Source organism: Panicum virgatum, chromosome 5K, assembly GCF_016808335.1.
Source record: "Panicum virgatum strain AP13 chromosome 5K, P.virgatum_v5, whole genome shotgun sequence".
NCBI lineage: Eukaryota > Viridiplantae > Streptophyta > Magnoliopsida > Poales > Poaceae > Panicum > Panicum virgatum.
The window spans coordinates 33955061-34023580 of record NC_053140.1 but is presented as its reverse complement, the minus strand read 5'-3'; the positions used below and the strand labels follow the sequence as shown (position 1 = coordinate 34023580).

General features: G+C 44.4%; 7 protein-coding genes and 1 long non-coding RNA gene across 14 annotated transcripts; 4 read left to right on the top strand and 4 right to left on the bottom strand.

The window, feature by feature from the left end:
• The first annotated feature begins 2005 nt into the window (after positions 1-2005).
• LOC120709515 (DEAD-box ATP-dependent RNA helicase 15-like) lies at positions 2006-7184 on the top strand. Of its 2 annotated transcripts, none has more exons than XM_039995190.1 (12): positions 2006-2217; positions 2318-2438; positions 2526-2626; positions 3864-4161; positions 4248-4479; positions 4597-4715; positions 5364-5420; positions 5504-5688; positions 6363-6507; positions 6589-6672; positions 6749-6812; positions 6913-7184. In XM_039995190.1, the coding sequence occupies exons 4-12, from the start codon at positions 4024-4026 to the stop codon at positions 6921-6923; spliced, it is 1035 nt and encodes a 344-aa protein (XP_039851124.1). In that variant the 5' UTR covers positions 2006-2217; positions 2318-2438; positions 2526-2626; positions 3864-4023; the 3' UTR covers positions 6924-7184. The 2 variants fall into 2 exon arrangements, with proteins under 2 accessions (XP_039851124.1, XP_039851122.1); XM_039995188.1 differs by having other exon boundaries at positions 3989-4161; positions 6913-7164.
• Positions 7185-13248: 6064 nt separating this feature from the next.
• On the top strand, positions 13249-19524 carry LOC120709512 (probable anion transporter 4, chloroplastic). Its single transcript, XM_039995181.1, has 11 exons — positions 13249-13762; positions 15374-15924; positions 16035-16142; positions 16588-16743; positions 17136-17351; positions 17551-17760; positions 17866-18003; positions 18105-18206; positions 18331-18396; positions 18556-18640; positions 18883-19524. Exons 1-11 carry the CDS (start codon positions 13642-13644, stop codon positions 18978-18980), a joined length of 1851 nt encoding a protein of 616 aa, XP_039851115.1. The 5' UTR covers positions 13249-13641; the 3' UTR covers positions 18981-19524.
• A 1206-nt stretch (positions 19525-20730) lies between these two features.
• LOC120709514 (transcription initiation factor TFIID subunit 7-like) lies at positions 20731-24410 on the bottom strand. 4 transcript variants are annotated; one of them, XM_039995187.1, is made up of 7 exons: positions 23769-24410; positions 23494-23679; positions 22155-22288; positions 21947-22066; positions 21786-21846; positions 21137-21328; positions 20731-21002 (listed from the first exon to the last, which is right to left on the bottom strand). In XM_039995187.1, exons 2-6 carry the CDS (start codon positions 23624-23626, stop codon positions 21180-21182), a joined length of 597 nt encoding a protein of 198 aa, XP_039851121.1. In that variant the 5' UTR covers positions 23627-23679; positions 23769-24410; the 3' UTR covers positions 20731-21002; positions 21137-21179. The 4 variants fall into 4 exon arrangements, with proteins under 4 accessions (XP_039851121.1, XP_039851118.1, XP_039851119.1 ...); XM_039995184.1 differs by having other exon boundaries at positions 20768-21328; XM_039995185.1 differs by having other exon boundaries at positions 20789-21328; positions 23494-23648.
• Positions 24411-24555: 145 nt separating this feature from the next.
• Positions 24556-28706, bottom strand: LOC120709513 (ribosomal RNA small subunit methyltransferase-like). The gene is made up of 2 exons (XM_039995182.1): positions 28229-28706; positions 24556-25561 (listed from the first exon to the last, which is right to left on the bottom strand). The coding sequence occupies exons 1-2, from the start codon at positions 28553-28555 to the stop codon at positions 24809-24811; spliced, it is 1080 nt and encodes a 359-aa protein (XP_039851116.1). The 5' UTR covers positions 28556-28706; the 3' UTR covers positions 24556-24808.
• Positions 28707-33770: 5064 nt separating this feature from the next.
• Positions 33771-35580, top strand: LOC120709511. The gene is made up of 3 exons (XR_005689709.1): positions 33771-34724; positions 35067-35140; positions 35240-35580. It is a non-coding gene; the product is annotated as an uncharacterized LOC120709511 (long non-coding RNA).
• A 9189-nt stretch (positions 35581-44769) lies between these two features.
• On the bottom strand, positions 44770-51722 carry LOC120709510 (ubiquitin carboxyl-terminal hydrolase 6-like). Its single transcript, XM_039995179.1, has 18 exons — positions 51581-51722; positions 50013-50158; positions 49883-49918; positions 49690-49797; positions 49036-49136; positions 48826-48952; positions 48195-48254; positions 48046-48110; positions 47862-47915; positions 47305-47413; positions 46351-46439; positions 46203-46272; positions 46008-46088; positions 45848-45922; positions 45662-45710; positions 45349-45468; positions 45187-45261; positions 44770-45099 (listed from the first exon to the last, which is right to left on the bottom strand). The coding sequence occupies exons 1-18, from the start codon at positions 51588-51590 to the stop codon at positions 45038-45040; spliced, it is 1437 nt and encodes a 478-aa protein (XP_039851113.1). The 5' UTR covers positions 51591-51722; the 3' UTR covers positions 44770-45037.
• A 1354-nt stretch (positions 51723-53076) lies between these two features.
• On the top strand, positions 53077-57984 carry LOC120709509 (F-box protein SKIP8-like). Of its 3 annotated transcripts, none has more exons than XR_005689708.1 (4): positions 53077-53692; positions 54629-54825; positions 55457-55572; positions 57426-57983. XR_005689708.1 is itself a non-coding variant. In XM_039995178.1 (4 exons), exons 1-4 carry the CDS (start codon positions 53294-53296, stop codon positions 57698-57700), a joined length of 780 nt encoding a protein of 259 aa, XP_039851112.1. In that variant the 5' UTR covers positions 53078-53293; the 3' UTR covers positions 57701-57984. The 3 variants fall into 3 exon arrangements, 2 of the variants coding, with proteins under 2 accessions (XP_039851112.1, XP_039851111.1); XM_039995178.1 differs by lacking the exon at positions 55457-55572 and having other exon boundaries at positions 53078-53692; positions 57426-57529; positions 57621-57984; XM_039995177.1 differs by lacking the exon at positions 55457-55572 and having other exon boundaries at positions 53080-53692.
• A 263-nt stretch (positions 57985-58247) lies between these two features.
• LOC120709508 (B2 protein-like) lies at positions 58248-60496 on the bottom strand. Its single transcript, XM_039995176.1, has 4 exons — positions 59681-60496; positions 59462-59562; positions 59280-59363; positions 58248-58713 (listed from the first exon to the last, which is right to left on the bottom strand). The coding sequence occupies exons 1-4, from the start codon at positions 60354-60356 to the stop codon at positions 58558-58560; spliced, it is 1017 nt and encodes a 338-aa protein (XP_039851110.1). The 5' UTR covers positions 60357-60496; the 3' UTR covers positions 58248-58557.
• Between the last annotated feature and the right edge of the window lie 8024 nt (positions 60497-68520).

Here is a 68520-nt window from a genome sequence, read left to right as displayed (position 1 = left end):
CTGAACGAAATCAAGCCGAGCCACTGTGCACCGAGCAGCGTGGCGTCAGGCACCGCCCGACTGTCCTCAAATGGCGCGCCGCGAATCGCCAAACGGGGCAGAGCTGAGACCCTGCGCGTTGGACAGCGCAGCGCCAGCACTAGCCACAGGGCAGCAAGCGCCATCATGACCCTGGCCTGCTCAGCGCGATGACGCATCTTGTCACTAATACAAAACCAAGAGGGGCGTGTGCCTCGGAGTGCTTTCTCTACAAGCGCACTACCCCGACCGATGAGTCATCACATCACGTAGGCGAGCGCCCAGACGCGCCCAGCGGGAGCGCTACACCGATCGATCACATCAAGAAGTCAAATCGCCAAACACCCTCTGGCTACTGTCGGGTACCATAACTATGGGGCACCCTAACCTAGGACTAAAACACCCTCAACACGCGCAAAACAGAATTCAGCACTCGGGCCGGATCCTTCTCAAACTCGGACGACCCGAAGCCTCTTCAGGTACGGAAAGCCCAAGTCACGCATGGCCCGCGGCCCAGCACCTCGGTACGACCTCTCTAAGGCCTCGTTGACTGTGGAAGAAATCTCCGCCTCGCTCGAGGGCTCCCTCCAAGGACACTCGAAGCAAAGGCAATCTCCGACTCGCTCGAAGGTCGCCCGCCGGCCCCCCCCCAGTGCGAGGACGGACTCCGCGTCGCTCAAGGCTCCCCCAGCCGAGTCCTCCGCGGACCCTCGGCACGGGCGCAATCTCCGCCTCGTTCGAGACCGCCGTCGGCGGACTGGAATGGCGGCCCAACCACCCGACGAGACGGGCGCATTGACTCACCAACCACTCCACGGCATGGGGCGGGAATCAGGCGGTGTCGGGCGGCGTCAGCTGGCGTCGGCCATCATGCCACACAGCGGACATGACCGGGGTCTCATCAGCCTGCGGCCGCTACTGTGCTACTGTTCCCAGCTGGGGGCGGGTCTGCAGAGCCCTGTGCGGACTTGCCTGACGCCTCCCACCACTGTGCTGCCTACCCCTTATACCTTTCTTCCTTGCAGGACCTTCGGAGAGCATGGGCAACGACACTCGAGCGCAGTACGAGCCTGGACCGAAGCAAGGCCGGCGCCTTTAACACCTTCGACGCCCCACCTCATCCGATGTGGGGTTCTGCGCACTTCTACAGTTATCACCACGCCGTTGACTGGCGCCACAGGACAAGGACGCGCTCCGGGCATGGGCGAAAGGATTCGCGAGGACGATGACCATGACTTACGCCATGCTCCACAGTGCTCGGAGACAGGGAAGACCAACTGTCCACCCCCGGACCACGGGGGGAGTAGACGACCTCACTGATCCCCCATTCATGTAACCCTTCCTCCTTGAGCCTATAAAAGGGGGAGGGGGGACGGATCGAACGACGACAAGAAGGCACGTGCTCACTCCACTATTATTGGCACTCGCCTCAATCACTCCTAGTACACCTAGAGACCTGGGAGCTTCTCTCCCTCTCTCGCCTCAGCTTGTACCCCCTACTACAAGCACTTCGGTGCAAGTAATACAGTGCACACTCCTCTGCTGGACGTACGGCCCCACCGGTCGGAACTAGGATAAACCCGGTGTCATTGTGTTTTCTCTTGCATCAACCATCTGGAGACCGGAACACGCAGCATATTCACTAATTGGTGCTAGACCGCAAGGTCGACACCGACAAAATGAATACCTAAATTTTTTTGCATATTCTAATTTTGGCAAGCTAACATATGGGATTGATTTGATTTTGGTAGTACAAAACTTGGTAGCAAACCAATCTCCAGTCATCTCTTTCAATGCAAATCCGTTTCAAGTCATCAACACGACGGGAATTCTTCCAACTTATAATTACTCTCCTCCCATAGAAATCGACAGTGGTGGATGCAGCACACCTCTCTTCGCATCTACGGGCCTCGGCTCCTCTCGCCCGCAGCCCACTCCACCTTCCCTCCCGGCCTCCCCTAATAAATGCACAAAATTTCCCCCTCCTCTTTTGTCTTTCCTTCTATTTCCTTCGATTCGCGTTCGAATCTGCCGCCCCGAGGTTCCAAACCCTAGCTTCGTCCCATCGTCCGCGAACCCTACCTAGATCCGAAATCCACCACCAGTCATCCCCTCATCCCCGATCCTAACCCTTCTCTTTGCAGTCGATCCTACCCCGGCCCGTTCGTTTCTCTTTTCCTCCGTCCCCGAGATCTCGAGGTGAGCGTTTTGGTGCGGCTGGAACTGCTTCGTCAGGTTCGCGTGGTGGTCTGTGCTTCGTGATCTTCATACGCGTGCGTTCGTGGTTTTGCCGCCGCAGGCAGCATGGTGGAGGCGAAGGACAACGAGGTGTACGAGGAGGATCTCGTCGACTACGAGGAGGAGGTGGAGAATGTCGCCGACGGCGCCCCAACCAACGGCTCCGCCGATGTCGTCAAAAAGTACGTGCTACGGGGCGGTTTCCGCTTGCCAGGTTTCGTGGTTGGGAAGTCTGATCTGACGAATTGGGATTCGCGGTGTGTGGACAGGGGGTACGTGGGGATCCACAGCTCGGGGTTCAGAGACTTCCTGCTCAAGCCGGAGCTTCTCCGGGCCATCCAGGATTGCGGATTTGAGCATCCTTCCGAAGGCAAGCTTACTTCACTGCTGTTGCTGCTTAGATGCCTCAGAATCAATATATGTGGACTATGTGCTATTTTGCTTCTTAAATTGCAAGTTTGTGGCTCTTTGGGGTATGTATGTTCCTTGGGCTCGAAATCTAGCTATTTGACCCCTCTAGCCTGACTGTCTGTGTTGAAGTGCAATTGGATAATCTGATTGTGAGTTTTGTTCAGGCTGCTAGGCTATGGTTTGGCAGCTTGTTGCTTTAGGCTTTGTGGGTGTGGGCAGTTTTGTTTGAATCTCATATAGTTGATAGTTGGAGTCGTAACTGGATATGGTACAACAATCTAATCTTGGGTTGTGCTGTTCAGCGCTGACTTTCATTGCTGCCAATGATAAATCACGACAATTTTGATTAAGCATCAAAGAGAACTGTCATCTGTTTCAGTGTTGTTGCCTGTTTACTCTTGCTAGTAGAGTCAAAGAAATATTCTTATTCATTTTCTGTAACACCTAAAATAGTGCATCTCTATCATCACATTTTAGCTACTTAGCTATTGGAGCTGTAAACTGAATGATGAATAAAGAGAGTTTCTCTAAGTAATATGATGACCTGAGTTTCCTTCCCCAAATAAGCTGATTTGTAGTTTTGTCTCAAGTCAACTATTTTAAATTTAACCAACCTTATAGTATTTATAATTCTTTATTAGACTGAATAGTATCAGTAGATCCATCATGACATTCATTTTCGAGGTGCACTTATTTGGTGTTGTAGATGGTGGTATTCCTCTATAAAATTTCGTCCATTTAAGATAGCTTGATTTAGGACAAAACTAAAAATCAATGTATTTTGGACTGAGTGGGTACAACTGTACATGAATACCTTGATATGTCTCACATCAATGAACAATTAAGTCAAGTACCGGTTGTTTAATAGGTTTATAAACCCCTTTGGAATGTTGTTGCTGTGTTGGTCTATTAGGTGATATGGGCATGTGTTTTTGAGTGCAACCTTGGCGTGGATAATCTTGGACAAAGTTTGTATATATATGTAACAATACAAATTACCAAATCATGCTAGTGCAAAAAAGGTAGAAAGAAAATTCAACCAACATTAATTTTGCATGTACAAAACTTGTCGCACAACCTTTTCTTTGAAGTTGAATCAGATTGAATAACAGTCAAGTATCTATCCTTGCATATATTGTCTGTTGATCTATATCTGCAATAGTATGGTTGTTAAATTTCCACTTGTTGGTGTGCAGGTACAAATTCTTCTGACATTTCCTTCTGGAGGAGAGAATATGGTATAACTTTTCATTAACGGACACAGAAGGTTGATTTTTTTCTTACTGGGGTGCTGCTCCAACTTTGTTTGGTTCCACATCAGTGCAACATGAATGCATCCCTCAAGCCATTCTTGGAATGGATGTTATCTGTCAAGCAAAATCTGGGATGGGTAAGACTGCGGTTTTTGTCCTCTCAACTCTTCAGCAGATTGATCCTGTTGCTGGTCAAGTAGCTGCACTTGTGTTGTGCCACACAAGAGAGCTAGCTTACCAGGTTTGTATGCTGTTTCCTCAGTTCTTCACTTCTACTCTTGAATATATTCGCATATGCTGACTGTCTTTTTACTTCACATCCTGTAGATTTGCCATGAATTTGAGAGATTTAGCAAATACCTGCCTGAATTAAGAGTCGCTGTCTTCTATGGTGGTGTTCACATAAAAAATCATAAGGATCTGTTGAAGAATGAATGCCCCCATATTGTGGTTGGCACGCCTGGAAGGATACTTGCTCTAGCTAGAGATAAGGACCTTCCCTTGAAAAACGTGCGGCATTTCACTCTTGATGAATGTGATAAGATGCTTGAATCACTTGGTAAGCTGTCTTTCCTGGCATATTTCTATTTATAAACTGTCTTGACCTTTTGGTATCCGGTTCTTTCATTTGCACTGTATCATAGTTCTCTAATTAACTTGTATACGTATTCTCCAGACATGCGTAGAGATGTCCAGGAGATCTTCAAAATGACTCCCCGTGATAAGCAAGTGATGATGTTTTCAGCAACCCTCAGCAAGGAAATTCGCCCAGTTTGCAAGAAATTCATGCAAGATGTAATGTCCTGTGGCCCAACTCATTTCAATTGCACTTCCTCCTGTCTGTCCCTCCTTGCTTCTGGCAGTTATGCATGTATGTCGATATGAGAGATGGTTCTATTATCAGTAGGTTGAAGGGATTGCTGGTTGCTTTCCTGAGCACCTGTCATTACCTTTAAGCGACAACCTTGGTTGATAGCAAAGTTATTTGGTGACTTCAGTCTTGGCATTGGTTTATCAACTATAACCTGTGCACATTCTGAGTGTCTGTGATGAAGTGAAATCTTCAGTTGTCATTGTGAACTGTTCAGGGGAGAATGTGGGGTTAGGATTTGGGAGGGTGATTATATGGTAGATCTTGCAAGGCCAGTTTTGATTTTATCAGTTGCTGTATTTTTATTGTACTGGGATTCTACTGCATCAGTGCAAATTGCCTCTGGTGCTACCATTCATGATCAGTGCAGACAAATCTGCTTTTCTTTTGGCTGGAATTCTTATACCAAGCACAGTTGGCATGGTCAAATCCCAGTACTCAGTGCATAACTGAAGCTACAGGAGGCAGAAAAATTCTGACATCAGCAGAATCTATTGATATACCTTCTGGAAAGGCTCGAGTTGCATTGGTCCCAGCACTAATATCTTTATCTATCATTTGTTGCCTTACAGCCTATGGAAATTTATGTTGATGATGAGGCTAAACTGACCCTTCATGGTCTAGTTCAGGTAACATGAAGTATCCATTAGAAAGTTGAACTGCCTTTTAACATTGTGTTCATCTTGTGTTAACTTTTCAGTTCTGATTTCAGCACTACATCAAATTGAGTGAGGCAGAGAAGAATCGGAAGTTGAATGATCTCTTAGATGCGCTTGACTTCAACCAAGTGGTGATATTTGTCAAAAGTGTTAGTAGAGCTGCAGAGCTGAACAAGTTGCTCGGTGAATGCAATTTCCCCTCAATCTGCATACATTCTGGAATGACGCAAGAAGAGAGGTTTGTGCCATTTGCTGTCTGGCCCTCTATTTATGCCACTGTTATATTGGCTTGATTATGCTGGGCTTAGCTTTTCATGATTTTGTGTGATTAATGATCAGCTCCATGATTTATGAGCTTGTTATTAGATGATTCTAATCAAATCAGTTTTGTGATATAAGCTTGTGCTGCATATGGGGTTCACTGATTTGAGGTCTTACATATCACTGAACTTCCACATGCTGTAGATGATTTACTTTTCTTTTTGTGCATGGCAATGGGGAAATCCCCATTATTTTCCTAAAAAGGATATAATGATAGAAGGAAGTAGTGGCATAATCATGCTAGTGATTTGGATGTAAATTGGTATGGATGGCACCAGAGTTAATTTATATCCATATATTGTTCTAATAATGTTTAGAACTAGGTGCAGACTGATGCCAGTGCTGTCCAGTACCATCCAATCTTTTTTGAAGCACACAATGGAAGAATGCCTTTATTTTGTCTCCAGTTCATTGCTAGCCCTAAGCATTACAAATTTACAATGTGTTGGCATGTCCAGTGTAACCATTGGCTGTAGTTGATTTTTTTTTCACCGGATTGATGCAATGCATCTGTGTGTGAAGTTCGAAGACATTTGCACTTTGCACTCTCTTTTCAACTGCTCTTCCGATCTAACTGTGGGGCTTCGATAGGTTGACCCGATACAAGAACTTCAAGGAAGGACACAAGAGGATTCTTGTGGCTACTGATTTGGTCGGTAGGGGAATTGATATTGAGCGTGTCAACATTGTTGTAAACTATGATATGCCAGATTCTGCGGATACCTACTTGCATAGGGTAATTGTTGCACCCCTCTTGCAAGTGCTGGGCTGGTTTTTATCATTTTACCATCTCTTTTTGATGCATTTGCCATTGCAGGTTGGTCGGGCTGGACGTTTTGGCACCAAGGGACTTGCAATAACATTTGTTTCTTCTGCATCCGATTCTGATGTTCTCAATCAGGTTTGTGCCGTTGCCCTTTCTCCGTCCCTTTTACTTATCTGGTGTCATAGCAAATTCTGACAATATATGCTTAAAGGTGCAAGAAAGGTTTGAGGTTGACATAAAGGCACTGCCTGATCAGATTGACACTTCAATATACAGTAAGTACCGTATCTTATAGTTGTTAACTGGCATCCATGGTACTGAGATATGCTGCCACTTCAAGTGCTGATGTGTTTTATTATGTCGGTTAATCTACAGTGCCATCTTGAGGATCCAAGTGAAGGATGGTTTGCTTCAATGCATCATCTTGGGATGACTACTAGATAACCTTGTATCTCCTGAAGATGTTCCATCTGTACTTATTCGGCAGTTTAGGTCCAAAGACCATGAAACTATTGGTGCTCATGTTTTTAGGATTTTATTTGCATGTCACATTTTCTATGTTATTGGCAAACATTTTTATTGTTCGCTGCATGACCCATGTTACCCGCCTGATTTCCTTTGGATCTGTCATCCTGCCCACTTTGGCACCTGTTGTATCCATCCTGTAACATTCCTCCGTGAGCCTTTGACGTGCTGTGGGTGGCGCTAAGGCAAGTGTACATCATACATGGCTCATTAAAGCCTTGTTTGGATAACCTCGGATTAAAGTTTTGTCTGGACTAGAGAGGGAGAGGGAGAGGGAGAGAGAGAGAGAGAGAGAGAGAGAGAGTTCATTTAGTTCTTCCTTTTTGCATATGCGCGGAGGAAGGGTGATCTGCTCATTTCTTGGATGGTTGGTTCCTTTTGGCTGCTTTTAGTCTGAATTTTGGTGGGTTTGGAGTACTAAGGCTATCTCCAACAATGAGAACCCAAATCCAACACCTTTGGGTCATGCACAGTGAAAGGGTCCTCACCCAAAATTTACCCTTCTCCAACAGTGAAGGGACATCAGGAGAACGCAAATTCTCTCCCCACCCCGTCGATGTCCGCGGCCTCCACCGGACCTGGCTCGCCGCGGCGGGGTCCTCCTCCGGCGACTAAGCTTGCCACCCCCATCTCCGGCGCCTGCTCGCCGCCGCACCCTCGCCGCGGCCGTGCCGTGCGCTCGCCGCCCGTCCCGTGGCCCCGAGCTGCCCCGTGCCGGTCCGCCCCGCCGTCGAGGCTGAGCACAGGGAGGAGGCCGCGCCCGCACGCCTGGGCCCGCTGTGCGCCCCGCGCGGGCTGCTGCCGGAGGGAGGAGAGGAGCGGAGGGAGGAGGGGATTGGAGCGGCGGCCGGCTCAGGGACAGAGAGGAGGGAGGGAGGGAGATGGCCGGGCTCGCTGCTCTGCTCCGGCCTCGCGCCGGCCGCCGGAGGAGGGAAGAGGGAGGCGGCGGATCCCACAGCAGCGAATCGAGGCGGCGGATCTCACGGTGGCGGACTCCTCGGCGACGGACTCCGCGGCCGCCGTCTCGCGCCGCCGCGGCCGCCGGTCCCCTTTCCTCGTGGTGGTGGGGCCCGCGTTGCAGGGACGACGCAAAGAGACCAAGGCACGACGCATTTTTGCGTTCCGCGTTGCCTCCGATGCAAAATAGGTGCTGTGTTTGCCTATGCTGTTGGAGGCTGTTTTTTCACTGTGCGTCACCCATTTTGGGTTTGGGTCACCCTTTGGGTGAGCTGTTGGAGATAGCCTAATGGTTAGTTGATGTGTCATTGAAGTTTACTCAACTTTTAGTCTCCCGTTTAATCAAAGTTTAGGTTGGGATCCAATAAGGGCCTAAGATGGCCTCCTGCCTCTGGTGGCAGAAGTGTGGCATTTAAGTACCATAGACGCAATTTCTCAACAACAAAAAAGTACCATAGATGCAGGGATAGCTCGAGTCTGCTCTTAGGGCAAGTTACTGTATGGAGCATCTATTAGGGCAAGTTACATTGGTATATAGTATAATAGGCAGTTTCATGCCATTGCCGCATTGTTTTGAGACAATATAACAGGTAATATATACAACGAGTTTTTTTATAAGCAGTCTCATAGTAAATACACAATTTTATAATTTATGCGTAGAAAAAGAAATATTGTGAGTTGCATGGTAACATATGTATAGAAAAAAGAAATATTGTGAGTTGTATGGTAAGAGCAACTCGATCAATGGTGAGAAAGTGGTCTTGTAGTTTTAAATTTTAGCTTATGAGACGGTTGTCTCGCGAAACAACCATCTTGTTCTCTCTCCTCCCTATCTTGCCGCTAGACTGCTAACAAAAATTCTACATGAATTTGCATGAGATAATATGAGACGGTGGATGTGTACCAATGTACTTCCTTTATTTTTGAGTATTTTATTTGTGTTCGGTCCTATTTTTCACATTTATCCCTTTATTCCTATTATTACTCCTATGGATGACTAGGGGTAAGGTTTGGTGCGGGAAGAGTAAATACTCTACGACAATATCCAACACTCTACCAGTACCCCCAAAGCTGTCAAAAATTGGGGGCCTTTCATTTCTGGGGCCCGGAGCGGTCGCCCACCACACTCTTGGCTGTCAACGGGCTTGGAGAGTTGCATGCACCAATCAATTCAATCCAAAAACTTAAGCTGATGGAAAGCGGCAGGCAATTCACTTATACTTCAATGTTCTTTCTCACGTGCAGTCTCCCTCATACCTCAAACGTGGAAATTAGGAGTTATTGCGATTATTTTATTTAATCGTGTCAGCCACAATTCAAACTCGATCTCTAACATTAATAGCATATTGAGTTGCATGCACCAACGTGAGCTAGTTACCGTCTCCACTTTACGGTTGCAACGGCGTAGTGGGCATTAGGGCATGTTTAGAACTGGTATAGGACACCAAGAGATTGCTCTATACACCTTATGGGTTATGTGCATACTAAGAACCTGACCCAGTGACCCGTTCCATTAATATTCAAATAATTGCATAGCGCTCAAAGATTTGTATTAGTAGTTCATGAAAATACGGTTAGTAAGTAGTAACATCTCATAAGTTATCTCTAAAGATCTAAATTCGGTGAACTTTTTGAGCCCTGATTGGGCCACGTCATCTTTTATTTTTAGTCCGTTCGATCTCCAGCGGATGAACCAGATGCATCGCTTCTGTACGTATCGACGGGCTTCCAGCGTCTTCTTGCGCTTCGCGGTCGCCGCCCAGGCCAGCACCCAACCCCGGCCGGTCAGGAAGCGCCCACGCTCTCATCCCCTGCCCCCGGCGAGCGCCAGCCGCCCTCGGCCTCCGCCCCCAGCCAGCGGCCGCCGCCCTCGGCGGCCGCCAACTACTGTCGCTTGCGACTGCCGGGCGCCGGCTCCCAAGAGCGCGCGACGCCTACCCCCAGCTAGCGACCGCTCCGGCCGCCGGCCATAGACCGCGCCACACCGCCCGCCCGCCTCGCAGCACCTGGGGCGACCCTCCTCCGCGCGCTCGCTCCGGTCAATCCCCGCGCCTCCGCTCGGCGTGCCTCCTGCTCCTGGCCACGCTGCGCCACGCCGGCGCTGGTGCGGGCTGCGCCGCCCACGCCACCGGGGCTCGGCGTGCTCCTGCTCCTGGCCACGCTGCGCCACACCGGCGCTGGTGCGGGCTGCGTCGCCCACGCCACCGGGGCTGGCCGCGCCGACCACACGCCAGATGGGCTGGCCGCGCCCGCGCTACCTGGCGACCCCAGCTAGCGGCCGCCGCCCTCGGCGGCCGCCAACGACTGGCGCTCGCGAGTCGCGACTGCCGGGCGCCGGATCCACATGCCACCGGAGAGGGGGAGATCATCTTGCTGGTGCTCAGTTTTTAATCTTGGGATGCACACAATCTGTTTGACTAAATGCTTCAGGTTGGAGACGGTCACGGTGGCTCCAGTGCTGGGGATCGCAAGAGCTCCTTGGCATTTCGTTAAGGTCAGCACACTGCTCGCTTGATTTTTTTCAACTATTACAATGGCTAGTATTTTTTTTCAGCATGTAAAGGTTTATGCGCGATCTTCCTGATATGTTCCTGGTAGAGCTATTCCCTATATTCCTATGGGTAAGCCAATCAACGATTCACAGATACTATATGCTAATTCTACAGGCAATCTGCACACAGTGTCACGTAGGTGTTTGTTGGAATGCTTGTCTGAGTATTGCATTACATTAAGGTCAATTAAAATTTGGAATAGGACAGAGCGAGTTTGTAGCCTTGCCACATCTACCATTATATTTCAGCTCCCAGCATCTCGAACTTCATTAAGTTTGTCGGATACTGAACTGAATTTCCTTTGCATGAAGGCATGCTAGACTGTTCATTTACAATAATGAAGCAATCCGATTCTGTGCATTGATTATTCCGTACTTAGTCTAATATCATTTATTTATACTATCCATATCCAATTTCAGTCGTGTACTTTTCTTGTATGGGCTGAATGCCATGGAATGGTCACCAACTCACCACTATGCAGCAAAAGGACTGATCACGTTGAGCTATACTGATTAACTTGACATTCTCTGCAGATTTTTGTGTGCACAAACACTGAATTAGGATATGAGCCAGTAGCACAATTCTTTCAGAATTGTGGCATTATCGCAACTCAAATTAATTAACTACAATCTAAAAAAGAGAACTGCCCAGTAGTAGCCTAAGTTTATGCCCAGTGTCCAGCTTCAGGCTGAAAACAGCAGCAGCGTTTTCAACTGCATATAGCACAGCTCCCGATAAATAAAAGATAATATAAACAGAGATGTCAAATCAAGCAGGTAAATAAGCCTATATGCTCTCTTACAGATAAAACGGAATGTGTTATAATCGTTCAATAAATGATCACTGCAGAGATTTTAAGGACTTCTAATTTGTTGACACAAAGTTACAGAAGTGTGTAATTTTACATGAGAAAAGCACACAAGGATTGTCTTCTTTAGTCATAGACTCAGCATAAATGCACAGACCTTGTTGTGTTGTCCATGAGGAAGGAGTGGGGAACAGGAGCCGGCGCCACAAGTTTCACATGTTATATGGCTCAATGTTAGTCCATTGCTATAACAAAATGTGGTTACTCAACTTATATAATAGGACAGATTAATACATCTTATACTCCAAAAATACTCTTTTGAGCAATGGTCGTCTTCTTGGCCTCTCCAGTGATTATTGTTCCTGCAGATTGTAAAATCTACCTATAAATCTTCCTGTCAAACCCGAAACAGTTCGCATCACAAAGTATATATGCATTATGCTAAAGATAAATCTGTACCGATGCTGTTAAGATGAACACAGTTAACCCAAAATTAATGTTGGCACTTATCTGAAACAATTACAATTCTTATAACTTTGAATCTTACATTCATTTTCAGAACATGGGCTGAGAATGACAATACAAAGAAAAGGAATTTTAAAGACTTCGACGATAATCAGCAGGTACAATATATATCTTTGTCCTAAGTTGTTTCTAAATTCTATACAATGAACTATACAAAATATCGTGCCATGTATCACTTATTGTTTGCTTGCTTACACATAGGACTCGAATGGTAGTAGCGATGATGACAATACCCCTTTGAAACAAACTAAAAGAACACGCTCATAAGGGAAGATCAACCAGTAAGGTATGCACACATTCACTAACCTGTCCACAATCTATGCTACATATTATCACTAGTATATGAAAGATATCACAATTTTATTAAACAAAAATTTAATTATTTCATCACATGCTATCTCAATCTATGATTCTCCCTTCAAGATGTTCATTCAATTCAATCTTGTTGTTGCCATGTATTTTATTCATTAGTTCAAAACTATCTTTCTAGCACCATATTTTATCTTTATCGACAACCTGTTCTAGATTCAAAACATGAGATTGACTTTAATTTATTTTTTAAAATACTTTTCAGGATATATCATGCTTCACAATGTAAAAACTACATATCAAGTGGATTGCTTTTGGACAGGAGCTAGCACCAGCTATGTCTACATATGAACAAATAGAAACTATCTTTTGTTGTATATAACGCCTCTGAGAAGAATGGTTAGAGGAGCTGGAACTAATATCAACAATGTGAAAAAAGGTGGATCTTTTGTTATAAATACTCCCTAGAGGATCAGTTTCCACCTCATCTGTTCTCGCTTTTGGACAGAAACTATCTTTTGTTGTTTTGTTGTATATAACAGCTCTAAGAACAATAGTCAGAGCAGAAGATCCTCACCCTTTTGTTATAAATATTACATATTGCCAATCCTACCGTTTCTGGAACTGATATCAGCAATGTCTCAAAAAAGGTGGAACTTTTGCTGTAAAATACTTTTTTAGTACTCCTGAGAATGCTGAAAAGATAATCTTAAAAAAGATGCTCATTAGTAACTGCCGATCCACTTGAATATATCAACTAAATACACAGTGCACAATTCAATTGCATGTTCCATGATAACATGACCACACACTGGCCAAACTCAAAGATTCTAGTGGAATTATAAAATCACTTTACTAGAAATCTATAAATATGATTTTTATGAGTATCAAAGATGAAAATTTTACAAATTTAATTAGACTTTCATTTTGATCAAATACACATCAAATATTGATGACGAAAGAATTTGATAAGGAAAGTTCACAGAATATCCCTGAAGAGGTATAAAACTATTTGCCATCCACTGAAGTCGTTATCTCGAATGGCCTCTGCTGTCTGAGCCGGCATCTGAGCCTGTCTGGTTCTCTGCTTTATCTCCTCAGCGCGAGCTCTCTACCGCTTCTTCGTCTCCCGCAGGTAACAGCAGCGAGGTGAGCGAGAGCGCGTCCAGCTGCTGCGGTGGAGGTCCGGGCGGAGACCTGGTTTCTCCACGGCCCGCTCCCGGTTGCCACCTACCGTCCATGGTGCGCTCGGTGCCGCGGCGAGCACCAGTCCGTGGTCGGCGACGGCGCACCGCCTGCTGCTAAGCAACCGTTTCTCTCCGCCGGCCCGCACCCCTCCACATCGCCTCTGTTCTAGGCTTCTAGCTTCTTCTCCAACTCCAGAAGGCCGCCGCCGCCGCCACTTATTCTCTCCATCGAGGACTGGGGATGCAGGGGTGTGGAGCGATGGTGAGAGGTGGGGTGGGGATTCCTTCGCCCGCCCGTCCCACTCTGCCACAAGGGAAGCGCCGCCCGTCCTGCCTGTGGATGCCTACCACTGCCTTCCGTGGTACGCTGCGATAGCCCAAAAGTTTTACATAGAGTAAATTTCATCGGTCCTTGGACTTCTCGTGAGTTCTCGTCCGGTCCGGGTACTCTTAAAATGCTGGTAATATAAAATACACATAATAGTTCTTAAACTTGTTTTATGCTCAGTGTTTAAACTTGTTCCGAATTCTTATCTTGGTCCTAATACTCTCAAAATATACAAATGATCCGTAAACTTATCCCACGTTCTTATCCCAGTCCTTAAACTTGTCCACTCTCATCCAGATCCATATGTTTTTAAAATGCATTATTTATTTAGAAAAAACTTTGTGAATTGTTTCAAATTTGTTTGGATTTCAAATCAAGTTCGATTCCCTCAAAGTGGAACCAAAATTTATGGATAAATTTTCACGAATTGAATGTGAAATATCAAAATCTTTAAATAACATATATTTGAATTATTTTTTTGTGTTTTTCTTAGGATTTTTAGATCAAAGGATAAATGATTTTAATATTATTTTAATCTATAAAATAAAATCAACTATTAAATAGTAGAATAGCAACACTAGAAATCATCAAATATTGTGTCCAAGATGATTGGCTCATGAATTTTTTTATCAATTTTGACTGAGATTAGAATTTGCTTTGAAATTCTAAAAGTTTGAAACAATTCGTAAAAGTTTTTTTCTAAATATTTTGGAAGAATATGGACTTGTTTGAAAGCATGGGATGAGTTTACGGACCATTATGTGATTTTGAGAGTATGAGGATCAGGATAAGAACTCGGGACAAATTCAAGGACCGGGATGATGGGACAAATTTAAGGACTATTATGTGCATTTTAAAAGTACCGGAACCAGGATCAGAGCTCGGGACAAGTTTAAGGATTGTCGGTGAAATTTACTCTTTTACATATACCATTGTGCACACCCTTAGCTTCGTATTTTGGATTCAAATTATAATAAAGGTGTCGAATTCTACTAGCAACAAATCCAAATTTGATATAAAATTGCAATATGCAGATTAAATATGTTTATATGTATTACTGTATAGTAGCTGATGGTCATATGATATTCATGAAATAAAACCATATTGTGAGATTTAGTAGCAAGAGATTTAATTCAAGTAGGACATAAATATACTTCTTAAAATTTGAAACAGGACAGTCTAAATATAACTATTAGGATGAAGTTGGTTGCATGGAACCATGCCACATGCAATTGGAATGTTTTTTTTTTCTAGATTGAAACCCTCTTCTTTTGGACATTTACTCTAACAGAAATTTAACAATTAGAGAGGTTGAGATTAGAAGTTCGTCACTTCCTCATGCCTCTAGAGAGATGAGCACAAAACGAACTCAAACAGAAAACAATCACCATTTAGTTCAAATTCCAGTTCACGAATCACAAGTATATTTGCTGAACTTTCCATTTGTGTGAGAATATTTGGTAATTATTTGATGCTTGCTGTGGGGTTTAAGAATAGTACCATATCATATGTGTTTGGTGTGATTGAGCAGCCTTAATTATTGCTCCATAAAGATTAGTTTCTGTTCCCCTGAACAGTTTACAAGCTGAAACGAACAGCTCATTACTAGATTTCCACTGAAGGTCTCTTCACCCTAATTATGCAGGAAAAAAACATTTGATGAAATATAACACATCACTGCAGAACAAGTGTATGTTACTAGGAGAAAGATTTGGTCGACATGCTACTAGGAGTACACTTTTACTGCTTCAAAATTATTCCAGGAGCACTGCAATGTCAAGACTAGAAATGTCTGGGCAGTTTCAGCAGCCTGTTCTGGAGTCTTCAAGAGATTACTTGACTCGGGCATGCCACAATGCAAGCATAAAAAAGAGGGTTCTATCACGAGTTGAGTGCTTTCTATCTTCAGATCCAATAAACAGTGGATGGTTGAAACCCAGGAGGTGGGAGAATTTCACTAGTTTGGAGAGTGCTTGTGTTCAGCCAGAGTACAAACTACCAATAAGAATACGTGCTGACTGTAAAGCTGAGCAATATGAAATCACAGGGTCACCCTTGAACCCTTCTGATGTTCCTGCCGAGGCTGTGGGGATTGGAGATACGAATGAGATTTCTCCTTGGTGGCAGGAGTTTCCTAAGCGCTGGACGATTGTTCTCCTCTGCTTCTTTGCATTCCTTCTTTGCAATATGGACCGTGTGAGTTAGACAATAATGCTTGCATTTTGTCTAATTTGTCTGATAATAATAGTTGTGTTACACAGTTCTCCTTTTCGTTTGCTTCCTGAAAATTTTCTGATTTGTGCCAGGTCAATATGAGCATCGCGATCCTTCCAATGTCTTCAGAGTTCACCTGGAATCCAGCAACAGTTGGTCTAATCCAATCATCTTTCTTTTGGGGTTACCTTCTTACACAGGTGCTTTTCTATTGCTTTTTTCTCGAACACGCAGGAGAGCTGCGTATCAATATATTAAGAAGAAAGAAGGGTGTAATACCCAGTCACCAGTACAAAAGGCCCCTTTTTTCATGTGGAAAAAAGACCAGGAAAAAACCCCCCTCTCTCACACACTATATTAGCCTTTTAAACAACAACAACCCATGACCAATGAGACCTATCAGGCTAACCATTGGGCTGCAGGGCGAGGAGATGAGTAATTCCTCGAGCCCCAGCCAAATCCCACAGATGCAGTTCATCCCTAATGGTAGAGAGAAGCCCACTTAGACTAGGCTGCAGACCATCAAACACACAGCGAGTGCTTTTCTATTGCTTACTGTACACCGAGAGTTTTATATAAGCTAATTTCTTACATGAGCATTTTGGTGAACTTTCTGACATTTCACTATGGAACTTGTTGCTGCAGATTCTCGGAGGTATTTGGGCTGATAGGTTTGGTGGTAAGGTAGTGCTAGGATTTGGGGTTGTATGGTGGTCACTTGCAACAATTCTTACACCCCTTGCTGCCAAGATTGGACTTCCGTGCTTACTCACCATGCGTGCCTTCATGGGGATAGGCGAGGTTTTGTGCTATACTTGTCCCTACATTCTACATTTTGTACTGTATAACTTTGGTATTTATCTAGGGTAGGGTGTGTATGCAACATATTTCTCCAAGTTACATAGGTAGAATAGCATCCATGAAAGCCCATAATGATGACAAACTTCATATTATGTCAGAGTCTTTACTGGTTTAAATAATCAGATCTGTTACATCAAATAAAACAAGTGATATATCTGGCTCGTAGCAGTTTTGGTAAAACTTGACTGCTTTATACTAGGCATCTAACTTAGTTTGTTGATATCATTAGTGGCGTGGCTTTGTTAATGACCCAAGTTTCTAGTTGCAACAGTAAAATGCAATAACTTTTTGCTTTTATATAATTGTTTTTCTTATATCTAATGGTTTTACAGGGTGTTGCTATGCCTGCTATGAACAACATCCTTTCCAAATGGATCCCAGTTTCAGAGAGAAGCAGATCTCTTGCCTTAGTGTACAGCGGAATGTACCTTGGGTCAGTCACCGGCCTTGCTTTGTCACCTCTGTTGATCAGCAAATTTGGTTGGCCTTCTGTCTTCTATGCATTTGGATCCCTTGGAAGTGTCTGGTTTGCACTGTGGCAAAGCAAAGTAAGAAAGACCATGTCTTGCCCTATTTTCTTATGCCATTTATAGTTCTGTTTCATACGGGTTACTAAATATACAGGTTTTCATCATAGAAGGTTGCTTTAGCTACCATGTTGTTCTATCTGTTAACCACATCAAAGTGCAATTATTTTTGTTGGCACACATTTTCCTTAGCTGACAGCTAGTATCTAATCCTAATTAGGCACACAGCTCTCCTAATGATGATCCTGAACTAAGTAAAGCTGAAAAGAGGCACATACTGGGTGGTGGTACCTTCAAGGAGCCTGTTACTTCCATACCATGGAGGCTGATTCTTTCGAAGGCTCCAGTGTGGGCTCTCATAATATCACACTTTTGCCATAACTGGGGAACATTCATTCTTCTAACATGGATGCCCACTTACTACAATCAGGTTGTTACAAAGTTATCCTGTGAACTGTTTGGCAGTTCTCGTTGTTAATACCATGGAATGACATCATCATGCTCTTTGTTGTGTTCCCCAAATTCTTTAACCCAGGTTCTGAAGTTCAATCTAACCAAGTCCGGGCTTCTCTGTGTCTTGCCATGGCTGACAATGGCTATTTTTGCGAATATTGGTGGATGGATCGCTGATACTCTTGTTCAGAAAGGGGTCTCTATAACAAATGTCCGGAAGGTAAGTTCTCCTTCGATAATTTTTGTTTCATGTGTGAATTTGAGAGCAGTTATGCTTAAGGGCTACTGATCTTGAAATACTTTGGAAATGTGCTGATGCAGATTATGCAATCGATTGGTTTTCTTGGGCCAGCCTTGTTCTTAACACTGCTGAGCAAAGTCCAGACTCCAGCCATGGCTGTATTATGTATGGCCTGCAGTCAGGTTTGTTGTGATTCAGAAAGACCACTAATGTGGATCTATATGTAGTTTCTTATACGTTAATAATTGGCAACTGTTCCACTATAAATGCTTGCCGGTGTGTGTAACTGGCCATTTTCTTTGGCAGGGGAGTGATGCCTTTTCACAATCTGGGCTGTATTCGAACCACCAAGACATTGGACCACGTTACGCGGTATTGTACTCATGTAGTTTGTTACTGGTCTAATATCCCTAGTTAACGTAAGAGGTTTAGTGTTAATTCTGGTAGTACTGGTGGTCTTTGCTTTTTCTGGGCTTATCTTCGTAGACAGCCGCTGCATGTAACTAGATAATGTTTCCACCAAAACTGCAGGGAGTACTTCTTGGACTGTCGAACACTGCTGGCGTGCTTGCAGGAGTTTTTGGTACTGCTGCCACTGGCTACATTCTTCAGAAAGGTAAGAAACTGAAAAAAAAATCAACAGTGGTTTCTACTCTCTAGTGACACATTTAAAGCTGTATCTTTCTGATAGTTCAATCAAGGCAAGTATTATTTAGTAGTGATTATTAGGTCGAAAATTCACCTCACTATAGCATAATATAAGCACCTTGTGTTTATTACTTTATTTAAGTTCTTCCTATGTTTTATTCATTTCCACTTAAAAAAAGATGGTTTATTCATTTCCCTTTTAACTTTCAGGTTCTTGGGACAGTGTGTTTAAGGTGGCCGTTGCACTGTACATAGTAGGAACAGTGGTGTGGAATGTCTTTTCAACTGGAGAGAGAGTTCTCGAATAATCTGTGGACAATCCTATATGCTACCATACGGAAATTGACTGATTTTGCCAATGCCATTTTGGTGTACAACAGGGAAAGGTCGTCTTTAGGAAGAGATACAGCTGGAGAAAAGCACTCTCTTTTTATGCAAGAGATATACCTGCATCTAATCTTTGGGCTATTGAATCATAAAATCAAATTGGAGTACGGCAATGGTAATGGGAAGTTGGACTTGCAAGTACAAGAAGGTACACTTGGAACAAAAGAAATTTCCTGTGCAGAAAGCAGCTGCATCAAGGGCTCTTCAGATTATGCAGCTGTTTCTTGAGAAGCCGGAACTTCTGCATGAATTCTCTGCCCCAATATTTTATTCAATTAACCATGTTTTAGCTTGCCTTTATTTGACGAGACTCGAAAGAGCAACAACTACTGCCAAAAGTATTGTGCTAGCTTTTTTGATCGAAAATCCTTGATGTGTCTTCTCAGATACTGGGCAACTAATCTGCGGAAAAGAATATACGTTGGTTAAAACTTAAAACTGAACTGTTACCCACTACGGAAATTATACCAATTTCCCATTGTTTTGAAAGGTAGTTACCTTAAAAGTGTTTGTTTGTTTCCCCTTCCAATTACAGTATCCTTTCGAAAATAGTGTCTAGCTAGGCCTTTGGAAATTCCAAGATCCACGATTAAAAGTGTTTGTTTGTTTCCCCTTCCAATTACATATAGGAAGGGGTGAGGATTTCACCTTTCAAATGCTTCCTAATTCGTGGAGATGAACGTGCTTCACTAAGGCCAGTCTCAATAGAATTTTCATAGATAGTTTTATGGTATTAAATATTATCAATTTAGATAAAAAAGCATAGCGTGTCCCAGCAGAGCAGACGTGGCCTTCGCGAAGGCGTTAAGTGATATACGTAAACTCAGTCAAAGTAAGTGGAGATCAATGAGATTGGTCGAATCGAAACCTAGGATGAATCACCAGATGCATATGATGTATGAGGTAGCTGATTGGATCTGCTACCGGGTTGGGAGAGTTGCAAAAATATGTTGTTCAGTAAAACAGCCATAACATTTGCATACGAAATCGGATTGAAGTGATTTAATATGAAAATTCATCTATAGAAAATTTTACACATGAAATTGAACTGCTTTGCCATTTTCGCTAAATTTAGATTTGCCAAATTCGGCCTGGAAGGTGGAGTTTTCTGCGATTCAACATTCAAGTTTAGATGTCGGAAACACTTGTTTTTGCAGGAGCATGTGTGATTTGTATGACTCTTATGTGTATGTGATGCATGTATGTAATTTTCATGATCTGCGCGTCGTGAGTAATGCAATACGGCAGGAGCCAAATGTATTGCCAACTTGTGTAATGGCCTGCGTGCCATCCTGTGATGATCCGATTCGAAAATTGTAACTAGACCTCGGTAGTTATAGTTCTTGTAGGACTCTTCACCTGAAGGATGGCACACATAGAACATGGAGATGGAGATCATCATGATGGACATATTCTATGGGGATGGAGATCACCATGTGATTATGGACCATACTGTAGACCCACTCAGTGGCGTATTATTCTACTTTTACCATAGGCTTAAGTCAATCAAAACGAGTAATATACTCTGTACATATATGTACGAAAGGACTGTCACAAGATACTAATCAACTGGAAGATTTTTCAAGTAGAGTTGAGCAATAATCTGACTTCTCAACCTTGAAGTCCAGATGAAGGTGACACAGAAAACATAAACTGAAAGTGGCCATCACGTTCCGACGAATGTGATACTCCATCACAGAAAACTAAATTGAACAAAGGACAAAAAATGTAGTCCTAAGGTTTTCTTTCAACTGTCTCATGGTATTTATACATGCTACATCATATAGTCTTATGTATAAGAGGCGAAGGGGGTTACTGTCACCAAGTAATCTCATGATAAATATCGGACAAAACTGCTGCTAAATGGCCTTAGTAGGAACAATACATCCTGTGTGCAAACTGCAAACTGAGACCACTCACACTCACAGCAGCAGCATCCGGCACTACAATAGAGCAGTAAACCAACTCTATCACATGCTGAAGTCTAATAATAATTTTATGATAATAGTCAACATCATGCATGAGACAACAGCCATCGTCATTATAGACATACACTGATTTAAAGTGCAAGTTTAACCTGGGTCACTTGGGCCATTGAGGCTGCACTATTCAGGTCCACTTCAATTCTCAGACTCCTCCAAGTCGCTCCTCTCAGGTTCCTCACCATTCGCAGTTGGCTCTTGAACATCAGGCTGCTTGGGTGCACGAGCCACTGGATGTTTCTTACTATCACCACCTTCCTCGCCTCCTATCACACTGGCATTCTGGTCTATTGACAAGTCAAGGAACAGTGCATATTGACTCAAGACATATAACATTGGTGTAAATTCCATTGATGTATATGACAAAGTCCTTCAACCAACAAACCAATGCAGTCATGACAACTAGTAGCCAATACAACTATTACATATTTTTATTATGAATGCAATATTCTTGATGGATCTCAATGTTAACATCCAATTCAGAGATTATAACAAGTGCTGAAGCATGGCCTTCACACGCCTGTATGGAACCACAATAATGGCAAGTTTTTAAGAGTAACATCGTTATCCTTGTCAATGAGGGAGGGAACCCAATGCAGAAGAACCATTGTCAACTATCATTAATCCCCCAAAAGATAGTGAGAAAACCTAAGAAGTAAAAAAAAATACTATATACCATTTTATTTAGCAGCTAGAATACAATACATGCTAGCATTTAACGAATCAAACCAACCAAAAGGATACTGACAGATACTCCGTGCATAATATTGATGAGATGCTTTTCAACTTGGTTAACAAGCTCCGCCTGCAAAATTCAGTAAGCAAGAATCAGGGTTCTGCCTAAAAAGATCCATGAACATGAACCGGCATAATGAACAGAACTAAAGGGCAATTGATTTTATTACATTCAAATCTGGTTCTCTGCGGAAACGGCGTCTGCGTGCATCCCTCATTGGAGGAGTAAGCCCATGCTTGTATTCTACTCCCTCTGGAGCAGGGTCATTTTCTTCTCTTACCATAATCATCTGTATCAATTTGTGTTTCATCAGATGATTTTTAAGAATATGGAATTAATAAAAAAATAGGTGGCATACAGTTAGATTGCACTTTTACCTGACCAATATCAGCAGTTTTAATTAGTACAGAATCATCATACGTCTTGTACGACTCCACCACCGCAGGTAGATCCAAGAGAGATGCAGGAAAGCTCTCATTACCTATCATAAATGTACCATTTCTTCCATCCTCTGCATGTAGAAATATCTCATCAATCCATAAGGTGACTCTAAATTTCATTTTATGATGAAGAAATGTCCAATATAACATAGTTCAAGTTGCATGCTCTGAAATAAGAGGGGCCATAGTGTTGTGCAATGCATATAGTTAATGTCATCAAATGAATCATATTATATACATCCAAGTTAAAAACTCTTTGATGAGAGTTTAGCATGCCCACTATGAAACAGGTTCAACCCTTCAGAGTCGAACATTTATCGATATATAGTTACTTCTAGCAATCGATGTTACTTCAAGATTTCATCTAGATCAGAGATTGTGCTACATGGAGCAAATGTGCCAAACGATGCTCCCGGACATTGAAAAGGAAAACAAAGGTGAGTAAAAAGGAAAACATGATTTGCAAAAGTACAACTAACATATGCATGAACAGCTGCATCTACATTCCTAAATCATGCATCTTGAATATGATTTGTTGCTAAATGTTGACCATCTCATCTGACAGTAGATTGATATTTCCTTGCATCATTTGATGCAAGGCTTATCCAAAAGTAAATCAATCAGATTGCAGAATAGCTGGCTCAGATCAGACCAATAAACTTAGAATGCTTTGCTTTGCTTTGCTAAATTGTATTTAAGCTCTTTGGGAAATTTCCAAATGAACAATCTCTCAAAAGCATGTGCGAGCTGATCCATGGAAGTCAATAAACCCAACACCAATTGAATAATTCACTGACATCACAATTTAACCTATCACCGCAAGATCTGGAGCAAGAACTATAAGCCACATTGCGGCACAGGCAGGTGGTATTATCATGTGACCTCCGTCTTCTAATTGTGCACCACAGCGTCTTTCAACAATTGCGAAGAACCAAACAGTTAGTGGTGCTAAGCATTCTCAGAGCAGCACCACAGCATGCCCAGCAAGACACCGAGCACGCTATGGCAGTCTGGACAAGAGCTACCAGCCTACCACCATCACGCCTTCCCCGCACAGTACGATGGTAGCCCCTACAGCACCTGATCTGGGTAGGTCTGACTTCGGCATTCCGTCAAACAGCCTACGGGCATGTAATTCTACGAGCGAATCCACGAACGACGTTTTTCTCTTAATAAAGGAACCACGGCTTCAACGAAAGCTGCTAGCCTAATGCACGGTAGGTTTTTGCACATAATAGAGCAGGATTCGAGGGAGAGAGACGGGGGCGCCGCTGACCTGAGAAGGAGAGGTCGAGGGAGGTGTCGTCAGGGTTGGAGGAGGAGGAGGACGCGGCGGCGGATTCATTCATGAGGCGCTTGATCCGCTCCGCCACGGACGGCGGCACGCGGAGGATGAACTGCTCCTCCATCGCAGTCGCAGCTGCAATTCCACTGGGACAGGGCGGGGGATCGACGAGACCGTCTCCGACAGGGCGGCATTGTCGTGAATTTTTAATGATTGCGTAAATTTCAGTGAGAATTTTCACAAAATATGAACGAATTTTCACTAACCTTCAAGTTAAGGGCTCATTTGCCGGCTTTGCCTTGCTTGCGCCGCTCCCTGGTCCGCTGGTCGCCAGCTCGCCGCGCCGCTCGCCGCCCGTTGCCGCGCTGCGCGGGCGGCGCGCCTGGGCCTGGCCTCCGATCAGCGGAGCAGCCGAGCAGGGCCGACGGCCTAGGTAGAAGCGCGGCGGCGACCACCCGCCGTTGTCCGCGCCCCACGGAAAGAGTTAAATAGTTGTTTAAGTGTTGAGAATCGTAGTAGGGGAACGAACGCAGCGAAGACGTGAATTCAGACTTATCATGCGAATCAGCTATGCTTGCGATGTTTTCTCAACTAACTTCTCCTATATAATTGCGCTTTTACATGCCGGGGATGGAGCAACAAAGAACAATTTCTATATAACAGATCCACCTTGGAAGCTTTGTTATCGTTTTTTTTTTGATAGTGATGCTTTGTTATCGTTTTGGTTACATGGTTGTATCTTTTTGCATCACACTGGACATGGAGAGCAAGACTATCCAAGGTAATGGGATTGATAAACCAAAAAAAAAATGGATTGCAGTGTTAGCTTCTGGAGAATTGAGAACTGAGCCTTCAGCTCTTCAGCTAATTCGCCACCAAGGTTCTCAGAATTCCTTTTTTATCTCTTCAGTGAGAATACAAAGGAATCAAAATGATGCATGCCAATGGGTAGGAGTTCCTGAAATAAAAAGCTGCAAACAACTGATCCAAAGGGCATGAGAATTAAGAAGAGAAAAAACTAATGAATCATGGCAACACATCTTAGTACCAATCGACCGAGGGAAAATAATCTTGTTGGCTGTCATTTAGCAAATCCATAGATAAGTCTTTGCACAGGCAACCAGGCAGAATTTCTTTCCTCACAATTCTTATAACTATCTTGTAGACTACCGAATTAGGACAAACCGAGCCAAAATTCCAAGACCACAAGCTTTGAGATCTTAAATGACCTGTACAACTTACATAACAGAAAGAAACAGACAGAACTTCAAAAGATTCCTAGATAGCTGGACCATTAGAAAATCCCTCATGAGAAATGTATACCAGCCTTGTTGAAAAGAGACAGCAAGTATAAGAAATCGACCTGGCTCAGCTTAGAACCTCTCTTTTCTGCAAAATCACCCTGCTGCAATATACCCATAATCTTTTCTTTAAACGTTGCAGCACCATCTCCTGCCATGTCCGCATCATCCATTTCCATTTCATCATCTTCCTTCTCATCTCCAGTCTCCATGCTCAGATCTTCAACCATATTAGCTAGCAATGCAACATCATCAGCAGACATCTTCTCCTCACCCATTTCTGCATCTTGAGCAAGCTGCAGAGACTGCATAGTCTTGTAGTTCTTCCCTAGCAACTCAAGAACACGCTTCTGTTTAAAGAGGGAGCCCAAGGTTTTGTTCTTCCGGTTGAAACAAATCCTCACAAGTCCATCCCACTCCTTGAAACTGACCGGAGGAGGGGGCTTCCTGGGCTCGATACGCACTACTGATGAGTCAACCTTGGGTGGAGGCCTAAAGTTGTTCCTCCCAACCTTTAGAAGATGTGACACTCGTGACAAAAGCTGGACGTTAACAGAGAGACGACAGTAGAGACTGTCTCCAGGCTGTGCTACAAGCCTCATGGCAAATTCACGCTGAAACATGATCACAGCACACCTAAAGATTGGACGGTGCGACAGAAGCTTGAACGTGAGGGGTGAAGAAATCTGGTATGGGATATTTGCCACACATATATCAAAGTAAGGGAGATCACATTTGAGGACATCTCCTTGGATAACCTGCAGCATGAGCCAATAACAGTGTCAGGGATTATTGTTTCACACTAAAAACGACAGTATGTGGGAAGTACAGTGAGTGGACTGGGTATAACCCCAACTAGTTATCATTGTTCAATTTACCATCCCAATGGAGTTTGGCCCAATTTTGGTCTTCACAACACTAGGATTATGTTATCTCCTATGCTCATCATTTATGAAATTATGTCTGCAGTCCAAGATTACCACCCACATATTGACCATGTAAATCACATCAAAGCAAGTAATATTGACCTCCAATTGATAAGTTACAATTGTTTATAAATTTAATAGCATAGACGCACGTGCGACACACACGTGATTTAAAAAAACTAATTAGCTTTTAATTTGAAAATGCACATGTACCATAATAGATGTTACTGCTATCTCGTAGCTTAGGTTGATACAAAGCTATTGCAACAAGAACGGAGGTAAAGCAATTTAGCGGTTGAGGTTTAAAGATATAGGAACAGGGGTTTAAATGTTTTTAAGTCTATACTTCGGAGGTTAGGTACCGAGGGAACTTGGGAAGAATTGTGCACAGTTTAAATAAAAAAGCCTATCAAAGATAATAGAATACCATCAATATCAGATGGGTAACCAAGCATATCATTTGAATTAATAAAAGATGGATGCCTACTCACCATTTTTAATTGCAGCACAAGTAGATGATGTTCTAGTGGGCAAGAATAAGTTCAAATTGGGAACATGGTAGAAAACATTGGACAAACATGTTCTGATGTTCCTAAAATATCCATATAGACCTAGCCAGATTGGATGACAAATTAAATAACATAAAACCAAGAGCTAGTAGACCCCAAAAATCTCAAGATTTGACCTGTACCTAAGGAAGGACAGTAAAACTGGCACCCCTCCACATTAACTGTAATCAAATTAAAACCAAATCAAACAACAATAGTTTGCCAAGACCACATGTACAAGTTAACAAGTTCTGTATATGCAACCTGTAAATTGTTGCACAAATGCCAAAAAACGTACTTTAGCTCTTTGAATCAACAAGCATACTACTTCTTTTTGTCAAGATACAGTTATGCTCTTGAGGGATATAGAAACAATGGAATGGGAGTGTATTCAATGAAGATATTCCTAAGTGCAAAATAATTCACATGAAGGACAATTTTAGGACACTGCCTCGTTCAGGGAGCAAGCAATGTTGCAACTTACACTGACCAACTAAATTACAAGCATATGTTAATCTACGTATTTTGCACCCGTCTCGCGTATCTGTATTGCGCTGGACCATTCATTTAGCAAACTGAAATGAACACAAAAAAAATCCACATGCTACCACCAAACTCATTAGCTGTAGGGAAAAAACTGGCACCCAATTAAATTTGTAGACTAATCTGTGGCCCCCAGCACGCCCACGCGCCCACGGCACACCCATTGCAGAAAAGTTCAGAAAGTGCCACCATTTGATGCAGGGAATAGAACCAACTGTAGATGCAAAACGCTACTTCTCCTAGCAGTTTCTGAAGCCATGGAACCCAACCCTGCAACCCAGCACCATACACATAGCTTTCAGCAAATTCTAAATTCTAACGAGGTTAATTTCCAGGGAGTTGCAAGCAAAGAACCACCCAAAAAGGGCATCCAAGCAAGGAACCGAATCTACCTCAGCAAAATCAAAACAATATTGACGAATAACTCATGATTATATATTAGAGGTTGCTCAAGCAAGGAACCGGAAGTCCGGAACAGAAAGAGAGACAAGGGAGAGGAGAGGGGTAAATAGCAGAATCGGCGGACCTGGACCTCGAGGGTGTGGGTGGCGAACTCGACGCCGATGGTGGAATTGGAATAGAGGGCGAAGCTGTTTTTAGTGAAGCGGGAAAGCAGGTTGGACTTCCCCACGCCGGAGTCGCCGATGAGCATCACCTTGAAGAAATAGTTGTACTCTTCGCCGCCCTGCTCCCACGATGAGCTGGATGGAGAGAACCGGGATGGCGGCGCGGCGGCTGAGGTCGTGCGGAGGAGGGTAGATCCGTGGCGGTGGCAACAGGGAGGGCCGTCCGATGCAGAAGGAAAGGGAGCGAGCATCTCGGTGGAGGCCGCGGAGAGGAGGGAAGACCTACGGTGGCCAGAGGCAGTGAGGCTTGAAGCCGTGCGGAGAGGGAAGGGAGCCAGCGCCTGCTTTAGATCGCTGACGAGCGGGTACGTGCGAACAGGTAAGGAACCATCGGTGAGAAAAAAAAGTTGCTTTTTGGCAGAAACGCTCTCTAACTCGCGATTTTCATAGGTCTACCCTCCCTCCCACCTCCCTCGACCTTGACAGGCGGGTCCAACATGAGGGGTACAGTGGACCCAATCAATCTGGGTGAGAAATATTTCCAATTGTTTCCGATCTTTATAGTATATATTATTTCACAACCCAAGGCCCAAGATATATTTAATTTGCTTCATCGTGCATGACGCTTTGCATCAGCACTAACCATCACTAAAAAACTAAGTTGTGAAATTACCAGTAAAGCTAATTCCTGCAATCGCAACTCACTTCAAACTCTCAATTTCTACCACGAAATAATGAAATATAAAGTTCCCGAAAAATCTGAACCACTACAATACTACAAGAAACAAGTAAACACATAATTGAACAACCATGGGAGCTATGAGCTGGAAAAAGAATGACACCTTGAGTCGCGAGGAGAGCGGGTGCCCCTGGAACCGGCGGTTGAGCTCGAGCACCATGCGCGGGTCGAGCTCGACGGCGACGACTGCCTTCACTCCTGCCTCGAGGAGGCGCTTCGTAAGATTACCCGTCCCGGGCCCGATCTCGAGGACTGTGTCAGTGGGCTTGAGGCCTGCCTTGGCAACGATGGAGTCCACCAGAGCCGGATTCCGCAGGATGTGCTGCCCCTTGGACTTCTCGAACGGGATGCCGCCCTGCAGCCGCGCACCGCCGCCACCTCCGGCGGCCCCCGCGCCGTGGCGCTTCTTCTGTATCTTGCCTCCCGCCATTGCGGAGGGTTTCTGGCTTGCACGCGGCCGCCAGAGAAGGGGGAGGGGGAGGTGGAGGTGGGGACTGGGGAGGGGTGGTCGATGGGCGGCGTCCGGCACGTGGTGAGCAGGGACTGCGAGAGGGCAAGAAACGGGGCGGAGAGGCGGCTAGGGTTCTGCCGTTCGCGGTTTTTTTATTTTTTTTATTTTTTATTTGGAAATTTACAAAAATATACCCCGGCCGCCCGGCTGCCGGGCGCCCGGGACTTGACCGCCCGACAGTCGGGCTGCAGGGACTTCAACGCAAAAAAAAGAAGAAAAAAATTGCAGACAGGTTCCTGGGGCCGGTCGCCCGACAGCGGGGCGGCCGCCCCCCCCCCCCCCCCGGCCGCCCGGCAGCTGGGCGGCCGGCTCTGCCACCCCTATATAAGAGTTGGCTGGTCCCCCACCCCTCATTTGCATCACTACAATTCCATAAACAAAGAAAAAAGAGAGAGGGAGGGAGAGAGGCGAAACCTTGCCGGATTTTCGAGCCGGCGACTGCAGGTAGCCAAAAATCTTCTACGCTTTACAAATAGCATGATTGTGTGTCCAGATATGTCGAGTTATTATTTTTATTGTAATTATTTTTATTGAAATAGTAGATTAGCAATCAATTTAATATCATGATTCTGTGTCCAGATATGTCGAGCAAGCTTCGTTTTCAAGTTCATTATGGTGACGGATATTTTTCTCATGATGCGTATGGAGTAGATCTATCAGCTTTTGAACGAAAAGAGTGCGGAACAGATAAAACCTTAGAGAGGAGTTTTGGTTCCATACGCAAATGGCTTCACGAGATATTCAATATGAATCCAAAGACTCATTTACTAACCGTTCAGACTGTGACAAATTGGGGAACTGAAGGGGAAATCTGGGAGTTGATGCTTATAGCAAACACCGAAGAATGGCGGACTTACATGCAAGCAGCTCTTGACCGCGGGTGGTATCTTGCAATGCTAATTCAGATTCACCAGAAGACATGCCATTTCGGTGAAGGATCAACAAGTACATCATCTCATATGAACCAAGCAGTGGAACAAGAAAATGAATATCAGAACATGCATGTCACAGAACCTGAGCCGCAAGGTATAGCTGATCAGGTAGGAGAAAAAGAAGATCAGAACGTGCATGTCATTCAACCTGAGCCGCAAGGTTTAGCTGATGAGGGGGAGCGGATACCTGGAATTGTGGAAGCTGTACAGAATGAAGACCAAGAGGCTCGAATGATGGAAGAATGTGGGAACTCATCAGACGATGAGGACTACCCGTTGCTAGGTGAATGGAGAGGCAAGGGTTTTGGCAATCCAGTGATACAGGATATTAGGAGTAATGAGTATGAATATAGAGAGAATGAAGTTGTGCAGGGGGCAAAGTATCCTAGCATTGAAGCTGTGAAAGATGCTGTGAAGCTTTGGGCTATATCATTGAGGAAGAAATTCAGAGTTGTCAAGTCTAGCAGTAAAGAATATGAGGTGAAGTGTGTCAATGGCGATTGTACATGTCGAGTACATGCCTACAAGGGCAAGTACAAGATACACTGGGAGTGTTTAATTGTTACACCACATACATGTAGATTAACTGTTGTTGCTCAAACTCACCGTAACATCACATCCACTTTTGTTGCCAAGAAGATGTATAGGGTGATTCTGGACAAAATTGATTATGAGCCAAAATTGATAATTAGGGACATCAACGACCGTTTTCAATACAAAATCAGCTACGCAAAGACTTGGCGGGCAAAACAAAAGGTGTTTGAGATGAGATTTGGCACATATGAGGCATCATATGATAACTTGTCTCACATGCTATCAGCAATTGTGTAGAGAAATCCTGGAAGCGCGGCTGATACCTATATTGTACCGAGTTTAGATGGGGGACCTGAGTTTCTGCTTCGTGTTTTCTTCTGCCTTGGTGCATGTGTGAGAGCATTTATGTATTGTCTTCCTGTTCTATATATTGACGGCACATTCTTGACAGGAAGATATAAGGGGACAATACTAACAGCAATTGGAGTTGATTGTAAAAAGCAGGTGGTTCCCATCGCCTTTGCTTTTGTTGAGAATGAGAACACAGAGAGCTGATACTGGTTCCTTGAACGTGTGAAGATTCACGTTGTTGCTGGAAGGTCTGATGTTTGCCTCATCAGTGACAGACATGCTGGTCTTCTAGCAGCAATAAGACAACTACATGAAGGAAGTCGAGGACAGCCTCCTCTATGGCCAGATGTTGTGAGTAGGTGGTGCATAAGGCATATGGGTGCAAATTTTTATGAGCGCTTCAAGAATAAGGAACTTTGAATTTGTTTACGAGATTGTGCACTCAGAATCAGCAGCGGAAGTTTGATGCATTGTGGCAGGTGCTAGATAACATGTGCGCCGAGCTGCTAAAGGAACAGACCTCAGCCTCCAGCCGGAGACGTTTCAGACAGTAGATTAAGGATGCACCTAAGGAGAAGTGGTCAATTCTATACGACACTAGTGGTCGTCGATATGGGATCGAGACAACCAACTACGCATAGTGTTACAATATGGTAATGCGTCATGTTCGTGGATTTCCTCTTGTTGACATAGTTGAATTCATCATATACGGATGCACAAGGTACTTCAGAGAGCGGTACCAGACAGCTGCTGTCTTACTTAATGATCCAGGTGTGACTTTTTGTAATAGGGTCACTAACTACATGAAAGAAAAGATTGAAAAGGCTCAATATCACAGAGTGGCCTCTATGGGCACAAAGGATCAAAGGTTTGAGGTTTCATGCAAGGACAGGACAGGACAGAGTGTCCGCGGACAAAGGGTCGTTCAGGATTGCTTGATAACGCCAGAAGACAAGATTTTTTGCAGATGCAAGAAGCCACAGCTTCTTCACTTACCATGCTCCCATGTCATTGCGGCATGTTCAGAATCTGGGTTGGATCCTGGGGTTTTTGTTTCACAATATTACAGAAAAGAAACCGCTGTGCACACTTGGGGCCATGAGATATATGGCATAAGCAGTCTGGGATCATTCACTACACCAAATATCTCTCCAATGTACATTCCCAATCCAGATGCTAGGAGAGGGGTAGGTCGACGGCAGACACTTCGTATCTGTAACGGAATGGATGAGTCTGAGGCAAGAAAGAAGAAAAAAAGATGCAACCTGTGTGGAGCAGATGGTCACACTTACAAGAAGTGCCCTAAAATGCAAGAAGATAATGCTGGTGCTGAAGTTGGACCTTCTGGAAATCCCACCGATGGATTGCCTCCGGAGTTTGGAGCCCGTCGCGTCTAGATTTCGTTATGTGTGCATATGTATTTGAACCAGATGTATGGATATGTATTCCGATCTGTATGTGATAATTACATTTCGTTATGTATGGATATATATTTGCACCAGATTATAGCATGTAATATTACGAAGGTATTGTTCTGTGTTTGAATTGTTCTGTGTTTTGCTTGATTTGAATTGTTCTGTGTTTTGCTTTATTTGAATTGTTATGTGTTTTGTTTCATTTGAGTTGTTCTGTACTTTTCAACTCTCCTTGACGAATTATGAAAAGAAAAATCAAAGACTCCGCTTGTACAAGATGAGAAGTGTTCATGCATTTAATAGAGTTTCCACTGTACACTCCCTGATTGTATATATGATGGCTGGAAGAACAATCCAAGAACACAGAAGAGAGTGGTAACTCAAAATTCATATCTCACTGGAAAAACTGGAAAGTGTACTGAAAATAGAAGGGTAGTTACGAATCATAAATTTTCGGTTTGCAATACAGTTTTGTAAACAATGAAACGATTACAAAGCAGAGGCCTAAGGCGTTCGTACTACTAGATACTTGAACAATGAAAACCATGGCATGTGCAACACGATAACCTCGTGTTGTGAGTAATCCTAACATGCCTTAGGAAATGTAAAATGCCGGGATTACATGGTGGTGCTTTACTAAGTGCACCGGTGATATTTTCCCTTCCTAATAGCTTCAGACCCTGCTTTCATAGCACGGCGGGCCCTCTCTAGCTTCCTCTCCCTATCAGATTCACGTTCCTCTGCCTTCTGACGTTCCACTTCTGCAATCCTCTTCTGAATATCTTCCTGGTTTTTCTTGCGCTTCTCCTCCATCTGTTCTTCATGCAGCATTCGTTGCCAGCTTTGTGCAGCCCAGCTTGCTTGACGCTCCACGTGGTCCTTATCCTATTGAGATTGCTCGGTGTCTAACCACTACACGAAATCACATAGAGGCGGTGGAGTCTCTCCCCAAATCATGTTAGAAGTCATTACTAGATCAGAAAGTGAAAAACTCTGATAGTGTTTTGTAGTACCTTTGCTCGGTTCTTGCCGTAATGCTTGGGCGGGTCGTACTCGTAATTCTAGCACATGAAGAATCTCTTGCCAAAGTCGTCCCCCAAAACCCTTGATTTCATTAGTTTGCACAAGGATCCGCAAAAACACATAGGCACCTGGACTCCTTGGGGGACTGTTTCCGTCACCTTATTCCATGGAATGTAGGTGGATCCTGAGGATGCCATGGTGTTGAGCCCTGGCAATCACAAGTGAGCAATCAGATTGCTAATATACTATATCAACGCTAATCATTATCAGTAACTACACCGAAATGTACCACTAATCACTCCTAATAATAATTAAACTGATTGCTAAACTATTTTCTAACATTTTCTAAAAAAAATTCTAACATTTTCTACAATTTTCTAACATTTTCTACAATTTTTTAATATTATCTTGCATTTTTTATTTTCTAATACTTCTCTAACAATTTTCTAGGATTTTCTAATACTAAATCTAACACTAAATGTACTATATCAACACTAATCACTATAAGTAACTGCATCTAAATGTACCACTAATCACTCCTAACAATAATTGAACTGATTGCTAATCTACTGTTTCAAAAAAAATTACAACATAATCTATTTATAAAATGTAGAAAATTTTAGTTACCTAAAGTCGCCGCCTTGAAAATCCGACAGAGCTTTGCCGCTTTGCCTCTCCCTCACCCCTCCTCTCCCTCCCTCCCTCTCTTTTCTTTTTTTCTAGATTTTTAGTAAGTCAAATGGGGGTGAGGGGCTGCCAACACCTTATATAGGGCTGGGGGGCCGGCCGCCCAGCTGCCGGGCGGCCAGGGGGGGGCCGGCCGCCCCGCTGCCGGGCGACCGGCCCCAGGGACCTGTCTGCAATTTTTTTCTTTTTTTTTGCATTTAAGTCCCTGCCGCCCGGCAGCGGGGCGGCCGGGTATATTTCTGTAAATTTCCAAATCGAAAATATATTTTTGTAAAAAACGGAATTTGTACAAACAGGTCGCCCCGCTCAGATGGAAGGAGTAACTAGTAATTTGTAATTTTAGAATGGAAGGAGTAACTAGTAATTTGTACTAAAAAAACTAACTAGTAATCTGCATCCTCTCAAAAAAAACTAGTAACGGCGTGAAACTTTTACTATAGCTCAATAATTTAATGATTAGACCACCCAAAAAATTTTACCTAGGACCACAAAAAACATAGATATGAATTAATCTATACTATAAAAGTTGAAACAATTGAAATCTTTTCTCATCAAGAGAAGGCCCACCATATCCCTCACAAGGGTCCCACTTGTCAGGCCAAAAGGTTTGACGAAAGAGGATGGAGACCCATTTTTTGATAGAAGAAAAATGTTTCTATCAAAATCTTAATACTTTTTACACCAAGCACTTTTATCTACCCATCCTTGTACCCACTTTTTACTTTCCATTATTTGCACTTTTATCTACACATTATTTTTAGTAAAATTTATTATCATGCAATTATCTTTCCTTTTGTAAACTGATTAACTTTCTTTGCCTTTGGTCCGTTTTTGCCGCGAGCCTTGCGTCTGATTAACTTTCCTTGCCGATGCACGACGACGAACGGCGACGCCAGGTATCCACTATTGCCGATGCATGCCGCCGCCGATCAGGCGATCTGCTTGCCTGGAGGCCACGTTAAGTAGAAGCGGCGAGGCTTTACATGTTGGTTTCTTCGTTTCACGGTCAAAGTTCTTGGCCTCGGCTGATCGCAGAAGATCTTATTTATCTGTATCAAAATAATAGATTGGCAATCCTTTTGAAGACCAGGTAGCAGCGGTGATCCACAGCTCTGCGAAGAAGCAGGAACAACAATACCTCTCGTGGTAAGCACAGCAGATGGCAAGTTCGTTCTCCTATTTATACATGGCTTATATTTCTTTTGGGCAGTCAGGTGGTCTAATCTGAGTGATCTCCAAGGTTTTTTTAAAGATGGATCTATGATTTTGGAGATAAATAAAGATCAACATACATAAAAAAATTCCAACGAAATGTGTGGCTTTCATTTTGCACATTGGTGGTACCTAATTTCTTAAGGCTAATATTATTGATTAGTTGTTCGTAAACTGATATTTTAACAATAAAATCACGCTTGGATAGGCTCATTGTTGTGATAATCGATATTACATGTTAGGTTACTAAATATTTGATTTCATTTTTTTCTTCAGCTCATGATATTTAAGTTGAGATGCAGTGAGTCACCAGCCATAGTTATGCAGCAAACATTTATGGATTAGGCTAGGTAAGTTTTGAAAGCTTTCTCTCTCTTTCATGAAGCAAAGTTACTTGATGTATTAAAAAATGTAGGGGGTGCTTGCAACTGATATTTTATATGCTTTAGTACTTTTCTTTAGAGCAAGTATTATGGTGGACTAAAAGCAGGCTGAATGATGAGGTGGAGGAGAGAGAAGAGGAGAGAAAGAGAGAGAGGGTTGTAAGGTTACAGACAGCTTTGACACAAGAACCAAAAAAGTTTGTGAGATAGACTAGTGGGTCATATATTAATGGTGGAGAGCTAAATCACTATACAAGTGGGCTGAGAGATGAGCTGCAAAGAGTCTTACAACTAGCAATGGGCTAAATTATTAGCCTTGCTCTTAGTTGTCTCATGTAACAAAATTCTCCAATAGATCAGCTGCACAATAAGCCTTTTTATTACAAGAGATTTATCTATTTAAACTATCTAGACTACCAGGTTGAATTGTAGTGGCTCTGGCGCCACCACTCTTTGCCACTTGCTCGTGTGCTGGGCACTCAGTGTACAAGGGTGGCATGGGAAGCAAGGGCGCCACGTCAGCAACACCATCTCCTATGCCATCAACCTGGTGATGCTGGCGCTATCCCCTGTATGTGAGGTTGTCCAACGTGTGATGAAATATGGAATGGCTTATCCGGGGAGGCACTTAAGGACCTATGCTTGTTCACCGGATTGCCTTGCCGTCTGCAATCATAATTTAGTGTGGATTGGAATACTTAAATTTCAACAATATCCTCCTTTACAGTATTATTAGGCAATTATGCCCGTGCGTTGCTACAGAAACAATTGGTATAAGTACCAGATATATATTAGTGCTCATATGTTAATTTGTAGAGATCTACGTAACTGAGTCATGGACGGAGGGGGTTGGTTCGACTCGCATACGGGATGAACTAAGGCCCACCTGTCAATAACACAGGCGGACCAAACCAACGTAACAAACCAAAAAATTGGTGAACTTTACTCGCTTTTAGGTATAGGTATAGATTTATATTAGAATTTTATTAGACAACTTATGTATATATATTATGCACCTCGTGAGTACAAATGTCAAATGTTACTATGATAAAAAAACTAACTGAATAGAAAAAGGAAATATGGAAAACAAAAAAAAAGAAAAAGAAAAAAATTCAAGTACGAACAGTCTAATGTTGTATGATTTTCTTGGAGTCCCATAAAACAGCTAGAAGTAAGATATTGTTCTCGTTCAACTTTTGATATGATGATTGAATAAATGTATGGTGTACACGTGTAAACATAATTATTGTATCTTGATCTATGACGATGTATCTATTATTGTGTAAAACAGCAAGTATGAGATTTATTTAAACTGTCATGTAAAGGTCAAATTGTCTATTTGTATCTCTAAGAAATATTATAATTTATCTTCTTAGTTAATTTTTTCTCTGTCGTCAAATTTTTATATTAGATTGCTAGGATATAATAATAAATAAATTAACTTTTAGTAGTCTTAATGCAACCAAAATATTTTTACATATAATTATTCTTTAAAAACGTGCCTGTGGCATGTCCATCTCCACTAATTTTTCAAAGATTCATACAAAATAAATGTAAAAATAAAAAGAGGAAAATCACTAAAAAACACCATGGAGGTCCAAAGTCCGGTATCGCGAGTTCGAGGAGCCAAAATATCAGGTTTTCGAGTTCAAAGTGAAAACTAGAAAAATGAGGTTTGTTCAATTGATACCAAAACTTCAGATCTTACCTATATGTCCCAAAGTTAAAATTTTATTGCCTATTTGACATTCTTGGGATTTTTGTTGGCTTCCATCGTTAGAGAGGTGGGCCAGGCCACGCAAAAAGACCAAAATGCTTTTCTGGGCCAAGCAGGAAAAGAAGTGAAGTCAGTGACAGAATCACGGAAAGGCTCGCGGCACAGGGACCAGCCGTGCGGCCGCGGGGGAGGGCGCCGGCGTGGGCTCGGATGCAGCCGGCGCGGGCAGGGGGGAGGGCGCCGCTGCCCCAGCCGTCCTCCGACCTGGCTCTCCGCCGTGTGCTACCGCCACGCCCCCTCCTCTGCTCCCGTTGTGTGCCGTCACACCCTCCCCTGCTCCCGCCACGCCACCTCCCCTACTCCCACAGCCGTGCCCCTCCTCTGCTCTGTGTCGTGCGTCGCCGCCTGGAGGTCCGCGTTGTGTGCTGCCACCGCCCGGAGGTCCGCACCGCGTGCTGCCGCCACGCCCCCGTCCCCTGCGCACGCTACACGGTGTCCTCCGCTCCGGCTCCCCGCCATGTGCCGCAGCCTCCCCACCCCTACGTCCCGCCGCCGCGGCCGTCCTCTGCCTAGCTCCCGTCTCCTGCTCCTGTCGTGCCCCCTCCTCTGCTCCGGCCGTGCACCGCTGCGCCCTCCCCTGCTCCCGCTGCTGCGCCCTCCTCTATTCGTGCCTTGCGCCGCGTGCTGCCATTGCAGCCAGGGCCCCACCCCCGGTGCCTCCGGTAGGACGTCACTGCCACAGAGAGGACTCGCCGGACACCTGGCTAAGAGCAAGCCAGAACTATCTCAGACTTGCCTTATTCACATAAGGGCATTTTGGTCTTTTCCTGCTGTCTGGCCCACGCCGCTAACGGTAGAAGCTAACAGAAGTCACGGAATTGTCAAATAGGCAACAAAATTTTGACTTTGGGACATTTAGGTAAAGTCTAAAGTTTGGGTGTCAAATGAGCAAATCTCATTTTTTTATTGTCAAGTAGGCAATTCTCTCCTTCCTTGTCCTCTATCGGCTATCGCCCGTGTGATTCTGAAAAAAAAGGTGAGCAGTGAGCGGAGAGCACTGATGATGTGAAAAAAGAAAGGTGGTCAGTGAGCAGAGAGCGCCGATGATGAGCAGTGTGCAATTTAAATTGGCGATTGCACATTAATTTGTGACATTTGTAGGCTATGATAAATGTTACGATTTTAATAATTAATTATGTGCTATGACCTATGAATATATACTTTAGGAACAAAAATAGTTTACTATTTGAAAATTTTGAATACCCAAACCCGTAATTGTGGGCCCGCCCCTGTCCATGAGTGGGTCGTGTTGTCTGCACGGTCAGTTCCTCAAATATCAATATCATGAAGCTTGTCTTTTGATCGGGAAAAGGTTCCACCTCATGAGGTTGCAGTTCTTGAAGAGGTGCTTAACGGGGAAACCGTGGTTCGTGCACGGTCTCTCCAACCAGCTTCTCAAAGCTGCTGATATTTGGCCGGCTAGTCTTCTGTTTGCCTGCGCGGTCGGCCGCGGTGACGAACTCACTAATGCGGAGCCGTAGCACGTGCCCCTGCCTGCCTCTAGTTATCAGGCTGGGCACGTGGGCTAGCGTGCGGGTCACATCGGTCAGGGCGCATTTAGGGTCTGTTTAAATCTCTCGCCAAAAAATTTAGATCTGTTATATTAAAGAAAATCTTGGTATTTAGAGTATTAAATAAAATTTATTTACAAAAAAATTTACACAGATGAGTCGTAAATCGGGAGACGAATCTAATGAGTCTACTTAATTTATGATTTTGCAATAGTGATACTACAGTAACTATCTGCTAATCATATATTAATTAGACTCATTAGATTCATCTCTCGATTTACAACCTATTCATGCAAAAAGTTTTGTAAACAGATTTTATTTAATACTCTTAAATAGTAAAGTTCTTTTTAAAAAAATTCTGAAGGACAAACTAAACATGGCCTTAATGCTTCCAATCGGCGCCTCCTTAGGGTTTGAGGTTTGAACTGGGCACTCTCCCTCTCATTCCCTATGGGCATGTCAGGAGTGCCATGCGGCACGCACTCCTTCCTTCTGATGCCGAATCGGGAGGTCGGGGAAGACTCTGTTTATGGGATTGGGCAGCCAAGGTGGCCCGACTATCCTTGCTAGTTGGGCAAACATCTGGCTGAGCCGTGCGGCCCATCGGCTCACTAGCACTCTTCTTTGCTCTCCCACAAATTTCTCTTCAATCCCCTTACTAAATTTTACTTGGAGACAAAGGAAAATGAAAACTAGGGTTCTTGGAAGCTCAGAAGAGGGAGAGTTTCGAAACTTGGTTGGAGAGCGAGAACTGAAGAGATATGAGGGGGTATTTATACCTCATCCCCCAAAACTAGCCGTTGTGCAGTTAAGTTCCGGACATTCCGAAGAAATCTCCGGACATTCCGAACACCTTCGAACATTCCAGAAGTTTTTATGGATACTTCGAACAACTTGCAGAGAAAGCACTTTAAACTAATCTCATGTGAAGTGCAAGTGCAAATGTGTCTCTCATGGATTTGTTAGGTCATCTTGAGCACCTTTTCCACATAAGTCAATAGAAATCATGTCCCTCTTGATAGTATGACATTCCTAAACTCAATTTCAAAATATAAAACAAATTAAAACTCCATGAGTTGCCGCTTTTATCCCTCATTTCTTTTTTTGTAGTTATCTCCGTGACTTAGCTTCTGCTTTCCTGTTAATACCTGCTCACGATGCTCAATAAAACTATTTGTTCCACAAGTATGTGTCATTAATCCACCAAAACTCACTAAATGGGGTACTGGTAGGTCCCCCCTTATCAAGTTACTTAATAGAAAAAATTGTTTATTGTGGTAGAGTCCCTCAAAATGCTCATAATCGTGGTACTTACCGTAATTGTTACTTTCTCCAATCTCAATTATAGTCCATTTGAAGTTATTCTAAGTCAAAGTTTTCTAAAAAATTTAACCATCTATCTAGACTGACAACACAAGATTATTATCAATAAATTTATATGAACAAACTTCCATAACACCTAAATATAGGTTTGTCAATCGCCATAAAATTCAAAAGCTTGGTACAGAGGAAAACTAGGAAGATATATGTCGGTTCCAAATTATTGATCATTTTGGCACTTCGTGCATAGTTTTTGGTATGCATCTAGATATATGCTTGTATACATAGCAAAATTATGCACCTAGCAATACCAAAACAACTTATATATGTTCCATCTTACCAATATCTGAATTTAGGTCTTGTTTAGTTTTCTTCAAAATTCTAAAACTTTATAAGATTTCTCATCACATCGAATCTTTTAACGCATGCATGAAGTATTAAATGTAGCTAAACAAAATAACTAATTACACAGTTTGTCTGTAATTTGCGAGATGAATATTTTGAGCCTAGTTAACCTATAGCGGGACAATAATCACTAAATACAAACAAAAATGCTACAGTACTTTAGGCCCAAAACTTTATACGTCTAAACAAGGCCTTATCCTATGGTGTTGTAATCGGAGAAGGGGGCAGAGAGGAGATAGACAAAGCCCGATTGTTGGTTGGATTAGATGTGATCGGTGGTTCAGACGGTCCAAGCGCCATGCTAGCTTGCAGAAGAAGAGAAAGGCACAGAACAACGGAAGATGAAAGATGAATGTGAACCATGACATCTTAGGGTGTGTTTAGATCCAAAATTTTGTAAAAAATTGTAAAGGCCAAAAGTTGGATGTAAAACTTTACATCTTTTTGTGTTTACAGGCGTTTAGTTGGATGGCTCATTTTGCATTCTAGTCTACAGTACAATGTCAATAAATGCTTCATCCTAAGTGTTGCATGGCTGCATGCGGCCACTGCATGCGACGCTGCCTATTTGTTTTGCATGCTGATGACCCTGGCACTGTTTGTCTGTGTGTTCAAGCTTGAACTTGAACTAAACACCGCCAGGGGCAGCTTCAACTTGAACAGGAACTAGAAACAAATACACATACATGACAAAACGCCTAGTTGAACAGTAGATATTCTCAAAAATTACAAGTCCTCAAGAGTACAAGTCCTCACAAATTACAACAGAAAGTAAAAGTCCCGTTACATAAACACAGCTCAACCGTGAATCAACATATCAAGCGCAACTGAATCACGAAACGTATTCATGTGTGCACATTCCAAATAACTTGGGGCAGGCTCGCATTCAGGCTGATCTTCATATGCTTCATCAGGCACATAGTTCTCATCACGATCACAACGCCTAAAGTCTTTATCCCTTAACCCAGTCCGCCTGATGAAATTATGCAGAGCCATGCACGCAACAATAATATGTGTTTGTGTTTGTGTTTGTGTCGGATAACATGGTATTTTGGTCAGTATGCACCACTTTTGTTTTAACACTCCAAAGGATCTTTCTATGACATTTCTAAGGGACGAATGTGCATAGTTGAATATCTCCTCTTTACCTTGTGGTTCGTTGGAGTTTTGAAACTCTTGGAGATGGTACTTGCTCCCCTTATACGGAGCCAGGTAACCCAGTCGGTTTGGGTACCCCGAGTCCACCAGATAGTACTTGCCTGCAACACCAAAGACCTGTAAGCGTCAACAGATTGCAGTTAGAAGTCGAAATGGAACTTCATGTTACAAGTGTACCTGGAGGGGGATGGGGAAATGCATTGCTGTACTTATTCATTGCATCATCAAAAACCCTCATATCATGTATTGACCCAGGCCATCCAGCAAAAACAAATGTAAACATCATGTCAAAGTCACAGACTGCCATCACATTTTGGGTTGTGATGCTCTTACGACACATGTGCTGGACCAAAAGGTTTTGGGACACCACAACAGGTACGTGAGTGCCATCTATTGCTCCAATACAATCCTTGAAGAAGGGATCAAACCTACGGTGCATCAATCTGGGGTGCCTAGTTCTAAACTCTGGGTCTCTGGGTTTAATGATGTCAGCAGCAAGTTTGAGTACAGACTTCAAAACTTTGTAAAACATGTTGTGAACTGTCCCCATGGATCTTTCAAATCTGTCCTCGGCTTGCCTTACTGACTGTGGAGCTCCAACCATCCAAAGAAACATCCCTAAAGCCTCTATTGAGGTCGACTTTGCACTAGATTTCAAACCATAGTTTTCTACCAAAAGATCATGCAGCCGATGGAAAAGTGTTGGGGTCATTCTAAACATGTTGTAGCATTTCTGCCTATTCAAAAGTTTCCTCTCTACCCATTCGAGACCACTCATGCCTTTTGGTACTTTCCTATACTCAGATCTAGAGCAGTACGTGTCAATATGCAAAGCTAGCTGAAACGTACCGTAAGTGAAACCCATGTCTACAGAATCATCCATGAATTGTGTCAGCATAAAGTTGTCAAACTCCTCATCAGAATCAGCAACTTCATTTCCCATGTCTGAAGCATGAACCCCGTCCTGCAACAATGAAACATTGGCAACTAATCAGTATACAAGATAAAGATAAAGAACACATGAAGTGCTGCAATGTCAGGATGAAGAACACATCGTCCACATAAATAACATCGACATAAACAGCATCAAAATACTCGGAATCATCCATAAAAACCATCCACATAAACAACATCCACATAAATATCACCGAATAGACAACAATCATGAAAATTACTTGTTCAAGTCAACTCACATACGCCACGTACTTGAAAACACAGACAGACCACACATTGCTTAACACACTAACAACACTAACTGAACTAAGATTAGCTGCAATGCAAGGATAGAAGGGTCTAGTCAACGACCCTAGAGTAGTGCTCAATAAGAGCCTTCCTTCCAGGGGGAAGGGAGCGCAGGAAAAAGTAAGCTGCAGCCTTGTCCTTTGCAATTTTCAGCACACCAACCCACAACTGCGCATTGTCGTCGGTGACACCACAATCCCTGGTCGCATCCATGATGGTGTCAAGAAGTTTCTCCATCTTTGATTCCTCGGCCTGCTTCTCTTCTTGCCTTTGGGAGATGAAGCCCTCCATGGCTGCATTCCTTTGTGTTTGTATGTCGTTGTTCAGCTGCATTTGGGACACCATGGCTCTTACTGCTGGGCTCTTCATCTTCTTATTGGGGCTGCTTGCAGTACTGCGTAGGCTTTGGGAGCTGTTGCTGGTCCTCTTGCTTCCAATGCTGTGGGGGGTCTGCAGGTCATGATCTTCTTCTGAATCTTCTTCTTCATCACTTGGGATTTCGTCCAGGGGGTTCTTATCTCCAGGAATATAGGAAGTGGAGCCATCAACTGCAACGCCTATGAACATGCGGTCCAATTCATCTAGATAAATAGGCCAACCGGTCTGTAGTTTTTTCCACTCAGGATGCCCCTGCAATATACAAATAGCATCATCACAGTGTCAAATCAGTAGTATGCATACATGGAGGCCATGACACTTGAATGAATGGATTGCATACAAGACGTAACATTGTGTTAGATTTCCACCAAGCTTCCGTAGCAAGAACAGAACCATCTGGTCGACGGCCAAGCCCTGAATCAGTGCGCAGTTGCTGTATGAACTGCCACAAACCCTTGAGCTGCCTATTTCTGTTCCCAAACTGCTCTCTGTCATGCATAAAGCTAGTGGCGGCATAGAATCTGGATTTGATCTCTTTCCACCCAGACTTGTTCATCACACCCTTCACGCAGTTTCCCTTATTGATTTGGCTGCAGTAAATACGGCAAAAGGCAAGGGTATGTTCTGGAGTCCATACTGCCCTGTTGGTGTCGGCCTAAACGAAGCGTAACATGAGCACGAAATGTACGCAGTGATGCACAAGGTATTGCAGTCAACAATCCGGACTAATGATACACCATGAAGATCTAGAACAGAACCGACATTCGGAAGACAAAGGGGAACTTACCTGTACGGCACGACGACGACGACGGCCACCGCCTATGGTGGCTTGGTCGGCTGCCGCCGTTTCAGGTCCAGCCGGAGGACACCTTGCAGGCGGGTCTGCGCGCCCAAAGGGTGCAGACCGGCCACCTTGTGCAGACGCAAGTGCAGTGCCTCCACCGATGCCAGATCTGCGGCCACCGGCGGCCGCGGTTCGGCCTCCTCCTCGACCGCTGCGTGGCCCGCGCAGGCCGAGGGTTCGATTCTGGCCCCGTGGAGGAACGCGAATGGGAGGAGGCAGGTCACTTCCCTGGACTTCATCGCCTCGGAGGAGGTCTTGCACCTCCGACCACCCGTGCTCCGAGTTGAGGTCGAGACCGTCGAAGTCGAGGCGGCTCGGGCGTAGGCTGCTGGATCTGGTGTTGGACTACGCGCCGGCCGTGAAGCCGGCGTACCCACCTTGTGCTAACGACCCCGGCCCCATGGACAAGAAGTCCCTGGTTCCAACACCAGCGCCAAAAAGGTCCTCTTTGCCGTAGCCTCCGGCGTTGTAGTCGTCCCCTTCGCCGTACCCGCCGGCGTTGTAGTCGTCCATGGCCGCGGAGGTGCGCAGGTGGTCGATTCAGCTACATAGGGGCTAGATCTGCAAGCGGCGGTGCTGGATCTTGGCTGCGGCGGCGGGGGAGGGGGGTGGACGGCAGCGCGGCGGGGGGGAGGGGGAGGGGTGGTTGGTGGGGAAGTGGGGAGCGGGGGAGCTAGGGTTCGGAGTCGCCCGTGTTGTGACCGAATGGGGGCGGGCTGCGGGGAGGGGGGTAGGTAGGCAGCCAGCAGCGGCCGAGCGGGCCTCCGATCACAAAAAAAATGCACCGGCCCATTTAGATGCGTAAAGGCAAAAAGGCCGTTTTTGCAAAAAAAATTTTGCCTTTACGCCATGATCTAAACACGGCCTTACATCTATTTCCCGCAGCAGCTAGAGGCGGAGCCAGATCTGGTGTTCAGCGTGAATCACTGCTGTAATGTAAAAGTCGGATGAAACACATATCTTTGGTCCAAATCAATCAGACCCACACAAGCTAAAACTTTGCGCTGAATCTTTTTGTTCTATATATTTTGAAAAGTAACGCAAAATGTACCCGTCTGACTTTCTAAAAATACATATCCAGGTGAACGCAGGCCAGAGACATTGAAGATAATTCCAGAGTAGCCACTTATCCAACTGGAAAAATAATTGACACAATTCACTCATGCGGCACAAAAACAAGCCGAGACATTCGCGGCATGAGGTGTGGATCCAGTGTAGCCAAGAGACCTCTAGCTCTTCGATTCAGCCACACGAGCTTTGTACAGGCAGATATATGCCATGTGCCAGTCACCTGCGTAGACAAACAAGTCTGCGTTAAAACTGTTCATAGTCTGCCATAAAATGGATTGTCACCATTTTGTGTAAGTTCATCGCTCACCTCCTCCAGATAGTTTCAAAATATCTTCTTCCTTGCGATTGTTTGGGTTGTCATCATCAAACTCGATCCATTTTCCTGAAGGCCAAAATGAAAATTCAGTAACCTTAATAATGTGAAACAGTTGATTTTAAGTAACCGAGCTGTAAGACTAGTTTGCCTGACCGTTATCTTGCTTAACCCAGCCAACGTAGTGGCCAGAGTCTGCACTTCTTCCCTTGTGTGTCAATACAGCAACTAAATCGTAGACACCAGTCAATTGTTTCTTTGGTACAGAAGTATCAGCTGCATTTAACACAGAAGCAAGAAAAATAAGTTTAAATACAGTTAGACAACCCTAGCAGTCACCTCGATCAAAGGTAGAGGGTGGAACTTTTTGTAGTTTATAAGCATACAATCCCATGAAATAAAGTTTGATATCAAACAAGATGTTATCAACTTATCATTACAAACTAAGGGCAAAAAACAAACCACTTGCCTTTGTCAATGTCCATGCTGGATGAGTCCCAAGCGGTACTTGATGACCCCTGAAATGAAATGCAATAATTGCATCAACATGGATTCAAAATCAAAAAACATGTGAAAGCTTAATCTTACAGTTGATCCATTTTTTTCACAGTTCTTACTGATGATTCAAGGTACCTAGGTAGCAGGAAACTATTACCTCATTTTCTTTTGAGCTGCTAGCTTTCGCCTCTGTTTTCAATCCAAACTTTGCATTTTCTGCATCCCTCAGCATCTTCACAAGCAAATTGAGCATCCAATTCAACACTGCACCAATAATGATGGAAACACAAAACTGAACAGCAAAAGGAGAAAGGTACCTGTCGAGGAGCTTGGAGTTTCTGCTTCAGTTCATCTGAGCAAAATTCATAAACATCCAGTTCCAGAGGGTAATCAACTTTCTGGCAATAAAAGAATCACAAAACAGTTTTTTTAGCAAAAACATAGGATAAAAGATTCCATACTCTAATCATCAAAATATTGTTCAAGCTCAAGGGAGTAAGAGGGTAACATACGCGCAAAATCTTTGCCTTTTGGTTTGATTCCCTTTTCCAAAAGAAACGTACGAACTGCACAGTCAAGTACCTAATGGAAGGAATCTATATGTAAAATGTTTGTGTACAAGTGAGGACAAGTGAAAATGGAAAGATTTTATGTACTTGCCTGGGCAGCTCATTTATTCTCGACTCTCTAGTATAAATTGCAGTGCGACCCAGTGCAGGTGAAATTTTCTCAAGTTCTGTCTTCAAGCCCTGTACACAAAGAATATGAATGATTGGCATTGATCATCTGAAGGGCATCTGCAGGATATGGCAAGCAACATTACATATCTTATTTCCCTTTCCCTCAAAACCCACATAGAAGATACAAAAACAGCACAAAATGCAATAGCACACAACTATGGAGGTATTTGGATGGGTATCATCTTTAATGAACTTCATTAATTTCATGATATATACCAGAAAAAATAGTTCTAAAACATCAGACTCCAAATGGGATGGGGGTACGGAGTTATCAGGATGAACATGTGGGGGAAAGGAAAACAAATCGAATCTGGCAATAGGTTTCTTGGAGACTGGTCAGATTAATATACGAACACTCTAAAATATAGATGGAGCATCCACTTGTAATATTTCACATCTGCTATCTTCAAATTTGACCATGTCTAAATTGTTCTATATCCTTGCTCTTCTAAAGAAAATTGTAGTTCACTGGCGCATAATAGGCATTTGCTATGAACAAACTCAAAGGCTTTTGGGGGCATATGCATTATGCAATATAGTGGAGCAGAATTCTATCTACTTATAAGCTTCATAGGCATTTGCTATGAACAAACTCAAAGGCTTTGGGGGGACATATGCATTATGCAATATAGTGGACATGAAACAAGTGTTCTAAGTACTAATAAAATTTAATAAACATCAGTAGCTTCAAAAGACCTGTTGAGTTGACTCGGTAGCATTTCCCTAGACACCAGTAATAAAGGTTAAATCTACCACGAGGCATGCAGATAGACCAAGACATTTCAATCCATGTAACAAGAATTATCATATCAGCACTCACAGCGAGCAATTTGATGTCATAAGAAAACAAAGAACTAAACCGAATGTTACTTACATGCTTAAGTCCCTCATGAAGGTGGTTCACATCTTGAGATATATGACACTTCAGGGAATAAACTGATTCCGTCTCCGTGCTTTCCTCACCACTTTCTGCACAATGGACCCTGGAAGTAAAAGCAATCATCAACAACTATCACAACCGCACTGGGGCATGTTCATCTAACAAATAGTTTTCTGCAGAAACAGAATGTAAAAACACCCAAAGACAGCACTAAAATGATCATAATAGGCTTCACAGCCACCTGCGTGTTTGCTACAGAGATAGAAAGTACAGGGCTACTGTTTTATATCATTTACCGCTGATGAAATCCATGGAGAAATCCCAGTTGTTTTAAAATGTCTACTTATTCAGACAGAGAGAAAGGCCCATTAAAAACAGAAAACCAAACATAGTTGTATGCTGGAACCTTCTGTTTTCTGTACAAGGTGTATAAACAGGATTGTACTACAAATTGTACAACAATACATAGGGCATCTAACACGGACAGAGAATACAGAAAGAGATATATAGAGAGGGGAAGGAGGGAGAGAGGGAGGGAGGGAGGGGAGAACCTGCTCACGAGATCGATCCCAAACAGTTGCTTCATCGAAAGAGCTGCAGATTCACTACAGGGGGGAGTGTGCAAATCGTTTTAGAAAGAGTAGCCGAATATTGCCATAAAATATTACAGGGGCACAATGATAGATATGATAAGCAGTGATATGGGAGAAGTGCAGTTGACACTGGAAAGGTTACCTTGCATCTGATGTAAGAGTTTGAGAAAGTGTATACACCAGCTGTGTCCAGCATTCTTCTGCATCCTGTAATTTATATAAAAGATGCACATTCATTAGACAAATGACAGTACATAACCTAACTCTTAATCATAGGTGATTAGAAGGAACCTGTTGCATGTAGACATTATTGTGCTGCTGGGCAAATTGTGGATATTTTTTACGCAATGTCTGCTCAGAATCAGATTTTTTTTTAAAAAAGAACTGTTAGTATTATGTCTGTTTCCACATGAGCCATCAAAATCTTCCACTGAAGTAAACCAGATCACATAATTCAATAAGGTATGACTTCATAAAGAATTAAATTCCATATTGAAACTGCTCAAATCATGAGAATACATACTGAGGAAATTAGACTAAACAATATTTTTTTATCAAAACAGTAACAAACCACTAGAAAAAAAATATACAAGGCCTTTTCATTTCATACAGGGAAGATGACCCATTTTTCTGAGAAAAATATGGAAACAGTAAGCTATGATTCTCTTTTTTCAAATATAAATGGTCATTATAATTTATATAAGAGTACTCTTTATATAATCTTCAATAACTGTAAGAACTTTCACGATCTTCAATGAGAGGGTCTGACATATTTTATTAGTACTGAAATAAACCATATCATATTGGCATCTATTAGTCACAAATCAGGTGATGTGTCAAAAGTCTAGATACTCTTCTGATCTAGAACTAAGAGAAAATACACTTCACCAACCTAGGATGTATTTAACGATGGTGAGCTCACCTGCAAGAATTGTAGAGGTGCAACAGGACGAACACTTTGATCAAGCTCACCAAAGATATTACGAGTTGCAAGAGTCAAATTATGAGAGGCTTGGTCAATGCCATTACCTCTTCCAGTATCTGAATAGCTGTACAAGTAAAATAGAATGATATCAAATGATAAATACAAAGCCTCTTCAAAAATAATATTAAGAGAATTTTTGGTTTGAACCTTAGTAGCGCTGACTTCAGCTCTGGAACAGAATGCAGACATTGCAATGTGGAATTCATGTAGCATGTATTCCCAAGGTTATAAAGACCAGCACTGTGCCCCTAAATATCAGTAGGGAAAACTCATTTCAGGGAACACAAAAAACACTAGTAACAAAGAAAGAAAAAGGTCACACCAAGATATGATTTCAGTATCCCGGATAATCATAGAAGATTACCTATCAAAAATTTATACAAAATATTTAAATCAGAAGGACCTTACGTGAGACTATAGTTACTACTCTCGGATGTCAATTTATACTGTATTCTCAAAAATACATTAAAAATCCCAAGTGGCCAGTTAAATAACATGTATTCAAGCTCCCTTTCCCCAATGCTGCTGGAAAGCCCAAAGCATATGCTCCCATTTCATGTATGTCTCCCGTTACAAGATTCAGGCGTCCTATCTATTGAACCTAAGGTGCAATGACGAATGTGCACGGGAAGCATATCGTCATGACAGACGTACTAGCATCAGCTCTAACTGAATGATTAACAAATTAACCATTCAAGTTCTTTTTTAGTGTATAATAAAGCAATCATGAATCCAAAAGGTCAAGATTAAGTAATAAGACATAGCATTGTGGACATGCACAGAACGAGATCAGGTACGTACCAGTGCGACCACTTGCTCTTCTTCTGGTAGATCCTCAACAAACACTGGACCTTTCTCTGGAGCTTTCACAATTTCATCAGCTGTTCCTATCATCATCAATTTTTGACCCTACAAAGCACATCTCAATTCAGTTGTAACTTCAAAATGAGACATAAATAGCATTCGAGCACAGAAAATAAGTCAAGCATCTCACATCTTTCACTCCCAAAGTAGACCAATCTGCATCATCCTGTATTATGCATAGCGAACATGTTACAGTGTATGAATATGCAATGGATATAGGCATATAGCTGAATCTATAAGAACTTAACAACATAGTATACCTTCAATATTCCACCCTTCACCATAATTTTTTGGCGCTCAGGTGGTACACCCGTTAGTGTGTAAAGCTGACTCTTGAAAACAATTGGCGGCTGGCTAGTGTCAATCTCTATGCCTGGAAAGACCTCCTTCTGCCATTTCACGCTAACTGGAAAGTATTACAAAAGCATTAGTTATATATAGTATGAAAGCAAAAGTTATATATAGTATGAAAGCAAATACGTTTGGGCATAGATGTAGCTAATAATATGCAGTGGGTGATAACACCAAAGTCTGGGGTCAAAACAGAAGCTTATTTCTAGTAGTTACATAAACTACTTTCCTTTAATGATTTTACAATATATTAAGACAACTTGTAAAGAAATTCAATAGGAAATTTAATGCAAAATGATTTATTGAACTTTGCGACTAAACAAGGAGCTAACAGAGAATGCTAGATATCCCAAAAGAATTTCAGATAGCATGATCCAGATAACAAGAAACCAAAAGATGTCAGAAAAAAAAAGGAGCAAGGAACTCTAAAGGAAAGATACAATACTACCATAACAAAACTCTGCATGCATCTGCGTGTCAAGTGAAAAAAATAGTTTATGAATGTGAATAACTTACTGGTTTTCGATTTTCCCACCGTTTATTAACAATGAAATACATAATTGTGTAATAAGCAATCAAAACATAAACAATTTAAACCGCAAACAGACACAGCTTGCGCGCTGTATAGCCTTCTCATATCTTGTAGAATGTATCACAATCAATAAGCCCTAGTAAACAAAACTAAGCAAATGTAGCATGGTGCCACTGAAGGACAGCTACAAGGTCCAGTACTCCAGTTGACTGTTTGGTGAGCAGTGAAAAAATCATGGCATCAAAGAGAATGCGGCGTACGTGTAAAGTGTGTCCCACACCGAAGGGCGAAAAACAGAAAGCCACAGAACAAAACTTGCACTAAAAAGCTTATGCTTATCGATGTTTTGGTGTTCTACAACATTACAGCGAGTCAGCAGTAGCTCACTCGAACCTAGTGTCGCTTTCCGTTATCTCCTTTCCGGATGCAGGTCAGAAACCGTTGCCATAAGATGTGGCACATTTTAACACTAAGCAACAAACATCAGCGACTGTGCATCATGGCTCAAACAACGCTGTGCTATAAGGAACTAGAGCACGCGTCCGGAAGCAGCAAAGGCAAATGCGGGCCTAGAGCGCCGTGCGGTGCCAGGAGCCCTGCACTCAGTTTCCAGTACCAAACCCTATCTTCCCAACCGAAATCTCCCCGGAACCAAGCCAAAAAGATACACACACCGGCGCTCTAGGAACCCACAACGCTCCGGCGCCACCGCCGCGACGCGATCCCCGAGCTGAAGGCGGATCGAGTAGAGCAGAGACAAGTCAGGACCCTAAACGGGAGAACACGATACACACAACAAAATTGAATTTTAAAGGGGAAAAAAAAGCACTGCCGATTCGAGCCTGAACTGGAGGAGGGCGGGGCGACGAGATCGATACCGCGGCTCTAGGAATCGAGAGGCTGGGGCGGGAAGGGACGATGAGAGGGGGATAGAGAGGAGCTCACCGGTCGGCATGGCGGCGGCGCGGTGGAGACGGGGGGTTTACTTGCTGGAGGAGAAAGGAACGGGGGGCAGCGCAGGCTAGAAGAAAGGGGGGCGCACGGGGTGGGGCGACGGATGTTTATGCTTACGCAGTTACGCCTTCTCCCTCTCTCGGCCACGCCGTAACCCCCCAGTCGGGCTCGGGCCTCTGCTGCCGCCCGGCTCTACGGCCCAACTGCTTCCAATGGGCCTCTTACACTGCTGCTTATGCTTACTTGCTTTATGGTTTTCCTCTCAAAAAAATAGTGTATTTCATTGGTTTCCTCACAAATTGTAGATTAATAACGCATATCTTCTTAGAGGTATATCGAATGGAGAAATTATTTGATACGGTAATTATACTGATAGCAGCATCAGTGGAGATAAGAGGAGTCAATTTAAAATTTATATGAAAGATGACCATCAATGAAATACTATAAAAATAAAACCTTTAAGAGAGTCAATTTTAAATGTTACAAAACAACATCAAAGAAATATATGTTGCACCACCATCTTCCACTGTTATCTTCCCTTCCATATCACTACTACTCGCTTGACATACCTCTCGCGCAAAGTTTCTCAAAGTCAAGCATAGACGGAGCCTAATAAGCATGTACATAGCTATTGATTAGAGCCTTTAACTATCCCGCCGATTGAGAACTAAAAGACCTAATAGTAACAAATGGAATATCCGAGAACCAAACTTTCTAGTGACAATATACGATCGTAATTTTTGGACATCTTAGAATGAGTATGTTGTCCCATGCATCGGTGCCTGCATGTCTCACATATAGAATTTTTATGCTTTGGTGAGAAAATGAGGTTGTTACCCTGCAAACCATCTCATTAGCTTAAATTTAGAATTGTAAGATAAGATGACTCTCCCACCGTTTTGCCAGCTGTTATTATTATATCACTGATAACATTACTCGTTAAATTTTCTTAACATTAAATGGCCACATATGAAAAACTTTTTTACCAAACCATTCGCGAGATATTAGGCCATCTCCAACAGAATTGACGAAATCGCCGATGGAGCTGCAACTGTTAAATAATAAAAAATTGAAAAGACGTTCCATCCGGTCCTCATTTTGTGTTTCTGCTCTCTCATACTATGCTATAAGCTAGTGTTGGGATAAAAGCTGGTGTAGCAATTTTTACAATTTCTCTCTCTTCCAATGAAGCTCAAGCTAGCGATATCTCGCCTTGTTGGAGGAGGCCTTAGGCGGCGGCGGCGGCAGCACTGCCACCTGTAGGCAGCGCAACTCGACCTTGCTCACTTCAGTCGACGTCTAAGCTATCACCGTCGACCATAACGCCGAATGCGACCATTTCTCCAAAACGGAACGCGGTCGCGTCCCTGGGAATGGCATCCAGCCCGATCCGTCCCAGTTTGCAGAGCCTGTCGGATCCAACCCGAACCCCCCCCCCCCCCCCCTCCCCCCCTCCCCGTTCATAAGTCGCGTCGCGTCGCGTCCACCCAACTAGGCAAGGCATCCATTTTCTGGTCGTCTTCCTCGATCCGAAACGGAAACCCCCCCGCCCCGCTCCTCATTCATTCCCCATCTCGTATCCTCCCCAACCCCGGCGACAAAACCCTAGCCTCCTCTTCCGTGTGATGGGATGCCGTCCAAACCCTACCCCGACCCCCTGACCCCCTCCTCCTCAGCCGCCGCCCCCGCGATCTGGATGTCCGCATGGACGGTGCCCGGGCCCTGATCGCCGCCGGGGCCACCGCCGTCTGCTGCCTCGTCTGCGCCTTCTGGGCCTTCCGCGCGTCCTCCTCCTCCTCCCCCTCCTTCTCCAAGAGGCACCAATCCCCGTCGCTGCACTGCTGCGGCTGCGCCTCCTGCGGCTGCCGCGCCGCCAAGTCCGCTAACGGCGAGATGGCCGTGGGCGGGGAGAACAAGAAGAAGGCGCAGGAGCCGGCCCCGCCCGAGGGCGGCGCCTCCATGATGGAGCAGCTCGTCCCCGAGATCACCACCCACGCGCTCAGCTACCTCGACTACACCAGCCTCTGCCGCCTCTCCATGACCAACTCCGCCATGCGCGGTGCTGCCAACGACGACGGCGCCTGGAAGGCGCTCTACCACAAGGTGCGTCTCCAGGCCTGATGCGCCCACAAGCCTCTCCCTTGACTTGCTCTACTCTCTGATTGGCAATGTAGTTATGCGTCGCTGCATGTTTCCACCCCCTCACTAGGACTGTCAGGTTCATGGATTAGGCTTTTTTACATTTCTGCTAGTGCATGCCATTATCCTTAGGGCGTTTAGATCCAGGGATAAAGGTTGTAGGATACACACTGGGATATGGAATGATTCAATTCTAACCGTCCACTGGATATGATGGAGTGACAGGATTCTGATTTTGCCAGGTTGTTTACCCCTTTTGCGCTCTAATCCAGAAACCAAGCGGTTTTCTCTCAGTAACTGAAATTTGTAGTAAGGCAATTCATCCATGACTCTTAACGGACACTTGGAACGAACCAAACTTCCATGGCTCCCGTGTCGCATCGAACACGTGTAATGACATGAACCTTGCTACCACATGTATTGCCATTTCTGAACTGAAAGAAAATTAATTATACCCGTGCACAACTCGGAAAACTCCACCTTGCTTCAGTTTCCAGATTTTTTACTGGCGTTTTCACAATCTAGCCATGTTGATCAATGTGTGACAAATAAGAGAGTTTGAATTGTGCACGTGCACCCGTGTTTGTCCATTTTGTATCTTGGTCATAAATCATGATAGTTTGTATTTATATATCATTGTCCCTTCTAATTGTCCACACATGGGTAAATTTCTGTGTCCCTTTTGATTTCTACAAATTCATGCTACTTATATTTTTTTTGTTATGAAGTTAGTGATATGGTTTTAAGTTCCAAACTAATATTGTTTTCTTGATGTTACTATGTGAAGTTGTGTAGTTTGGCTGTTAAAAATAACAATCCTTGTGATTATGTTGCAAGTTTTTCTTTTCTAGAATTTCTGTACTTGTTTTGTACTGCTGTAATGTAAATCAACTATTGTAGGATTTTACGGTGGAGCAGGGTACTATAAATCCACCTAATGGATGGAAGGCATACTATGCTGCTACAAAAGCCATCATGAATCTTAATGCAGAATTCTACAATATCATCAGGGAAGGGTCCTTGCCAGCAATGAGCCGATTTTGGCTCGATGCAGATTATGTTAAGTGTATTCACGCGACTGGGGAGTTCTTCACTGGGTATGTCCTTTTGACTTCACTTCAATTGATCCTCTCTGATTTCTACTTTCTGTTCGGCAACATATGTCCATGACCTTGGGTGTATGTTTTTCACAATGCATGTCCATGTGATGATATGCTGTTATGAAGAGGTTTAAAATGCAGTCAGTGTACAGCACTTGGGTGGTTGATTTGCATGTTCAAGGGGTGGACAGCTAGTTGTGGTTGATTTATTGCTTCTTTTCCATCAATGTTGGTCGTTTCCTTTGTCTTTGTGAAATTGTTGGCATGGACAGTTGGACACACAGTGACATAAATTGTGAAACAGATATAGTGCCTTATAGAGTGGTTCATCTGATTGAAAATATATTACAGGTCGTTATATTTATATATTGAATAAATGTAAATAGAAAGACTGGTTGGTACCATCAGCTGCCAGTTAGGGAGATGATTGGCCTCCTTGCCTTGCATATGCAGAGAAGCAGAGGAATTTTCAGCAAACATATATAGTGATTATTTTTGTTCCTTTACAAACATCAAACTTCTTTGATAGTTCTTTCAGAGAATAATAATAGAAACACTATGTGGCGATTGGTTGGTTGGCTTAGTTCCTAGTCAGGCTAGGACTAACGCAGGCATTGTTCTTCACCAGGCTAAATCAATTCAAGTTGGTCATGTTTGGTTTGATTGGCTTAAGGCGGCCTGCATTGTGAAGCTCCTGTTTGGTTGGGTGTATCGTGTGCTATGGTAACCTTGTATTTGTCGGAGGTGAAGTTACCATTTCTTTCCCTCTTTCTACTTCTCAGCTCTCTCTAGATTTGTACCGGTTTGCAGATTGCCATGGCAGCTGCAAAATCTGGTTGCTAACTTGTTGATTCACACTGTAGCATGCTCCTGGCCATCTGTTGTAGGATAGTTAAGCAAATATTATGTGTGCAGCCTGGTCTGTTTCTTCACCATCAGGGCAGTCTGTTGGTCCTTTGCTGACAACTTTGACGACAAACTCGATTTAGGCAGCGCCCAGCTTTGATTCAATTCATGCAAGCTCGATTTGGTTCGTGGGGAATTCAGTTTGATAGTTTGTTGGTTCAATTTGTGTAATAAGACACTTAATTTGGTGGAGATAGAACGAATCAAGGTATCGTAGCCTGCACATGACAGAGCCGAGCTGGAGACAGTGGATAAAGAAGGAATAGAGCTATCATCCGTGCCTGTTGCGGTCGAAAGTGTGGAAGGCTCGGTGAGCTACGCCGACCAGACAGCCACGGTAGGGCCTCCGGAGCTGCAGGCTAGGGAAAAGGCAAGCTTGTCGAACTTCATCATGCTGTTGCCGTTGGTGTCCATGGACCATGGCGGTTGATGAGCGAATCAGCGATGTCGGCGGCCATCTCATCCCCAGCAGCCAGACAGAGTCCCAAGGAGTGGGGAAGCGCCTCTAGCTCCAACTTGGTGAGTCTCCTCGGAGCACTGCTGGGAGGCGGATGAACGTGGGCTGCTCGGTGCAGGCAGCTGCGGACATGATCATGGGTTGAACGAGAGGTGAGCGTAGCACAGCATATGGTGGGTCCTAGCTAAACTAGCCTCCATAGCGTGGAAATGCATTCTATTTGTGTTTCCAGCTGGCCATGCTTGTCGACCTTCTTGCACTGCTGGGACCTGATTTACAGGCCTGCCCAGCCATCCAAATATGAAGAGGCTGCATTCCACAAACTATTTATGTTTTGTGGTTGCTTAGGCAAGGCGAATGAGACCATGCTATACAGTTGCGTCCATGTCCATGAGAAATAGATCTAAACTTGTGAAATCTAGTTATTTATATAGGTTAATAGTATTAAAGGTCCACAGATAAGCATATGTATGCCGATATCTGCAATTCTGTTAATGATCTTTATGCTGAGGTTTTTCATATCTACTTTTTGTGTGTGTACCTTGTCCTTTGAGTAGCTCTCAACTACTGTGATCTAGAAAACTGTATGTATTAATATCAGTTTTTTTTAAACAAATAGTCATTCCTACACATGCATACTATGTTGGCAACTGCATGGTATCTAGCGCATCACCTTCAATTGGATGAGCTAGGGGACTGGCTTTTAAAACAGTGTGCATGCTTCTATTTCAGCTGAATAGAAGAAAGGACGGACTCATGAAAATTTCTACCTTTGTTGGCGTGTCAATTGCTTTCTTGCATCCATGCATACTGATAGAAATTCTGCAAGAAGTGAAATCAGTATGCTTTGGCAGCTGTATAGGTTACTTTTTTATAGTAGGCTGTACTTGACCACCTGTCACTGCCAGTAACTAACTATACCATACAAATATGGAATGAAACCTATTGACTAGTGTGACAAGGTTACAGATGTTAGCATGTTTCTTTATCTTGTTTTTGTGAAATTATTTGAATGTGGATTTAGTCGGGGGCAGGGGGGGGGGGGGAGGTATGGAACACTTATGTTCTGTTCCGTTTGTTTGTTTTTTGACAAGGTGTTCCATTCGTGCTGTAAGTTTCCGTATGAAGCCTTCCATTCCCCATGCCACTATTCTTGATTTTCTAATGGACTGTTTAAGCAAGCATAACTCTAACATGCCATCTTGTGGCGATGCTTCACTTCCATGTTTAACAGATACAATGCGGTGATGGAGGGATGGGGCTTGCTGTTCAACTGGGGCCAAGATGGAGGGCAGGGCATTGCTTTCCAGATACGGGATGTCCGTGTTCGTGTTCTTGGTGAGGTGGCATGGGTCAATTTGAAGGCTAACGTCGATGTTGACCCTGTGCTGTTCCATGTGACAAATGTGTATGAGTTACGCAATGGCAGGTGGTATATGGTTCACCATCACAGCTCGCTCATGGCTGACCCTGTTCCGCATAATCTGTTTGGTTGAAGCTGGAGAATGAAAGCATGGAATCTTGGTTGAGGAAACTAGATGGCGCGGCTTCGATGTGGCGTGCTCCTTGACTGGTAATAGATTATCAGATGTATTTGAGAGAGGTTCCCCCCCCCATCGATTTTCTCCGTTCTGGATCTCCTGTCGATATTACCCTTCTGGATGTCCATTCTGCAGCTTTGTATAAATGTGTTTTAGGTGTTAAAACTTAATTGGTGAGTGAAAGGTTATGGCGCCCTGTGGGCTGCGGCTGACTTATCTGGTGCCTACTTAATGCGCGCTATCTTGTCTTTAGCGTGCCTTGTTGTGCAGTGCAGCTATCCTCTGCTTTCAGATGTCTATGGTCTGGGAAGGGAGGTGTTGCTAGGTACTAATGAATTTTCCTTGGAGAAGTTGTACTGAGTCATGCCGTCATGGGGCTGGCAGGTTGGTGACTTGTGATGCTCTGGAATCTACTAGTCCGATCAGACACAACTGAGGCAGGGACTAATGAAGCTGCTGCGCATTGTTACCATATTGTGGCCAAGGACGAATTCCCATCCAAGAAGCACTCGTTATGTTCAGGTTCACACCACAGGAGCATATAGATCTCAAAAGTGATTTGTACATGGCACTTGGGTCCGAATATGCCTTACAACTTACAGTACAAGAGGGGAGAAACGAGGGCTATTCCTCTGCAAATCATCGCGCTAGTGTCATCCTAAAAACAAAACAATGGGACGCATGCCTCATAGCCCTCACATCAACACAAAGGTGTGCATAATAACAGTGCTAACATGCTAGTACACCGGTGGCTTGTGACATGCACTGTACGTACATGCCTGCTTTATTTGTTGCTCGGCGGCGGCCTGACGAAGGAAGGATCGGTCAGGCGTCGTCCTTGGCGGTGAAGATGTCGAGGAGGGCAATGGCCTCGGTGACGGAGAGCTCGAGCCGGAACTTGGGCCCGTCGTAGTGGTGGAGGATGGGGCGGAAGGCGTCCTCCTCCAGCGGGTCGTAGATCCTCCGCGTCGCCACGCGAACCTGCGCATCCAAACCATCAGCATCAGCATCAGCATCAGCATCAGCGTTACGATGATCGATGTGGAGTAGTTCACTCAGTCGGACTCGGAGCACACGCGACGCAACGTAATCAAGGTAAGGATCATCTGCGTGCCGTCCGAATCCTCTTGCCGACTGGCCAAGCCAAACCAAACCGACCTGCCCTGCCCTGCCCTGCCCTGACCTGGCTCAGATAGTGGTGTGGTGTGGTGGTAGGTTAGGCCGCCTAATCCACGTTCTGGAACAGAGCCGATCGGTCCACCTGTTCATCGAATTGATCCTTTCCACACGCGCGACTACACGAGGCTTCTCGAAAGACAGATTTAAAAACGCTCTGTTCATGTGTCTGCACTACCAAAAATCTTTTTTTTGCCATCCCTGTGGTCGGACCAGGCCCCTTGTGCACGTCGAAACACGTGGATGGGTCTCGAGCTTTTTGTCTCGTTTGTTTGGTGTTGAGCTGATCGGCGGTCATCTGCCATGGCCCATATGGCTAGAGAGACTCGAGCTAAGCTTTGGCCATCGGAGAAGTGGGGGAAAAAGGATACCTGTGCGGGGAATCGCGACTCGCCGGGGCACTTCTTGTCCTCCCACGCCGTCGGGTCGATGTTCGTCCCGCCGAAGCTCGCGGCCTGATTGATCGGTGAGACGATGAGCACGATGAAGTTCGTCGGAATTTCGAGATCGATCGACGGATGAGAAAGCAAATCGAATTGCTTGGTGTTGTTACCTCGAAGATGCCGTGGAGCTGGTGGGTGGAGTAGTTGTAGAGGAAGAGGGGCAGCCCGGGTCGGATCGCCCGCACCGAGTCCCTGTACCGAGACGGCAGCCCTGCATCCCCAACAGTTCTCGTCTCGTCATTTCATCTCCGAGCGTTTTTCTCAGCACAAAGAATCGGCGTGAATCGAGAACAGGCCGTAAAACTGGAGGGATCGTGGTTGTATATTACCGAAGAGCTCCCTCCTGAGGTTTTCGTCCATGGTGTCGTTGTTGCAGACGAAGATGTACCCGCCGACGGCCTCGCCCCGCGGCAGCGCCTCCGACGCCGGCAGCGTCTTGAACCGCTTGTCCGCGGCCGCCGCGGCGTTGCCGCCGTTGCCGCCGCCCTCGTTCTTGGCGTGCTTCTTCTTGCCGTAGTCTCCGCCGTGCTTCTTGCCGCCGCCGCCGTGGTGGTTGGTGCTGTTGCTCGCCGGCCTCCCGGCGGACTTGTTGAAGTAGCTCTTCACCTCGCCGCCGTTGTTGCTGCCACCGTTGCTGTTGTAGCCCACCTTAATAAAGCCGTTGTTGCTCATGTTCTTGGCATAGCCACTGCTGATGCTGCTGCTGTAGGCGGCGGCCTTGTCGTTGGGGAGGTTGTTGTTGTAGCGGTCGGCCTTGCTAGTGGTGGTGGCGCCGAAGGCCAGCTTGCCGGAGCCGATGAGCCCCGGCCTGCCGCCGCCGATGAGGCTGTTCTTGGCGGGCGGCGGGGACGCGAGGAGGCCGGCGTCGGGCTGGGACTGGGAGGAGTTGCGGCGGTCGGCGGCCGGGGACCAGATGGAGTCGCCGAGGGAGAGGCCCGAGAAGGCGGCCGTCTGCAGGCGCAGCTGGTCGCTGAACTGCCAGAACTCGCGGTCGTAGCCCTCCATGGCCGGCCTGTTTCTTTCTTCCGGATTGCCGCGAGTTCGCCGGGAAATGAGAGGGAGAGGCGCGGGGGCAGGGGAGCCCGGGAGGGTAGCGGGAAATGAAACGGAGTGGTGTGGAGGAGTGGAGGTGCCGCCGCGTGGGGCGAGGGGCTTTATCGCCGTCCCGGTGGGTCAGCTGGTTTCCAATCGAGTCGAGTCCAGTGGGTTTCGTTGTCGGGCGGTGACCGCCGGGAGGGAGCGTGACCCCAGGCGAGGCGTGTGCGCTCTCGCTGGGCATCACTTGGCAACGGCCGGACGTGGGCGTTCGCCCTCCGTGTCCCCGCGCGGGCCGGGAAGGGAAGCTTCGGCGAAGGTGGCCAAACCGCGTCGCGCCGTGGCGAGGGGACGAGACGTGGATGTCCCGGCACGCCGCGGCGCCTTCGTCGCCAAGGTTGTGCTTGTACACGGGCCAGTGCCTTTTGTCGGATCTCAAGTTTATACTAGTAGTACTACTGTTCGAAAATTTTTACGAGGAAATAGCCATCTACTGAACCTTCTCCGTATGCGTTTGCATCTCAATAATCTTGTCGTGGTACGGTTTTTGGATCCGATTTATCTATAAACAGAATTAATTCTCTTCTTATTAATCACGGTGTTCGGCAGCTCTTCTTCCGGTTTATTGCACAGTATTTTCTCTCACAATCAATCTGCCGTACAACTTCTTGCGCGGTATTTTTCTCTCACAACGAATCTGCCGGCTTATCCATTTAATACCTGCCGAACAGAGTCAATATCTATAAACAGTATCTGTAAACGTTTACTATCTATTAAAAAAAAATCTTGCCGTGCCTTCCAGTCGTGTCTTGTTGGAGAGTGAACGGTGAACCATCGGTTCTTGCTAGCCGTTTATTGGCGAAAGCATTTCTAGAAAGAATTGACGCGTGCTGGTCTTGTCCGTTCTGCTGCCACGTCGCCAACAGGCACAGCTCCACCAGTTGGTAAGCTGGAGCGCCGACCGGGTCAGCAAACCTGCTGTGCGCGCCAACAGTCAGACGAGCCGCGCTCCCGGTCACATTCACATTCATCACTCACTTCCGGGCCGTTAACGTTTTCCGATCAGGAAGCACTGACCGAATTTGCAAGCGCTCCCTCGTTCCTACGCGTCATGCAAAAAATCTCCACCATATTACGATCCGCTCAAAGATTTATTGGCTGACGTGTCGGACCTGCTGCATCGCTCTAATGCTACTACGTACCTCCTCCATCCTAAAAAGAGGCTATTATTTTATCTTTCAAAATTTATCCCACGAAAAGTACTTATTTAGGTGTAATAAGATCCATCTAATTAAAATAATGCTAAGTACCAAGAGAAAATTATATAGAAAAACCGTATAGAGATTTTACTTTTCTGGCTCCAATTCATATGTATTTACTGAGGATCTAGAAAACTAAATAAACAATATAATTTTTAATTACAATTATTATAGTAATTAGAGGAAACAAGATCATTTCTTAGGATAGTAACGATGCGTCTGAATTTTTTCTAAATAAAAGTCTGGTTAGGAGGAAGGAATTAGTTTACAGGCTTATCACTTCGACATCACCTCTTAAACTAGTTGATGCCAGCGTCGGCCAGTAATCGAGTGAGAAGGACCGATTTGCCATTACAGATAAATGACGACGAGTCTGTCGCGTCGGTTTATTAGGATCTCGACACTCTCCAGCCACATTTAGTATCAGTCATGACGACGACTTGATGGGTTTTCTTTTGTCAGGGAGCTACCGCCTTTTTGCACCCAAAATATCTAGATGATAAAGTGATGCACCTCAAAGCGGTCCTAGTTGTACCGACGAGCTTTTAGGAGGGAGGCTTTCGCATTTAGGCTCTTTTCGATCATCTAAACTAAATTTTAGTCCAGATCAAACTTTAGGTTGACTAAATATTAGGTAACTAAATTTAATTCAAGAAACTTAACTTTAGGTGAATATGTAGGAATATAGAAATGTCATTTTTTCCTTTGATTTACTGTTGTTGTGCCTACGTAGGCACAGCGAGTGGTAGCATGGTAGGTAGTTTGTTCTCGCAGTTTGCAAGTTAGTTTAGTCCAAATTAGATGGAATTTTGATGACTAATGGACTAAACTATATAATTCTAAACTTTAGTTCACATTTTAGTCGACATGTTTGGATCACCTAGTGGACCAAAATTTCGCTCTAAAGTTTAGTCCATGAATCCAAACAGAATCTTAGCATCAATATTTGCTAGCTAATAAGCCCACTGGCTTATTGCTGGCTCATCACTTTTTACGTTAGCGAAGGTAAGCACGTAGCCGACGTCCCTCTCGGCAGATCGTGCAGTCCACGGTAGGCGATGCCCAACTCCCAGCTCTCCACGTTTCCATTATCTGTCGTAGCAATTGTGATCACCAACGGGCGCGTTCTCCCGATTCCGCAGCTTCTTTTCCCTGTCCTGGGGCCGCACCGCACCCGGAAAGGATAAAAATGTACTAGCGGCTGCGGGCGCGTCAGGCACACGGAGGCGTGACGTGCGCGTGCCATTCCCGGCTGCCGTGGTTAAACTTAACCCTGGGCAGGGGGCATCTCCTGGATCACCGGTCGCGTTCACACCCCGAGGAAGCAGCGACGGACCAACCAGCCGCGGCCGTGACCGGGCACGCGAGACCCCCCGAGCGTGGCGATGTCGCGCTGGGACCGGACCTCCCGTCGCGCGCCGCCTGTCCCGCCGCGCCAGGCCCAGGACGTGCGCACGCGTCGCGTCCCCTGGGCGCCGCGCCGTCTCTCGTCCCCTCGACGGCCATGGCCATGGCCTGGCAGCCGCCACCACCGGCAGCGCTGCGCGATTGGGCGCGGGGCGAGCGGGGAGGGAGACCGGAGCGCGTGGACTTGGTTCGGCTGCGGCGGGTCAGAGTCACAGGGTTTGTCTTGAGGTGGTTGGGTGTTGGTGCCAGCCCAAGCATGGGCTTTGTGTCTAGTTTACAGTGGTGGCCTGCTTTGCTTGGACGGCGGATTGGGATGTGCACAGTGGTGCTCGCGGCTCACTCGATCACCCACCTGACCGGCGCCTTGGATGCGCGTCAGGGTCTCACCGAGCCGTGCAGCGACGCTGCCCGGCCTGATGGGGATGGCCTCCCTCTCGGCGGGACGCATCGTACGGACACGTAACTCTTGCGTGGTCGCTTGCGTTCTACGGAGCTAATAAGTGCATACCGTACCAGTTGCACACAAGCCCTGATGACAGCTTCGCAAAACGATCTGTTCGCCCGCCGAACCATCGAAACATGGAAGCAATGCGGCAGAACCAGCTTAGTTCGAGGATACATTAACGAGGGTGGGCATGCAATAGATCAACAAAATCAATCTAGCTTTTACTTCTGTAATGACTTTTAAGCATCTCCAGCATATTACTCTTTGCTCTTTCTGATACTAAAAAAAATTGATGTTTTAATCATTAAAGATGCTCTGACAGATTACCAATCCAATTCTTATTATTTAAATTGTTTTAATCATCAAAACACATCTCTCTCACCAAAATGAAGGGGATTCTACCTCTACCCTATTACGATGATTGGATTTTGGTAGTTCGCTGTAGCAACTAGTATCAAAAGTAAAAAAAGTTATTGATAATAAAGAAAGAGTATGTTTTGAATAAGTAATTTTTTTTGAGATGCTCGTGCGAACAGCGAAATCCTTAGCGGATGTAACAGAACGTTCGGCTTTAGGCTTTTCCCTTGCTCATGAGTGACCGTAATAACAAAGGGAATATATTAGATGCAAACTAATTTCTCCGTACAAACTATACAAACTTCAATCTAAGCCGATGGATCAACATCCAAGAGGCATGGAGGATTGGGTAATTTTACAATTAATTGCTCGCACTTTGATTGGGTAATCACACTTTTACAAATCTCCCCTCCCACCCCTGCGCCCCTCCCCTTGGATGTTGATCCGATGGCCCAGATTGAAGTTTACATGGTTTGCACTGAGAGGTTGATTTGCAACTGATATATTCCAATAACAAAACAATAATCAAAAAGTAATTTTAGCGTCGCCTCGCACTCCTCCCTCTCTCGAACACCCACCCACACCACACAGTTGCTGGCATCATGGAATGGAAATACTATACACACGCCATTATCAATCAAATTTTTTTCTAGACTTTTTGGCGTCAATTAGATAAGTTTTCTAGTCACTTTATTTTTTTTCGAAAAAAAATAATTTCATTACGGGAAAAAGAGCTAGAAATGAAATCAGTCCGGCATGGTGAACTATCTAGGCCTCTAGCCCATTTCAATGGTCCAACAGACCGTAGTTACCAACGTGTCGATCAGAGTGAGACGTAACAGTTCAAGAGACCGAGACAAACCAAAACGCGCACGTTGCCAGGAAGGAAGAAATTATCGTGTCTGACCAGCACCGAGCATACGGGCTACCAATTGTTTGGACCGCGTATCTTTCTAGGCCCAGTACTCCTTTCTCCTTTTCGGGCCCATCAGGTTTTCCAGGTTCATCTTTTTTTTTCATTTACACGGCCAATCAATTGAACTCTTTTTTTCAAGGCCGCCAATCAATTGAAGTCAACATCGCGAATTCTGCCCCCAGAAAGGCGGTACCAGCCCAATTAGCATTTTTTTCGCTTGCTACGTTTTTTTGCTCCGTATTTTTTATCTTCTATTTTCTATTCTTTAAATATTATTAAATATCATACATCTTTTGGTATTTTCTATTTAGGTTTCAAACTTATTTAATTTTTCGTTTTAGCTTTTTTATACATATTTTTAGGGTATATTTCTAAGGACCCATTTGGAACTTTGGAATTAAATTCCGTTCTAATAATTATAATTTAGATATAAATCTATTAAGCTAATATGATTATAGGTGGAATATATTTGTATATTATTGTTGGCCATATGAGGGAGATACTTATGTTTCTACCAAAAAAGAGTGAGCCAAAGAACATGCTATAAGTTACGGAATCGAAAATATATAGCTACAAATTTAGGATAGGCTTTTACTATCTAACTTTTGAAGTGAATGTCAAATTATAAGCCAAATAATCTAATTTATTAAGTAGATTTCGATTCCTCCAAAATAAGAGGATCCAAATGTTAGACCCGGAGCAGCGGGACTGCTTACAGGCTAGAATGTTCTAGAATAAGAGATGATATGTGGACCATATCTGATCCTATTGTAACTGCTCGGACGTGACTAGAACTAGTCAGAATGGAAGGAAACTATTCAACAATACTAGTAGGACTCCTAAACTCGTATCTGGTTATGATTTTCATGTAACCCTGTATCCCCGGACTATATAAGGGCGGATAGGGACCCCTTCCAAATAATCTACATCTAAGATAATATAAATCAACACACAGGATATACGGTACTACGCTCTCGGCGATCTGAATCTGTCTAAAATTTCGCGTTCCTTGCACGTTCGAATTACAGATCTCAGCGATACTCAACCTAAATCATACCACTTCGGGAGATATCCCTCAGTAGACTTGGCGGCTAAATACCAACACCAAACGACCTCTAAAAAAAGTTCTATTTACCTCCCTCAACTAGATTAGGAGCCAAGGTTTTCTCCCTGAACTCAACAACCAGTCGCCAAGGGTACTCAAAGTTACAGAACCTGTTGTTTTTCTGGAGCGGTGACAGACACGAAAGCTTAATTAGCCAACTGTCGTTTGTTCTCATACCCTCCTTTTTGCCTTACTACCGTCTCCACTCTGCCATTTGATAATGATTGATGAACAAGTACGCTAAAACACACGAACCTCTCGTCTAGCATTCATGCTTTGATTTAGCTTCGTATTTTTGAGTGTGATACTGTGCATTAATTGTTTAAGGAAGGAAAAGGTAGGGAGGTACACGTGTGCATATATATCTGCAATCTGCTAGCTTGATGTATCAGCTAAGCTAATAATTAAGCTGAACCGCGCCCTGCTGCAATCTTTTGAAACCTGGGACTAACATTAGTCTAATCCCGTCTGCCTCTCAAACCGCGCCAATATGCTTGCGCTTAAAGCTTCGGTTTCTTTGCCAAGATTAGGAGCCAGATCTATTGCCTGGCGCATAGTTTCTTTGCCAACTCACCTAAGTAGTACATGTAACTCAGTAAAGAATAACTTTCTTTTGAACTATCATGTGGAGGGGCCTTTTGTCCGGGTTGGTAACACCAACCGGGACAAAAGAGTCCTTTAGTCCGGGTTGGTGCCACCAATCGGGACAAAAAGGTTGGGCTTTTTATCCCGGATGGAGCAACCAACCGGGACAAAAGGGGGTCCTTTTGTCCCGGTTGGTGCCCGGCTAGCCGTTGGACTCGGAACAAAAGCCACCTTTTGTCCCGGGCCCAAAGACAGCCGGGACAAATGGCTTAGAACAAAGGCATGTTCTGTAGTAGTGTAAACCGAACTAAAAATATTGGATACTTAGACCCCAACTTCATAAAACCGTTTACTTAGTCCTCTCGGTTGGTTTTGCATAGCAGTTTCAGCCACATGGCATACTGAGCATACGAATCGCTAGGTCGGACCGATTGACATGTGAACCCGACTTGAAAATAAGGTGTTCTTCTCTGCTCTCTCTTCTTCTTCTCCCCCTCCCTCCCAGTCTCCGACTAGTCCCCTTTCGCCGCTGCCGATATGCTCCTCCGCCGGCTTTGTCACCACCAACATTGGCAAGGACTAGGACCGCCGGCCCCTCCGATCCCTCCGCCAGTCCTCTTCCTCCTCTAGCTTGCTGCCATCAATATTCCATGCTATGCGCTCACACGGCCCAGCGGAGGGACCCCTACTCGAAGACGAAAGACGACCTCGACCCGCTGCCGCTTGACCTGGAGCATGAGGCCGTTCCCGAGCGCAGACGAGGTGGCAGGCACGGGGCGCCTGCACCGCCGCATCGACCTCTGCAGCGAGCCAGAGATCTGATGGCGCTTCGCTATTGTGATGGCAGCCGTAGACTGCCCCTCCGCCGCTACGGCGGCCGCCACCAAGGACAAGGGCATCGCCTCTCCCGCGCGGCGGGCAGGGCACATTACGTGGCTAAGTTGTTAGAAGCGACGGCGAACAAAAAAATGAAAACAGCAAAGATCAAACTTCAAGAGACACAAGGATTTAACGTGGAAAACCCCTCAATGCGAAGGGTAAAAACCACGGGCGCCAGCCAGCAAGAACTTTACTATATCGGGTGTGTGTTTACAATGCCTAACGGTGGCTTACAAGAGTAATAATCGAATTGATGTTCTCCGGTGAAGCCTATGGGTTAGATATATAGGAGAGTCATATGGTCTCCTCAACTTCTACTTAGCAATGTGGGATTAAAATTTTGCACCACATGGGCCATTGGAATTTATTTGGAATAACTGAAATACTTAATGGGCCAAGCCCAAATTCCAACAATCTCCCACCAGAATTTGGATCACAATATAACATACTCCACCTTGAGACAAATTCTTTCTTGTAACATATCAAAATCATCACATGAACACAACAAAGAATAGAAGTTCCGGCGCCAAGTAGCCTCTTGGGCTAAGCTGTCAAACCAACTAAGCTTGAGCAAAGCTCAAACTTAGCTACAAGAACTGGTTTAGTCATCATATCAGCTGGATTATCATGAGTACTGATTTTGCATAACTTCAATTTACCTTGTGAAATAACATCACGAACATAATGGTACTTGACATCAATATGCTTTGTCCTTTCATGAAACATCTGATCTTTGGTGAGACAAATAGCACTTTGACTGTCACAGAATAGATCAATGCAAGAATCAACTCCACACAGCTCAGCAAACAAACCTTTCAGCCAAACTGACTCCTTGCACGCTTCAGCAATAGCCATATATTCTGCTTCTGTGGTAGACATAGCAACAACAGGCTGCAAAGTAGCCTTCCAACTCACGGCACAACTGCCAACAGTGAACACATAACCTGTGAGTGACCTGCGCCTATCCAAATCAGCAGCATAATCTGAATCCACATAACCAATGAGTCCCTGATCAGTTCTCCCAAACTTCAAACAAGAATATGCTGTTCCTCTGAGGTACCTGAAAATCCACTGAACTGCCTTCCAGTGTTCTTTACCAGGATTAGACATGTATCTGCTAACCAAACTCTTAGCATATGATAAATATGGGCGAGAGCAGACCATGGCATACATCAAAGAAC

What these genes read in the sequence shown, in the direction of transcription:
- LOC120709515 (XM_039995188.1), top strand. Translation starts at nt 2,323, where the DNA reads ATGGTGGAGGCGAAGGACAACGAGGTGTACGAGGAGGATCTCGTCGAC. An exon ending in TCCGCCGATGTCGTCAAAAA is followed by an intron (nt 2,439 to 2,525) that starts GTACGTGCTACG and finishes GTGTGTGGACAG; the next exon opens with GGGGTACGTGGGGATCCACA. An exon ending in CAAGAGAGCTAGCTTACCAG is followed by an intron (nt 4,162 to 4,247) that starts GTTTGTATGCTG and finishes CACATCCTGTAG; the next exon opens with ATTTGCCATGAATTTGAGAG.
- LOC120709512 (XM_039995181.1), top strand. Translation starts at nt 13,642, where the DNA reads ATGCAGGGGTGTGGAGCGATGGTGAGAGGTGGGGTGGGGATTCCTTCG. An exon ending in CTATAACAAATGTCCGGAAG is followed by an intron (nt 18,004 to 18,104) that starts GTAAGTTCTCCT and finishes GTGCTGATGCAG; the next exon opens with ATTATGCAATCGATTGGTTT. An exon ending in TGGCTACATTCTTCAGAAAG is followed by an intron (nt 18,641 to 18,882) that starts GTAAGAAACTGA and finishes TTTAACTTTCAG; the next exon opens with GTTCTTGGGACAGTGTGTTT.
- LOC120709514 (XM_039995187.1), bottom strand. Translation starts at nt 23,626, where the DNA reads ATGGAGGAGCAGTTCATCCTCCGCGTGCCGCCGTCCGTGGCGGAGCGG. An exon ending in AAACTGCTGATATTGGTCAG is followed by an intron (nt 22,067 to 22,154) that starts GTAAAAGTGCAA and finishes AAATTGATACAG; the next exon opens with ATGATTATGGTAAGAGAAGA. An exon ending in TATGCACGGAGTATCTGTCA is followed by an intron (nt 21,329 to 21,785) that starts GTATCCTTTTGG and finishes ACTTGTCAATAG; the next exon opens with ACCAGAATGCCAGTGTGATA.
- LOC120709513 (XM_039995182.1), bottom strand. Translation starts at nt 28,555, where the DNA reads ATGGCGGGAGGCAAGATACAGAAGAAGCGCCACGGCGCGGGGGCCGCC. An exon ending in CGCTCTCCTCGCGACTCAAG is followed by an intron (nt 25,562 to 28,228) that starts GTGTCATTCTTT and finishes CTCATGCTGCAG; the next exon opens with GTTATCCAAGGAGATGTCCT.
- LOC120709510 (XM_039995179.1), bottom strand. An exon ending in TGAAGGGTGGAATATTGAAG is followed by an intron (nt 49,919 to 50,012) that starts GTATACTATGTT and finishes TGCATAATACAG; the next exon opens with GATGATGCAGATTGGTCTAC. An exon ending in AAAAGGCAAAGATTTTGCGC is followed by an intron (nt 46,089 to 46,202) that starts GTATGTTACCCT and finishes TTTTATTGCCAG; the next exon opens with AAAGTTGATTACCCTCTGGA.
- LOC120709509 (XM_039995177.1), top strand. Translation starts at nt 53,294, where the DNA reads ATGGACGGTGCCCGGGCCCTGATCGCCGCCGGGGCCACCGCCGTCTGC. An exon ending in GGAAGGCGCTCTACCACAAG is followed by an intron (nt 53,693 to 54,628) that starts GTGCGTCTCCAG and finishes CAACTATTGTAG; the next exon opens with GATTTTACGGTGGAGCAGGG. An exon ending in ACTGGGGAGTTCTTCACTGG is followed by an intron (nt 54,826 to 57,425) that starts GTATGTCCTTTT and finishes CATGTTTAACAG; the next exon opens with ATACAATGCGGTGATGGAGG.
- LOC120709508 (XM_039995176.1), bottom strand. Translation starts at nt 60,356, where the DNA reads ATGGAGGGCTACGACCGCGAGTTCTGGCAGTTCAGCGACCAGCTGCGC. An exon ending in CCTCAGGAGGGAGCTCTTCG is followed by an intron (nt 59,563 to 59,680) that starts GTAATATACAAC and finishes TTGGGGATGCAG; the next exon opens with GGCTGCCGTCTCGGTACAGG. An exon ending in AGTCGCGATTCCCCGCACAG is followed by an intron (nt 58,714 to 59,279) that starts GTATCCTTTTTC and finishes TTGGATGCGCAG; the next exon opens with GTTCGCGTGGCGACGCGGAG.